The following is a 60,948-nucleotide window of genomic DNA, read 5'->3' as shown; positions in this document are numbered from 1 at the left end:
CGTGGCAGGAAGTGACCTCCAGAGGACTCAGACGTCATCGGAAGGGACGTCAAACCATAAGAGTCCTCCGGCCTAGCGACGCTGCGGCCTGTACTGAGGACCATCCAGCACAGGACCGGAAGGCAGGACCGCGATCCAGCCCCTATCACGTCTCCCCTGCATAAGCCCGCCTGGGTGCCACAAGTGGGAGACCGAGAAAAAAAAAACATCCAAAATCCCACAGTCAGTGTCTGCACCAAATCCAGGTATTTAGCCTGGTAAAGAAAAAGATAAAAAAAAAATCTTTTATGGGGGTTAGTATCGCTAGCAGGCAAAAAAAAAAAAAAAAAAAAAAAAATTAGAGAGAATATATATATATATATATATATAAATATATCTCTCTCTATCTCTCTCCATCTCCTGCACTCAGAGATTCCTTCCCTAATCAGAACAGGAAAAACACTGGGAATGGAGAGGGTGGGGTTTTAAACTCGGTTTTCCTGTCCCAATTAGGCGGCGGCAATCTCTGGGAGCTCTCATGGAGATGACAGGGGAAGTTGTTTTATTGCAGCTGTTTTCAAGTGTGCACTAACACCTGCCTTGCATTAGGTCATTTTTATATCTAATGTGGTTTTATTAAAGGTCTTTTTATGGCTATTTTTTTTAAACATAAAAAGCAAGCTGATGTGTGTGAACATAGCCTTATGAAAAAAAAAAATATATTTCTTACATTTTTGGACTATAAGAAATGGAGATGTGAGTATAAAGAAGGGATTGACAGTGTAAATAAGTCATTTTACCATCCAACTTTAACAATTTGTCAAACACCTGTGGGGTGTAAGACTCACTATCTCTCATGTTCCGTGAGGGGTGTAGTTTCCAAAATAGGGTCACACTTTTTTTTTGTGTTTAAATCATAACCACTGTAAAGTCAGCCACCCCTGTGCAAGTCACTAATTTAGGCCTCAAATGTACATAGTGCGTTCCCACTCCTTTACGCCCACATATGGGGTATTTCCGTACTCCAGCAAAATTGTGTTACAAATTTTTTATTTTTTTTTGTGTACGGAACTACCCCATGTGCCACTAAACTGTTTCCTTGAAATATAACAGGACTCCGAAGTGAGCACCATGCGCATTTGAGGACTAAATTAGGGATTGCATAGGGGGTTTTCTACGCCAGTGTGCCAGTACATTTATGTCCTGCGTCTTTAAGGGGTTAAATCAACTGCTGCCAGAAAGTTACAGATTTGTAGAGAAATTTTTTAATCCTTCCAGTAGGGCTGGGCAGTATACCGGTTAGCGAAATTTTAGTCCTTCACGATATGGATTTTTCCCCATACTGCAGTATTAGTTTGGCCCCTCCCCCTCAGGAATGAATTATCAGCCCAGTGCTGCGCTGTCCCCACATTGGGGAACTAATCATATGTGAACCACAAGCACTGTCCCCATCGGGGTAAATACTCACGTCAGCCGCAAGCACTGCTCTCCTTGTCCTCCTGTTTGTTGTGGGCTGCCAGCACTGACACTCTATAGATGTATCTCTATGGCCCGGCTGCAAAAGGCAAACAAAAACTTTAAACTCACCTCCCCTGTCTGTCCGGACTTTCTTCCTAGGGAATGGAACGTCTGAGAGCCGTCAGCCTATCACCGGACGCAGTGATGTCCCGGTTGAGTACACTGTCATATAAGAAGCCGGCTTCTTACATGACAGTGGGCTCAGTCTATCACTGTCCGAGGCGATACATTGCTGCGGCCGGTGATAGGCTGACAGCTCTCCGACGTTCACATCCCCAGGAAGAGAGTAAGGCTGACGTAGGAATGTGCGTTAAAGTTAAATTTTTACCTTTTGCAGCCCGGGCATAGGGATACAGCTATAGTGTGTCAGCGCCGGCAGCCCGCAACAGGCGGACGATCATTTGCGGGTGACAGTAGTACCCCAATGGGGACAGCGCAGTGCTGGGCTAATTAAATTTACTGTGGAACCACCATAAGTTACAAAAATACTGTGATACACATATTTGGTCATACCGCCCAGCCCTACCTTCCAGTACTTATCAGTTGCTGTATGCGCCAAAAAAAGTTTCAGGTCTGACCAGTGCTCTCTGCTGCCACCTCTGGATAATTCCTGATAAAGGACAAATCAAGAGGAGGTTTGCTATGGTGATTTGCTTGTACTCTGGACAGTTTAAATTTAACTTTAGGAATTTTTAAGTGTTCACAGCATATTGCACTATATTTGCAGCCCTTCAGCATCATGAGCTACTCCTGGTCAGATGGCAATGTCACAGACCCACCATCTCAACCTTGTCCTAAGTAAACAAACATACCGTACCACTGACCTAAAATGTAATCAAAACTTCCCTGGGAACAGAGACATGTATAGAATATTACTAAGCTGTCTAAACTGGGACTCAAGACCTTTCTTTGAGTATTAACTGTAGTATAAAACATCTGAGGAGATTTTTGAAAACCTGTGCATAGGAAAACTGTCCAGCTGCTAATAACAAAACCAGTATTGAGAATATATATATATATATATATATATATATATATATATATATATATATATATATATATATATATATATATATATATATATATATATATATTGACATTTTATGAAGAAACTACAAACAAAAGAAAGCTTCTTCGCAATGATTACTCAAACTTCAGACTATGGGGGAGAGTCATCAAAACCTGTCCAGAGGAAACGTTGCCAAGTTGCCAAAAAGCAATCTGATTTGTTGCTATTGTATAGCCCAGCAACTTTCTCTGGACAGGTTTTAATAAACCTCCCCCCCCATCTCATTTATATTATGCTAAAGCCACGCTGAACCCAGATACACTCTATATAATGCTGTCTTCACATCACGTTTGCAGCCTAGGGCTGGGAAAACCAGGCGCTCCTGTACCCCTGGTGGACCAATGACAAAACCCATCCACTTTAATGAGCTGATCGGAGTCCGACTCCAGTTGGCTCTTTTTTTGCCCTGCATGTAGTTTTGTGACCAGACCTTAAACCGTAGTACGCTACGTATTAGGGCTAGTCACGATACGGGGCAAAAATGAGCCAACCCGACTCAGGTTGGCTCATTAAAGCGAATGGGTTTTGGTGCTGTCCGGCTGGGGTACAGGAGCTCCTGGTTTTCCCATTCCCCCAGCCAGATCTGGCAGCCTTAGGCTGCAGATGTGATGTGAATGCAGCCCAAGTTGCCTTTTCAAGGTTTGTGGTATGCCTTGTACCTGTAATTTAAGACAGGTGACAATTTAAATAAAGTATTTCCTTTATTTGCTTGTATTCCTACTACAGCTTGGCCTCTAAAGTGGTAGACATACAAGATTTAAGCTTATATTATTGAAGCCTTTTTCAGAAGGGGATCATGTTCATTGTTTCTTTTGAAGAGAGCATCTTTGACTTGACTGAAGTACACAGCGATTCCTTGACCACCCCTTCCTTCTGAAGCATTTGCTATTGGTTTGTATTCCTTGTATTTCCTGGAAAGGAGGGGGGGGGGGGGGGGGGAAACAAAAATTCAGTGATTCAAAGTTGCTGTGCTGAATTATACGCTTGTTATCCATAGCTGAGAATATAACAAATTGAACACTTAGTGAATAGAAAGTGGTCAAAGTGATTTCCATTGGTGACATAGGATTGTAGGCAGTAGTCAAGATGTGTGCCAGCATATTCTCATACAGTATATAGACTCCACTGTACCAGGTCATTCAGACCTTCTTGTAGCCCCACAGAATAGTCAGTTTGTTCAGTCTGGGGATTGTGGAGGTCAGAGGGATTAAGTTTGCATTTGGATTTGGGGGGGGGGGGGGGGGGGGGAGGGGTTGAATTATTTATTCACCAGTGTTGTGCTAGCCTCCATGATTGCCAAATCTAAAAAAACTGACTTCTCTCAAGGACTGTCTTTTCATGTTAACTGAGAGAACCTACCACAAGCTCATTATGTATATCAAGACTAAATTTTGCATTCTTTTGAGTTACCCTGTAGTTGACATTGGTATTAAAGGGGGTACTCTGGTGCTTATACATCTTATCCCCTATCCAAAGGATAGGGGATAAGATGCCTGATCGCAGTAGTCCCGCCGCTGGAGACTCCTGTGATCTTGCACGCGGCACCCCGTTTGTAATCAGTCCCCGGAGCGTGTTCGCTCCGGGTCTGGTTACCGGCGACCACATGGCCGGCGGAGTGTGACGTCACGCCTCCACCCCCCCGTGTGACATCATGCGCCGCCCCTCAATGCAAGCCTACAGCAGGGGACATGATAGCTGTTATGCCCCCTCCCCTAGGCTTGCATTGAGGGGCGGGGAGCGCGTCACACGGGGGGCGGAGGCGTGATTTCACACGCTGCCAGTAATCAGACCGGCGCAAACACGCTCCGGGGACTGATTACAAACGGGGTGCCGCGTGCAAGATCACAGGAGTCTCCAGCGGCGGGACTCCCGCGATCAGGCATCTTATCCCCTATCCTTTGGATAGGGGATAAGATGTCTAAGCACCAGAGTACCCCTTTAATATCATAACTGGTATGACTTTACAGCAATTATATAAAAGGGTGATTTTTCCCTCTAGTATACTTCATTACCATAATTGTAGAGGTGATCATGTGGTTAGCCTAAAAATTTCTGTATTGCCATTGCAAAATGCAATAGGCTGTCAGAAGTCTTATTGTGGCAGACAGAGGCCTTAGCCTCATTGAAAAAGCATGTAAACCAAAGACCAGACAGGGAAAGGTGTGTGCTGCTGATTGCACAAAGTGAAAACAAATTTAGAACTAAATGCTTCCCATACGCCCAAAGTCCCACTTGTGTTGTTGGTTTGGACAGTTTGAAAACTCTTCCTAATAGAACTGCTTAGTTTAAAAAACAGACCGCCTGAAGGCAGGGTCTTTTAGACTGTATAGCTAGTCAAGCATTTCCCAACCATTGTGTCTCCAGCTGTTGCAGAACTACAATTCCCAGTAAGCCCAGGCAGCCTGCCTGTAACAAAAGATTAAGGAGTCAAATACTGTGCAGATAATTTCACTTGTAAAAATTCTCTGGTTTATAGTTAACCTGCTGCAACATTTTTCATTGCTCTTGGCAGTACCCTACATCATATTACAGTATTAAAAGTCTAGATTATTAACTCACTTGTACAGGACATAACCAACCACCACAGCAACTGCAGTCAAAGCTAGAGGAATAAGTACTGAAGGAAGAGTCCTTTGGGGTTTAGAGCCTAGGAGAAACAAAGTTGTTAGAGACCTTCCAGTTTACAAATCCAGTTACCAGACCTAATCTTTGTGCATATAGTGCAGGACTTGGGATGGTGAGGATATCAAAAGTTATCCCCCTGCAAGTAGTACCCTGGGCGGGGAGTTCTACTTACCAGGTTCCCTCACTCCTGCTGTAGTGACGCCCCCTCAGCTTGATTGACGGTTCGAGTAGTCGCTCTGCTTCAAAGAGATCGTGACGCTGGCTGTCAATCATGCTGAAGAGGGAGTCACTAGGGCCAAAGTGACGGGACCTGGTAAGTATTGCTCCCTGCCGTAGGGGACTACTTATAGGGCGGCAGGGGAGACTTTATAACTTATTCTCACCCTGGGGGCAAACACCATGGGGATTGTGAGGGTAAAGATTTTCTCCTATATAACATTTAACCCATTAAGGCAGACTCATTTTTGGCAATAGTCTGACGTGTGTGTGTATATATATATATATATATATATACACATACACACACATACATGAGCTGAACAACCAGTTATGCAAGCATCACTTACCACCATCTACTGTCACCAGCGTACTAGCAAGGCCCAAACTTGCACTATCACTCAGTGTAATATTGACGCAGTAAGATCCAGGCTGAAAGGTTCTTCTTAGGGTCAGTAAGCATTGATCTGAAGATGGAACCGAGTCACAGACAATGTCCTGGGGAATCATGCAACTAGCATCTGAGACTATGGTGCAGGCATCTGTAGGCAGGCTGAAAGAACAGGGGGGGGGGGGGGGGGGGTCATCTCACCTATGGAACGGATTTATCAGTTTTACAGAATTTGTATTTGCACAGACATACCTTCCTTGGCAAGTCACCACAAAGTCAATTATGGAGTTTCCAGTCTGAGATGTAGATACTTCAACATTGGTCATTTCCACAATCTTAACCTCAAGGATTCCATCTATAGAGGAGAAAGGGCATCAAGATTCTAGTAATACACATTTCAGAACCACCAGTATACTAGTCAGACAACTCACCTACAACTGTGATGTTTGTGCCGTAATGTCCATATCTGTATATAAAACAGCCAGGAGCAGCAGGAGTAGTGGTAACATTTGGCATTTCAGTTAATGGAAAGTTTTCCATCTCAGACAGTTGTAGCTCTGTGGAGTTACCTGCAACATTTAGATACTGTGAGGCCTTTTGCACTTGTTATATTACATCCATACTGTACCTGCACAGTGATACACATACCACTATAGGTACCTGAACAGGAAAGTACAGCTAGTTGACAGTCTCAGGAGCACTCAACCAAGACTTTATACCCAGGCAGTGACTGTCTACTTGTTAGGCTAGGTTCACACTACGGAATCTCCAAACAGAAAATTTCTGTCTAGAGATTCCGAGTGCAGCCAGCGCCAACTAAAATCAGTTGGCGCTATGACTGCACGGACATTGCAGTCCCCAATAGTCTGCAATGTGTTCTGAGAGTAGATCAGCCTGAAGAATGAGCACCACCATTCAGGTGGAAATTTTAAAGCAGATTTTTCATTCACAAAATTCCACTTCCAAAATTCCAAAGTGTGAATTTGTGAGCGGAAAACCCATTCACCAGCTTGTACATTTTAGCAAGCAGAATTTCTGCCGGCAATTGCAAAGCTGAATTGCAGGCAGAAATTCTGTAGTCTGAATCTAGCCCAACAGTGAATTTTATTCATTTAAATCGGGTTAATGATTGTATTCAAAACTACTATTACAACTAAGGTGAGGGGCAGCTGATCACTCCTGACTGGTGAATCTGAGACTTTATCACCACTCCTGCTGATAACTATAGGAGCGCTGTAAATCATATAGTCACTCTGTACGGAGCGAGTGTTCAAGCTACTCAGATGAATCACACAGTAACACTGGGTAATAGTCAATTAGGCTTCACTGCGCTGTACAATAGGGGGGGGGGGAGAAATACACTATCAATAGCCCCCCTTCCCCACAATTCATACAACCGATTCAGTGGGGGGGGGGGGGGGGGGGGGAAATCAGAAGTTTTGGCACACCAGGTAAAAAATAAAAATTATTAGTGTGCATAAAAGACAAAAAGATGGAAAAAAAATAATAATCTCCAAAAAGGCATCAAATTACAGATTAGACATTCTTACTATATGTGAACAAAAGTTAGATTTTATTTCCATCATTTCCACTTTCAAAATAACAGAAAACAAAAATGGCGTCTGCAAGAGTTTGGGCACCCTGCAGAGTTTATAGCATGCACTACCCCCTGTGCAAAGCTGAGACCTGCCAGTGTCATGGATTGTTCGCAATCATCTGGGAAGACCAGGTGATGTCAATCTCAAAGGTTTTAAATGCCCAGACTCATCTGACCTTGCCCCAACAATCAGCACCATGGGTTCTTCTAAGCAGTTGTCTAGAAATCTGAAACTGAAAATAGTTGTTGACGCTCACAAAGCTGGAGAAGGCTATAAGAACATAGCAAAAGTTTTCAGATGTCACTATCCTCTGTTCGGAATGTAATTAAGAAATGGCAGTCATCAGGAACAGTGGAAGTTAAAGCAAGATCTGGAAGACCAAGAAAAATATCAGAGAGAAGAGCTCACAGGATTGTGAGAAAAACCAATTCAAAACCCACGTTTGACTGCACAATCCCTCCAGAAAGATCTGGCAGACACGAGAGATACTTGTACAAAATATAGTCTTCATGGAAGAGTCATCAGAAGAAAACCTCTTCTACGTCCTCACCACAAAAATCAGTGTTTGAACTTTGCAAATGAACATAGACAAGCCTGATGCATTTTGGAAACAAGTTCTGTTGACCAATGGTTAAAATTGAACTTTTTGGCCGGAATGAGCAAAAGTACATTTGGAGAAGGGGAACAGAATTTAATGAAAAGAACCTCTGTCCATCTATTAAGCATAGGGGTGGATTAATCATGCTTTGAGGTTGTATTGCAGCCAGTGGCACAGGGAACATCTTGCGATTAGAAGGAAAAATGGATTCAATAAGATTTCAGCAAATTTTGGATGCTTACTTGATGCCATCTGTGAAAAAGCTGAAGTTAGAGAGGATGGCTTCTACAAATGGATAATGATCCTAAAACACACCTCGAAATGCACGGAGTATTGCATCAAGAGGCGTAAACTGAAGGCTTTGCCAAGCCTTCACACTCTCCTGACCTCAACATAATTGAAAATCTATGGATAGACCTTAAAAGAGCAGTGCTTGACAGACAGCCCAGAAATATATCAAAGAACTGGAAGACTTTTGTAAGGAAGAATGGGCAAAGATACCTCAAACAAGAATTTAAAGACTCTTGGCTGGCTACAAAAAGGGTTTACAAGCTGTGATACTTGCCAAAGGGGGCAGTACAAGATATTAACTCTGCAGGGTGCCCAAACTTTTGCAGACGCCATTTTTTGGTTCTGTTATTTTGAAAGTGTAAATGATGGAAATAAAATATAACTTTTGTTGACATATAAGAATGTCTAATCTGTAATCAGATGCCTGAGATTTTTCCATCTTTCCTTGGCTTTATGCACATTAACACAAATTTTTACCTGGGGTGCCCGATCCCCACTGTATATTTTCATAGATTTTTGTTTAATGTAGATACTGTGACAGTTTGTGGTTCCTTTCCCTGTATATTTATAGTGTCCCAAGGGTAACATTTGGTACTGCAATTGGACAACCACAGGGGTGGTGCATAGATTTTTTTTTTTTGGGGGGGGGGGGGGGGTCACTTTATTGTAATTTTAAAATCACTATAGGGAGTCTATTTAATCATTAAAAGTTTTCTATATCTTATGTATTACAAGAACCATTTTGTATTTTTGTAGAACACATTTGCTGTAAATAAGATTTTTTTTCATAAACCCACCTGTAGCTTTGGTTTCAGAGACAAATTGGCATGTGAGGAAGCGCAAGTGTGTATTCTGAAACCTGACATGACAGCGTATTATACAATGCACCCCGAAGCCTTGCTGCTCCATGCAGCCTTAACAGCATTATCACAATATTAGAACGTGACTACCTTCTTCCAAGAACAGCACCACACCCCTACAGATTATGTGCGGCATTGCAGCTCTGTACTGCAGTAATTTGGGGTTGAACTGCAGTAATTTGTCACCCCTTTGCAGCCTTCTCAAAGAGGTTTTCCCCCTATGTAGAACATCTGATTGTGGGAGGAGGTGGGGGGGGGGGGGGGAAATAAATAAGACCACTGGGACCTCTGCTTCGTGCATGGTTTACTGTCAACCAGTTTACTGTCAAGCGCACGAAGCAGTGGCTGACACCAACGCTAGAGGGGTGAATCTCCAGCTTTTCCATAAATCTAAATAGAGGAGACGTGCTCGCCACCCCTTTGTGCGTTGTTCAGATATCTGTACACTTAGTGCATGGAAAAAGTTAGTGTGCTGGACAGGAGATCACAAGGGGGGGGGGGGGGTTGTCGGACCCCACCGTGATCTGACAACCCCTATCCAGCAGATAAGGAATAAGATGTTTTGTTCTGGAGTACCTCTGACGTACAAGCTTAAAAAAAAAAAAAAAAAAGTGAATAAGTCTCCTGTTTTAGACTGACTACTTATTCAAGTCAGATACTGAAGTGTTCTCTTTTCCAATCGGTTTCTATTTTTGCCTTTTTTTATTTTGTTCCAGTTTTTTTTTTTTTTATCTGTATTTACAGCAGGTTTGATGGACATAGGCAACAATAGACTGAAGCTGTCCCATTTCGATGGTTGGGAAAGGGGCTGTGCTTTGTGAATATTTCAGAGGGTAGAAGGGAAACTGATCTGTGAGCAACAGCCATTATGTGTACCTGTGTTATCTATATACTAGGTCACTTTTAAGGATCATTTTAAAAGTCTAGATAGTGGTACAAAATATTACTTAGAATGTAATGTGTCATCCAAAATGACCTATTGTTTACTAGTGTTGCTTGTGAATATTTGCAATGCGAATATAGCACACACACACATATACATATTACATTCGCAATGTCGAATATTTGTTTTTTTTCCCACAGTACACATCAGTGATCATCCCTCTCTGCTTCCAGCTTGTGTAGTGTAAAGAAGGCTCTAATACTACTGTGAGAGACTGGCGTACGAATTTTCGCATATGTGGAAGTTTGCATATGCTAATTTTTGCTTATGCTGATTTTCGTATATGCTAATTTTTGCTAATGTAAATTTTCGCATATGCGAAAATAAACGCGAATATTGGCGAAATATCATGAATTCGAATATGGCCTATGCCGCTCAACACTATTGTTTACATAGATTTTTACAACTTACCAGTAGTTAAGGTGCTGGTGGTAGTTTGTATATTTGTTGTAGGGATTGGAGTAGGAGTCACAGGTTTACATGGACCAGGAATGGCAACTTTAATGACCAAGTTATCACTGAAATTTCCAAGCAGAGTATATGTATGGCTGGAAACTGTGTTTTTGGAAGCAAATGATCCACTCCCATCACCATAGTCCCAGTCAAATGTCAGTTTAGATTTATTGAGGTAGTGGCTTGGATCATGGATTTGGATGTTAAATTCAATTGGAGAATCCTTTATAAAGATGTTGTCTGAGGAATTCTTGTCATTCTCCTGGAAAATGTTCACATGAAATGGAATTTGATCTTAAAAAAAAATAAAAATAAAAAACACATTTAAATGTTCACGCTGTGTAAGTTATCACACATTTAAACTTGATCACCCTCAAGATCAAAAAGGTTATTTCCTATCTACACAATAGCCAAAGTTTAGAGTTTTACCACCACAACCACTCTAGCTACTGTGGTTTACTCCATTTTCAACCAGGTGCCTGCAATGTGAAGCCCTCCCCAACCTCCTAGGTATCAGATAATCCAGAATTTTCTTTTGCAGCACCACCACCAGATCCTTCAGTTGAATGGAAGGTTCCAGTTCTCCACCCAATAAAAGGATTAGGTGGTGCCAAAATGACTTTTTTTAAATCTTTCTGTCCACACAATAGGGGATCATGTCACTGAACTCTGCAGTGGTCAGAACCCCTAAGCATGTATGCTGCCACCCCAAAGATATCCCAATGTAAAATTTACATCAGACACACTGCTTTGGTTAACAGATAAGGGTCATGTACATGACTATTACCGGTAACTTAGAATTCCAAATCTAATGTTTTAAAAATGGATTTGTGAACAAGACCACCAACAAAAAGTACTGTGTTTTGCTAGTGCACTAGAGTTTAAATTGGCACTGTCAGATCAAAAACCTTTTTGTTACTGATCATAATTTTTTGAACAGCCATATTATAAAAAGGTCTTAAAAAAAAAAAAAAAAAAAAAAACACCCCGAAAAGCCCACCACTAGGGGGTCTCCATACCTACTGGGACACCAACCAGTCCTGCAGCAGCATCATGCTTGTCCACAATTCATGGACAAGAGATGACTCATGGACAAGGCTGCATGAGCAGACAAATCAATCACCTCCCACCACCACAAGGAGGAACATGCCCTCTTCCTGAGAGAATTTTGACACTAATCTAACTAAATGAGGTATGTTTATAATATAGGTGATAGTGTCAAAAACTTGATGAACATGGTCATAAGTAGGTACCTTTTGTAGGATATGATAGGTACGCTTTAAAGGCTAGGGACATCAGTTCTCATCTTTCTCTGCACAGCAAAATATTTTGCACCATAAGTCTACATTAAAGCTTTTTTGCTTCTACTGTGCGTTGTATAGGCTCCATATTCTCTCTACTCTTAGACCACCTATATGGGAGAATCATAATCTCGCTTCATGTGCTCTCCTCTAACCCCCAACTTCTGTTAACTGTCCAAGATTTCTCTCACCATCAACTATGTAAGCTGAAGTATAACCCCCTCCATCTTCCGGCTGTTAACAGCAGAGTTTATGACCTGACAGATTTATCTTATGGTTAGCAGCTAAAAATGATAAAAGTTTAGACCAAATTTAGAAAGTTGCTTTATTTTGTGTTCTGGAGGAAAAATGTCATGTATATTCTAGCCAAATGTTCAAAGCTTACCAGTTACAACATAGATACTACTTGCTTTAGCAACCGGGTAATGTTCCTGATCCCCTCTTCTGTATACAGCGACCTCAATCATTTGTGTGCCAGCTGTGATGTTTGTAGTATTTATGGACAGAACAGCAGAAGGTCTCCCAATCTGTTGGTAATACTGGCCTAAAAGAGAAAATATAAAGAACCTGAGGTAGACTAAAGTTAAACATTTGTAAACCATTGGATATTCTAGAAAATTATAAAATGCTTCCCCTCCACTCTTCCTCTTTACATATTTCTAGAAGCCTAAACTAGGTTACTGAACAGATTCATTTTAGTTTTAAACACTTTACACATATGTAACTTGCAGCTCAATGGGGGGGTCCTAAAAAATTTAGACAGCTGCGGTAAGTCTAACAAAAAAAAATAAAAAATTTAAGCCCACCAGGCCAATTTTTGGTACTTTAGCTTTCCTTCCCCCCCCTTCCTCAAAATCATAATGCTTCCAATTTTGAGGAGCTATATGAGGGATCAATTTTTTGTGCTTTGATCTGTAGTTTTTAGTGGTACAATTTATTTTTTATGGGACTTTTTGATCGCTTACGTTTTGTATGGTATATGAAGTGACCAAAAATGCGCAATTTTGGACTAATTAGACTGCATGGTCGATGGCACATTTAAAAAAAAATAAAAAACTCACTCTAATAGATTGGATATTTACGCACGTTATTTTTTTGTAAATAAAAGTGGAATAGAAGCCCTGTCTTTCCCTGACTTGGAGGCACTGGGACCCCTTTTTCTATAAAAAAATAAAAAATCCGTTGGCTAGAAAGCTGGCCCGCTGAACCTAAGGGATATTTTGTGATGACAAAGCGAGTGGGTGGGAGGCTGCAAAATTCCCATTTTAACCCATTCTGAACAATGTCCAGAATTTGGGAACTGCCTGCCAGGAAGGAGAAAAAAAAAAAAAAAACAACCTTTTCAATTTTGCACCTAAAAATCCATAGGATGGCTTTTTTTGCGCCACCAATTCTACTTTGTAATGACAGTCATTTTACCCAAAAATCTACAGAGTAATGGGAAAAAATATAAGAGATAGAGAGATAGATCTCTCTATCTCTATCATTGTGCGACAAAATTGAAGAAAATGCCATTTTGTAACTTTTGGGGGCTTCTGTTTCTATGCAGTACATTTTTCTGTAAAAACACCCCCTTATCTTTATTCTGTAGGTCCATACGATTAAAATGACACACTACTTATATAGGTTTAATTTTGTCGTACTTCTGTGAAAAATAAATAAAAAAATATAACTACATGCAGGAAAAAATTATTTTTTTTCCCGTGTACGGGGCAGTATGAGGGCTAATTTTTTTTTGTGCTGTGATCTGAAGTTTAGTTGTACAATATTTTTGTATTGGATCAGACTTCTTGATTGCCTTTTATTCATGATCTAAAAAGTGACCAAATATGCTATTTTGGACTTTGGATTTTTTTGCATGTACGCCATTGACAGTGGTTTAATTAATGATATATTTTAATAATTCAGACATTTCCGCATGCGGCGATAATCACGTTTTTTATTTACACTTTTTTTAATTGGGAAAGGGGTGGGGTGATTCAAACTTATTAGGGAAGGGGGTTAAATGATCTTTATTCACTTTTTTTGCAATGTCATAGCTCCCATAGGGGGCTATAACACTGCACGCACTGATCAATGGTTTCTCATAGGATCTCAGGCACTGAGCAGTCATTCCGTGATCGGACAGCAAGGAGGGAGCTGTCCTACAGTTGTTCGGGATGCAGATATTTCGCCACGGCAATCCCGAACAGCTGCCTGAGCCAACTGGCAGCAGTTTACTTTCACTTTAGATGCCGCGTCTAAAGGGTTAATAGGGCATGGCACCGTGATCAATGCCACGTGCTATTAGCCACGGGTCCCGGCAGTTGCTAGGTTCCGGGCCGACTCCACTATGACGAGTTATAGAAAGGGAGTGGGCGGATGGCGTACAGGTACACCCTCTGTCCCCAACAGGTTATACATAAGGCTGCTGTTTTTTCTTGGAGAATTTTCAACGGCCCGACTGACCCCCTCTACTTCTGAGGCAAAAGGAGTAATTACGCGTGTGTGCAAAGGAGAAAGTAAAACCCTTTCCCTTATCACTGGCTTTTTGAAGAAGGTCGGACAGGTAAGAACCAAACAAATGTTCACCTTCACAGGGTATTGCACACACATTTACTGTTAGATGTGGGATCTCCTGACTAATTTTTCAGCCATAAAGCCCTTCTGGCTGATTTAGAGCAGCCGTACGGGCAAACAATGTTAACGCATCCGTGGAAGAGTCTGCTGAAAAGGCCATTCCTTTACGTATAGTAGGGAGAGATGCTAAAAACTTCTCTAGGGACTTCATTTTGGATATTTGATGTTAATTGATCCAGCCAGAGAATAACGGACCTAGCTAGTGAGGTCCTAGCAATGTTTGGTTTTAGAGCAGCCCCCCTCCCCCAGTTCTCTTGAGAAATCAATTTTTATTATCCATGCGATCTTTGAGGGTACCAAGATCCTCAAATGGGAGAGAATTTTTTTTTTTTTCCCCCTTTTTGAAATTCTGTAAATAGCCACATCAAGGGGGGGGGGGGATCCCAATTCTTTGTGTCAGTAAGCAAAAGAATACTTTTGATGATTCTTAGGGTTTTTTTTTTTTTTTTTTTTTTTTTTTTTTTTTAAATCAGGGTTTTCCTCACTCCTTTAAAAACATTGGATATATATGAATAGGGAAAAATATATAATTTGTTTCCAGGCCTTCAAACAATGTCCTGGATTAATTTAGGTTCACTTGGTTCCTCTATATTCATGGCAGCCGTACAGCTTTTATTAATTGGTCAGCATCTTCAAATGGGAATGCAGCCTTCCCTGAAGTATCCTCTTCTGACTCGTCCCCTGATTCCCACACACTGGCACAATAATCCCCCTCTTCCAGACTGAGGAACCGCCACTGGATTATTAATCTCAGCTGTAACAGGAGGAGATGCAATTTCAGTAACTTGAGGATTAGCCGCAGCAGAGATATTTTGGATGGAAGTTTGAATTTACTTTCTAATCAAGGTCATGCATTTGTGGCAGTAGTGATGGTGCAAGGGTTGGGACTTCATGTCAATCCTGCATTAACAAACTGATTTCTGCTGAAGATTTCATAATCCACAGAATTTCTCTTTACACATATTATATTCGTGTTTTTTTGTCTTTGTTGCCTTTTTTAGGCGCATCACCCTATTTAAAGGACCAAAGACCACAATTAATATATACAAAAAATAAATCAGGACCACCGGTACCATAGGCGTCTTTGAAGCAGAGACATATTGAGCACTCTTTGGGACTTCGCCAGAGCTCATGATACAGAGGAAGCTCACCCCTCTCCCAGGCTGGACAGCAAACACTTGTTCAGAATTAAACCAGGTATGACTGGCCAGCTCACAGCAAGAGGCAGAATGAATGGGCCCTTGGATTTTTAAAAATGTTGCACCCTGCACGCCGGAGGTCGGCATTTGACGTCACATCCACCACTCCTGACCTCCAGCTTACCCTCCATAACGTCACTTCCTCCAGAGAGACGTCATCTTCCCACCCCCTACAGGCGGCAGCCTTCCCATTGCATCCGCGCTCAGACTCCGGCACCACCCGCCAGCACTACGGAGCTCGCCCGGAGGCTGCAACTCCTCAGGCTCAGAAATGGCAGGTGAACGCGCCGCTTTGGGAAGGGGGGGGGGGGGGGGAGATTTGAATGGAGGCTATAGTGAGCCTGCAAGGAGCCCCAACCAGGGACCACAGGGCAATACCACAACAGCCTGCAGGAATCCCCCAGCCATATTATAGTTATGAAGCCCCTTTTGAGAAAGTGCTCTTCTCCTAGGCTTCCCAAGGGACAGGAAACCACTGAGGACGGGCCTTCCTTTTATTCTCCTAGGTTTACTGTCCTGGGTGCAGAGTCCCTCTCTCAAGTGGTGCTGTCATGGCGAGGAGGAAAACTAAGAATGCACATGCTTGCAGCACTGAAACTGCCATCTAAGGGCCAGAATAATGAACTATGGCTCAGATACTCCTCACAAGTGCCCAACTAGATGGTCTGGCGGCGTTTACATTGTTTGATTCATACTATGGGCGGAGCTAAAGATGAGTCGGCAGGGTCAGGACTAATATTCAATTCGAACTGAGCCAATGCTGGATTTGGAAATAACTCCAAAGTTGAGTAATTCCCTTATGCTGCATCCTTTAGATATGTATGGCATTATTCTTGGTAAAGTAGTTATGCTGGTATTATTGCGGAGATACAGTTTAGATGACTACTTCACTTATTTCGTTCAGTCCTTTCGGGGCAATTGTGGACATCTTATAGATCCAGTATGTTTCCAGGCATCTGCTTTATACATAAATACATTGAAGCCCCAAGGAGTGGTCAATGTTAAAGAAAATAAATAATAAATATTATAATTAATTAATAATTTATAAAAAATAAAAATTGCACAGTATACCACAGCACCTTGGCACAGCGATGGGTGACAAGGTCACACCAGCTTACGCCAATATTTTATAAGGGCATTTGAATCTGAACACATTTGGAATAACCCCATCTTAATGGCTCACATCGTGACATATTGGCACTATATAGATGACCTTTTTTTCCCCCCCCCCCCCATTTGGAGAGGCCATCCACACACACCCCGTCTACACTTCTTGCCCAGCTCAATCACAATATATGGGGTTTGAAATTCACCCTAGAACACAGTACAGCCAGTATTAACTTTTTTTGGGACATCTGCATCTCATGATCACTCAATCACTTCTACCTTTTTCAAAAAGAGTTGACACTAAGTTATTTGGACTTTCAATGCCCATTTTAAAAAGTGGATAACCAATTTTCCCTAAGGATAAGCAAGAACTGCACTAATCAATCTACATTCAAAAACAACAATCACAGATCCTTCAAGACTGATTTAGACAAACATCCAGAAAAAAAAAAAAAAAAAAAAAAAAAAAAAATTAGTATACACACACACACACACACACACACATTTTTTTTTACCCTTGTATTGAGACGGTGTTGCTTCAATCACAGATGTAAAGATTGGGTAGTACGGCCGATATACTGCAGTGAACATACGGTACATTGGATGAGGTATATGACAAACATTGACTTACTTGCCAAAGCCAATTAATAGAGAACTGTTCCCCAGTGGTATGGGAGATAAATTCCATTTGCCAGTTTGTGATCTGATTGCATCCGAAACTGACTTAACGGAGAGCTCAGTCCCAAAAAAAAAAAAAAAAAAAATAAACCCTGCTCACGCAGTTAGATTACAAAAAAGTCCGGCTAGATGTACTTGGCAAACCACTCCAAAATAGGCAGTTACAAATGCTTTAAATCCAGATGTCTCTGCTGCAATCAGATCACACACGGACAAATGGAATGTATCTCCCATACCACTGGGGAACAGCTCTAACAACTGGCTTTGGCAGGTAAGTAGATGTTTGTTATATAACTCATCCAATGTACCGTATGTTCACTGCAGTATATCAGCTGTACTACCCAATCTTTACATCTGTGATTGAAGCAACACCGTCTCAATACAAGGATAAACATATATCTCCTTTTACATGGTTTATCCAAACATTGTACTTTCATCCAGAGCACCCTGATCCAATATGCACCACTCTGATTTTGTTTCGGAGGATGCTAACAATAGATTCAAACAGTTAATGTCTGGAAACATACTGGATCTATAAAAAGATGCCCACAATTGCCCTGAAAGGACTGAACATAAGTGAAGTTATCATCTAAACTTTATAGCTCCGCAGTAATACCAGCATAACTACTTTACCAAGAATAATGCCATTCATATCTAACGGATACAGTATAAGGTAATTACTTAACTTCTGAGTTATTTCCAGCATTGGCCTTGTTCGAATTGAATATTACAGTCCTGACCCTACTCACTCATGTTTTAGCTCCACCCATTGGTTGCCAGACCATCTAGTTGGTCTTTTGTGAGGAGTATCTGAGCCATAGTTCATTATTTTTGGCCCTTAGATGGCAGTGCATTCTGCTACAGTTTTTTCCGTACCTGATGAGACCCTATGCTTTACATAATGTTATTAACGTAAAAATTATGTCTGCATCGTTTATATAATCCTATAGAGACTACACAGGAAGTTTACCTTGAGTTGAGAAGATGTAAATGAAGTTGCTTTGCCCCAAGTTGGGGTGATGTGGGAATGGTTTTCCATCAGGAAACTTGTTGGCAAAACTGCAGTTTCCTTCACCACACACATCTACCCACTTGGTCCAGTTATACACATATTGGACCGGGATGCTGGAAGAGACTATTATAAAGACAATTTAATATCATGCCAGCTAAATATTTATATGTGCAAAATTCTACATTGTTGTACTTACAATTTCCACACCCTCTTTCATACACTATGTCTCCATCCTCATTTTCTTTTTGACATCTGGGAAACTGCAGGGTTACAGCAAAAGTGATATTTGACCCTATCAGCGCAGGGCTGTCACTGGTCAACAACGCCTTTACTTTACCATCTAGAACAAAGAATAAGTAATCATTTTAGTCATATGCATGGGTCCATTCCATTGGGAATATAGATTGAGCAATACCTCTCCAGCAGTTTTCCCATCTGGCATCATCAGACTTCCAGGCAGGGTAGAGTTTCTCATCCCAGGAGTTGGTATCAGGAGACCACCCATCTATATGGTTACTTTGCCCTCTAGAGCCAGGATCCCTTCCAAACTCCATGACATCCTGAAACACTGTTTAGTTGCACATAGAAAAACATTCGGCTTATAAATCAGTATACAGCAAGACAAATCAAATAAAATATCGGTCACCACAAATTTGCTTCTGAACCTCTGACAACCACTTTTTTTAATATAAAAAACTTTTTGAAAGTGGCCTCCTTGTCTTAAAAATGCTTTTTTATCAGCAGTGCCAAGGAGAAGTGACCTAGGGCTACCACCCCTCTTCTCTGAATGGGATTAGTTATGCAGGGCTCTGCTTACAGCATGGAGCACTTCTCAAGTCAACGAAATTGGGGCACAATGAGCCATTGAAGCAGCAGCTTCACTTTTAAGTCACAGATCATCAAAAGTAATGCCGCTGCTTCAATATCTCCCTGTGCCGCAATTCGTAGCCTCGAGCAGGGTCCTGCTTAACTTTTAAACAGAAAGAGGGCAGGCATTCAGAGAGGAGGCATTGTGGCCCCTAAAACACAGCAGACACTAGACCTTGCCTCCTTGACACAGCTGATAAATGTTTTTTTGTGGAATTAGATAGAGGCCACTTTCAAGTTTAATATAAGTACTTTTATTGTAAGCTATGGTACAGAAGCTAATTTGTTGTCACTGCATCATAGCTAAATGAAAAGTGCGACACTGCAACCCCCACAAGTGGCTAAATAAATCCATCTTGTGGCCAGTCATCATTGTGTAGCAGTTTCCTAGATAGAGAGTGAGAGAGAGAGTGTATGTATGTATATTATATATATTTATTTTAAACCACACTTTTACAACCAAGACATTACAAGTACAGTAAACATGGACACAGCACTTCATTCTTCCTTCAGAAGATATTTTACACATAGATGAGCTATTTTGGCGGGTGCACTTGCCAGATTGAGGCCATGATCACAAAGTGTAATGTGCTTCCACTTGGATTCCCTTCTGCAAAGCTGGCAGCTGATTTTTTGCAGATTCTGCAAGGAATTTGTGCTCACAGATTACAGACAGAATTCAGAGTCCTATTGATCTCAATGGACTCTGCAAAAACTATTGAGTTTATTTTGGGGGGCAGAGTTTCCGCAGCAAAAAGTCTGCTGTGTGAATGGGACAGAGGAAATTCCACTCACCACAATGTTAACTTCATGTAGTAGAATTTCTGAGCCAAATATTTCCTCGATTCTACCATGTAAACATAGCTGTAATGCTTGATTATGTAGCATTTATCCTCAGTTTTTTTTTTTTTTAACACACACACACACACACACACACACACACACACACAGTCAGTTAAGGGGGTGGGTAAGGAAACACACCCACCATGATTTAGACTAGCCAGAATGCTATATGGTAGAAGTAGTACAGGTACAAAATTAGGGATGTCCCGATACTGATACTAGTATCTGTACCAGGGACTCATTTAGTGTACCCGATACCAAATCCAATACCTGCTGTGGCGCGCCACTGCCCTGTTCTTCCATCCACATCATGGAGGAGCATGTGACACGTCACTCCACCTCCTCCCCTGCGCAACACTATGGAGGAAGCAGAGTGTTGTGTATGTCACATGCTCCTCCAGAACATGCCATGATATGGACAGCAGAACGGGAAACAGGGCGGCAACACAGGACAGCCGCAAGTGAGCAACTACAAGGGTGGGGGCCCTGCTGTTCACAAAACATCTATCCATCTATACTACCTACTGTTAAAGGCAATCTTACAGCAGAGTCACCTACACTAACTTTAATTTATATGTAGATAGTGCAGGTGACCCGGTTTCTTCCGCTGCTCACCATGTGATCATCAGCGCAATCGCTCCGGAGACATCGGTCTCGCCGCCAATGCAAATTCCCTGTTCTGCCCAATGGAGAAGAGAGAAATCTTGGCTCTTACTACAGCAGCCGCCTCCACTGTACACAAAAGAGAACCCACATATCAGCGCCAGAAACCAGGTCACCCTGGTGTTAGATTCCCTTTAAAATAAGAGTACTCGCAATTGGTATCGGCGAGTATTAGAATTAAAGTATCTGTACTTGGTTTAAAAAAAATAAATAAATAAAGTTAAAATAATAAAGTTAAGCCATATAGGAACCAGAAAAATCTTTGGCTCTTGTTTTTAAAAGCCTCAACATTTGTGGATCACTAATGGCCAACAAAAACAGACCAGACTGCTAAAGCTATAGCAAGACTCATTTTAAGGATTATAGAAAGTCAAGTAAACCAAAGGTTAGGTATAACATCCTTGAAGATGCATGGTCCTTTGTGACTATCATAAGACTCCTATTAAGTTATGACATAACATTGTACACTCCTACACAAGTCCTTAGGACAGTGAAAAGATTTGTCTGTTGGAGAAGTTAATCGGAATTTTTTCACATGATACAGTCACGGCCAAAATTTGAGCCCAAACTGACATTTTGGTTTTCACAAAGTTTGCTGCTTCAGTGTTTTTTTTTTTTAAGTAAGGTAGAAACACACATTGCAGCAGAACATATACCCAAGGAATAAGTGGATCCAACTGGAAGGCAAAATTTTAAGAACGGTGTCGAACTTCACCTTTACAGCTGGTTCCATTTTTTTTCTGCAGGAGAAAGTTATCTGCTACATATATTTTTTTACAGACGTACAAGTCTAAGCAATACATAAAGAATAGGTACTTACTACGTTACAAATTTAGGGAACTTAACTGATGTAAGTCAAAACCCTTTACAGAAGCTTTAGGGACAAGAGAATTCCACAGCCTCCCCCTTACAGACTACAGTGACCACTATAGAATTACTTTGGTTAATTTTGTTCAGGTCAACAAAACCAAGGAGGATTATGGGTAATACAGTAGTCCCTCAAGTTATAATATTAATTGGTTCCGGGACGACCATTGTATGTTAAAACCAGAACTCTATGGAAACCTGGTAATTGGTTCTGAAGCCACCAAAATGTCATCCAAAAATAGGAAAGTGAGGATTAAAGAATAAGTAGATAACTAATATAGATAAATCAAATCCTTACATATTAAAGTAAGAAAGATCTCATGGGAGCTGTAAATCTGTCTATTTCAGGGTTTCTCAACCAGGGTGCCTCCAGCTGTTGCAAAACTACAACTTCCAACATGTCCGGACAGCCGAAGGCTGTCCGGGCATGCTGGGAGTTGCAGTTTTTCAACAGCTGAAGGCACCCTCTTTGGGAAACACTGATCTATGTAGAGGACAGGAGCTTCTTCAGGGTCCTGTATACTACACACAATGTCCTAAAAAAAGTAAAATGGAGCCGCCTCACATGGTGTCCAAAAGGAGCAGCTAACCCTGGAACAGGTAAAGAATACAGAACATGAAATACCTCCCTGTACTGTAGGGGGCGCTACCAGTCAGCGCATGCACTTTAGGACTACAGGGGTTTTACCAGTGAATGCCCATTCCGATTGGTCAGTTCTTCCAATCATTGACATGTTTCGCAGATTCCATAGCATTGTATGTTGAGTCTGGTTTCAGGTTACAATGGTCCAGAAAAGACCATTGTATGTTGAAACTATCGTATGTTGAGGGACCAGTGAATTTACATTAAATAAAGCACATAAGTTACACAACCTAGATATCAGCTTGCAATAGGTCATCAGCATACTTTTTGGGTGTTATAGTAAAACAGTAAAATAACAGAAAGGGTGTTAACCCCTGACACTCACGTTTTCCTCCCTGAATGCCTGAGACCAGGCAGAGCACCACCAGCCCCTCCACTACTGCAGCCAGCATCTTGGAAGGTGAATGAGCTGCTCAGGGATCTGCGCACCAGCATTTAAATGGGACTCAACAGGTCCCAGCTGGGAGAACTAGCCGTCAGTGCCCAGGATCCCTCCTCCTCCTCTTTATGTAAGTCTACAGGCCCATCATGTGATAGAACTAAGGTTATGATGTCTGACTTCAAGTAAAGGAGCCATCCTCCCTGCTCATGTGCTTATGATCCACTCTCAAAAGATCCACTGTAGAAAATCAGCAGTGTTTCTGCTGCCGCACCCTAAAGTCCTATTCACTCCTACCCTTGCAGTACCTCACTATAATACATTAGGGTGTCTGCAAAAAAGGTAGATGACACTTGAATTCAGAAAAAATGTATAAGGGGGAGATTTATCAAAACCTGTGCAATGGATCAGTTACCCAATTGCCCCTAGCAACCAATCAGATTGCTTCTTTCATTTTGCAGAGGCCTTGTTGAAAATGAAAGAAGAGATCTGATTGGTTGCTATTAGAGATGAGCGAACTTACAGTAAATTCGACTCGTCACAAACGTCTCGGCTCGGCAGTTGATGACTTATCCTGCGTAAATTAGTTCAGCCTTCAGGTGCTCCGGTGGGCTGGAAAAGGTGGATACAGTCCTGGGAGACTCTTTCCTAGGAATGTATCCACCTTTTCCAGCCCACCGGAGCACCTGAAAGCTGAACTAATTTATGCAGGATAAGTCATCAACTGCCGAGCCGAGAAGTTCGTGATGAATTGAATTTACTGTAAGTTCGCTCATCTCTAGTTGCTATGGGCAACTGGGGAACTTTCCCTCTGGACAGGATTTGATAAATCTCCCCCTTTATCTATGGAAAATAAATCAGTAGTAGACTCTGTCCATTAAACTCCATGGCATAAGCGAAGTGTAATGGATACAATATCTAGAGAAGCGCACAAGCAAGGTTTCATTTTTTTTCCTGTGAATCCATGACATTTTGCTTATGCTTCTGATGACCGGTCTAGTTGCTGCAGATGCTGGTGGGACCATGATGATGCTGACCACTGTCTTCCATTATATGCTCTAGGAAAGTGGTCTCCAACCTGTGGACCTCCAGATGTTGCAAAACTACAACTCCCAGCATGCCCGGACAGCCAAAGGCTGTCCGGGCATGCTGGGAGTTGTAGTTTTGCAACATCTGGAGGTCCACAGGTTGAAGACCACTGCTCTAGGAGGTGTTCCATTTTGCACGCTTACGTTCTATGGGGGAGATTTATCAAAGGATTTAGACTGGTTTTTCCTGTCTAAATTTGTCGCACAGAGAGTCGCAGTCTAAATATGTGCGACTTTTCTGGGACTTTTGCTGTAGAGGATTTTTAGAACATGATGCATGCAAGTCTATTTTAGACGGAAATGCATTGGAAAATGCATTGGTGCTGAATTTATCAAGTGCGACTTTTGTGCGACAAGTCGCATCTGCCCAAAATACGCTGAAATGTCAGACCATGTTGGAGCAGGTCTAAATGCAGTTTAAAGGGAACCAATCATCAGATTTTACCCTATATAATGCTTGGTAAAGCGTTATATAGGGTAAAATCTTTATTTTCACCATTCCCGGGGGATGCTCCTGCCCCCAGGGATGGTGAAGATATGAAGTTATAAACTAGTCACCGCCGGCGCCGTAAGTAGTCACCTGGGCGGGGAGCTCTTCTCACCTACTCCCGTTCTTCGGCCGGCAGCGACGCCCCCTCCGCTTGATTGACGGGCCGCGTCATTGTTCCGCTCACTGAACAGACGGAGCAGAGTGATGACGCGGCCAATCAATCAAGCGGAGGGGGCGTCGCTGCCGGCCGAAGAACGGGAGTAGGTGAGAAGAGCTCCCCGCCCAGGTGACTACATTACGGCGGCGGCGGTGACTAGTTCATAACTTCATATCTTCACCATCCCTGGGGGCAGGAGCGTCCCCCGGGAATGGTGAAAATAAAGATTTTACCCTATATAACGCTTTGCCAAGCATTATATAGGGTAAAATCTGTTGATTGGTTCCCTTTAAGCTGTGGACCCTGAAGTCTGAGCACAGAATTTATCAAGGGCTGTGAGACCTTTGATAAATTAGGAGTACAATAGACAGGAGACTACCACATACGCTGGTCTATAAGCATACCCAGAATAGACTAGATTAGGAAATGTCCCCCTATATCTCTACAGGTCCTACAGGCTTCACTAGGTGCGCACAATTTGTTTCTTTCTCTGTTTTCTATTCATTAAAGGGGTACTCCGGTAGAAAACAATTATTTTAAAAATCAACTGGTGCCAGAAAGTTAAAACAGATTTGTCAATTACTTCTATTTAAAAATCTTAATCCTCACAGTGCTTATCAGCTGCCGTATGCTCCAGAGGAAGTTCTTTTCTTTTTGAATTTCATTTTCAGTCTGACCACAGTGCTCTCTGCTCTGCAGCAAATCCCCACAGCCAACCTCTCCTGTGGACAATTCCAGATATGAACAGAGGTGTCAGCAGCAGAGAGCACTGTGGTCAGACAGAAAAGAATTCCAGAAATAAATACAACTTCCTCTGTAGTATACAGCAGCTGATAAGTACTGGAAGGATTAAGATTTTTTTAATAGAAGAAATTTATAGATCTGTTTAACTTTCTTGTTTTCCACCAGAGTACCCCTTTAAACTCAATAGCCTCACTACATGTATGCTGCAGCATACATCAGTATACCATATCCCAATGTATATCTGTGATGTCCCGGAACAAATTCACCTTTGTGTGGGTGGCAGTAGCCTCAAACAGTCCCTACTCTGTAGTCTTATCCCTTTAAGTTTATTTTAATGCAAATATATTGTTCTTTAAGCTTACTGAGCTTGATATCAATGTAAGGGGTTAATATTCTCTACCCAAAAGCCTTATCAATGCTGTAAAAGTTTTGGTAATATGTCACATGTCCATCCCTTAGCCTATGGAATGATCTCTCCAGTTTCATCCCATCCCCAGGGATAGGGGGAGGATCCTAAAGCACATGACTTCTGGTCAGAGAGCACATAGGCCCAGATGTATCAAACTGTGTGAGAGAAAAAATAGAGGGATTCACCCAAAGCAACCAATCACAGCTCAGCTGACAAGCTGTGGTAAAGTGAAAGCTGAGCTGTGATTGGCTGCTGTGGGAAAATCCCTCTATTTTTTCTCTCACACAGTTTGATAAATCTGGGCCATAGAGAAAACACCTTTCTGCATCTCTTTCACCTTTGGGCCATATTCACATGGCTGAATTTCTGACCGAAACTCAATGGAAATAAATAAAATGGAAATTTCCCTGCAGCAGAGTTCCATTAATTTCAGTGGGATTCTGCTGCACTGTTCACACAACAAAATTACCGCAGGAGATTTTCCAGCCCGGTAAATCCAGATTTCGGCATGCACCGTGAACTTGTTTATTGTTTCTGCGGATTCCACTCGGAAATGCATTGCCGTCTATGGAGACGGCACATTTCCAAGCAGTCCTAGTGCCAGGCGGACATTTCATACATTTTTTGCTGTGTGAACATAGCCCAAAAGAGATAATGGGGGAGATTTATCAAAACCTGTGCAGAGGAAGAGTGGTGCAGTTGCCCATAGCAACCAATCAGATTGCTTCTTTCATTTTCCACAGGCCTCTAAAGAGGCCTGTGGAAAATGAAAGAAGCAATCTGATTGGTTGCTATGGGCAACTGCACCACTCTTCCTCTGCACAGGTTTTGATAAATCTCCCCCATTGACTCCATCTTCAATATATCAGCAAAAGGCAAACACAGCTTCTACCTATCTAGCATGTCCTACTACAGGGGTTCCACAAGCAGAAGCATTAGGGACAAAGGCAAACCTCATGGGCTCTATTGCAAAGAAAAGACTAGGTGCTACTATTTCACTGGACCTAGCCTAGTCAGCAACAGACTCACTGGGGTCTGGGGGTTCCTCTCTGGATGCACTCCAGATTACCCAAGGAAACATGAGGGAAGGAATACACCCTCCTGAAGACCCCTGAAGCTTGCTTATATATATTGGGCAATCAAACCAGTAGAGACAGTCTTAGGCTGGGTTCACACTACGTTTTGTCCCATACGGGAGCGCATACGGCAGGGGGGAGCTAAAACCTCGCGCTCCCGTATGTCACCGTATGCGCTCCCGTATGTCATTCATTTCAATGAGCCGGCCGGAGTGAAACGTTCGGTCCGGTCGGCTCATTTTTGCGCCGTATGCGCTTTTACAACCGGACCTATAACTGTGGTCAACCACGGTTTTAGGTCCGGTTGTAAAAGCGCATACGGCGCAAAAATGAGCCGACCGGACCGAACGTTTCACTCCGGACGGATCATTGAAATGAATGACATACGGGAGCGCATACGAAGGCATACGGGAGCGCAAGGTTTTAGCTCCCCCCTGCCGTATGCGCTCCCGTATGGGAGAAAACGTAGTGTGAACCCACCCTTAGTCATAGGTCTCCTCTCAAAGTCCAGTGGAGCACAAGCCAGGCTACACTACAGAGGTAACACATAATACAAGAAGCTGTGTGGTGAAATAAACATTTGGTTTTAGGGGGGGACCTTTGGGGAATTTGATTATATATTAATGAGTCTTGAGCATCCTTCACCCTGTCCCCAATTAACCAGTTGTCATCTGTCAAAGTCATCCAGATCCTTACACTTGAACATTGAATCTTCTTCTTTAAGCTAACGTGATAGAAGCAGGGAAAATGTGCATCTGCCTTAGGCTACATTCACACTGTACAATTCCCGCGTAATTTTTCAAGCAGAATTAAGCACAGTGAACATTAAAGGGGTATTCCAGGCAAAACCTTATATATATATATATATATATATATATATATATATATATATACATATATGAACTGGCTCCGGAAAGTTAAACAGATTTGAAAATGATTTCTATTAAAAAATCTTAATCCTTCCAATTGTTATTAGCTTCTGAAGTTTTCTGTCTAACTGCTCAATGAGGATGTCATGTCCCGGGAGCTGTGCATGAGGGGAGAATATCCCCATAGGAACTGCACAGTGAGTCGGGACGTGAGTCATCAGAGAGCAGTTAGACAGAAAACAACAACTCAACTTCAGAAGCTAATAACTATTGGAAGGATTAAGATTTTTAATAGAAGTAATTTACAAATCTGTTTAACTTTCCGGAGCCAATTGATATATATAAAAATGTTTTGGCCTGGAATACCCCTTTAACATAAGTGTGAATTGGTCTTCCCACGAGACCCGTTTACACTGAGGAATTTTAGCATTGGACAATTCCCCTCTCGTTTGAGGACACTTTAATATCCGGATTATCATGGCAAAGTGTGGTGTTGGTGAGGGTAATGTGTGTATTAACCTTTTCATGAAGCCAGGGCGTGGTTGACCTATACACCACCCGAGGTAGGCCAGCTTCACCTGTGCCAGGCACAGGCAAATAGTCACTCAGACGTAAGGTTGCAGTTAACTGGCTGGCTTTACTGAGGTTGGAAAGATGGTACAATCCCTTACGGCTCAGATTAGCATGAAGGAGATGCAGGGTGAATTTAAAGGGTACCTCTCATCAAATAAACTTTTGATATATTTTAGATTAATAAATGTTGAATAACTTTCCAATAGCATGTTAATGAAAAATATGCTTCTTTCTATTGTATTTTTCCCAGTCAGTCCTGTCAGCAAGCATTTCTGACTCATGCTGGAGTCCTAAACACTCAGAGCTGCCAGCCTGCTCTGTTCACAGCCAAACAGGCTGTGAACAAAGCAGGCTGGCAGCTCTGAGTGTTCTCCTTTGTGAACAAAGCAGACTGGCAGCTCGTAGTGTTTAGGACTCCAGCATGAGTCTGAAATGCTTGCTGCCAGGACTGGTAGGGAGACCCCTAGTGGTCATTTCTTCAAAGTGGAAAATTAAATAGAAAGAAGCATATTTTTTAATAACATGCAATTGTAAAGTTATTCTGAATACATTAATCTATAATATATCAAAAGTTTTTTTTATGAGAGGTACCCTTTAAGGAAGCTTATCGGCTTACTGGGACTTATAGTTGATTGTGCTGTATATGACTGACTTTGACTTGTGTTGCAGCCCACGCTAGACTTTAGTGACTTGGACTTGACTAACTTGCTGGACTTGACTTGAATTACATCCCCAAGACTGTAGGCTTACCTCAAGGCTTTGACTTTCAACTGGGTAGTGGGGTTAACTGGTAGTAGATGCGTGGTTGCTGGACTAGGCCTCCTTCAGGATCACCTCACAGACTTCACACTTCACCAAACTGTACCTCAGAACTGACTGAACTGAACTCTAGCTACAGTATATAAGGAGATAATTTAGAGCCTTCCCATTGGGCAGATAAGTCACATGTTCACCTCTGCATACTCCTCTTAACAACAAGGTCCTTGACAACAGGTTTTCTTAAAGGAAATCTGTCACCAGTGTCACCTGCACTAACCTGTCGGTACCGACAGATAGTCCAGGTGACACTGATGGCAACTATACTCATCTTGTCCCATTCCCCGGCGGGGATCTTCGGTAATCTCCTCCTTTAGCTCCGCTTACTGATGTCACCGCTGCTGTGAGACCCTGCAGAGAGCAGCAGCGGCTTTGGGCATGGGCGGAGCTTAGTGACATCACCGCTGCTGCTCCCTGCTCCCTGCTGGGTCCCGCTGTGAGAGAACAGCAGCGGTGACGTCACTTAGCTCCGCCTGTGTCCCAAGCCAGGTGCCCGGAGCGGAGCTAATGGAGGAGATAACCGAAGATCCCCGACACGGAACGGGACAAGGTAAGTACCGTTGTCATGTGTCACCTGCACTATCTGTCGGTACTGACAGGTTAGTGCAGGTTCTACTCCAAGAAAAGCAACCACTGAATATAGAGTGCACACCACCAGATTAACAATTGTATCACAAAATTGTATTACATATCAAAAAAACAACATGCATGATGGTCACATAGACAATAAAAACATTTAATGCACCTGGTACTTAAGGACCCAGTGCATACCTGGTACCTGTACGCCAGTGGAAATTTCGGTCCCCACCGGGGTCCTGAGTTAATTCAGACCTGCGATCTGTGGCGATTCCGGGTCATACGGGTCTCCGGTAATCTCCTCTGTTAGCTACACTCCGGACGCCCTGCTTGGGGCATGGGCAGAGCTTACTGATGTCACCTCTGCTGCGAGACCCTGCAGAGAGCAGCAGCGGCTTGGGGCATGGGCAGATCTTAGTGATATCACCACTGCTGCTCCCTGCTGGGTCCCGCTGTGAGAGAACAGCAGCAGTGACGTCACTAAGCTCCACCTGTGTCCCAAGCCGGGTGCCCGGAACGGAGCTAACGGAGGAGATTACCAAAGAGCCCCGCCATGGAAAGGGAAAAGGTAAGTACTTTTGTCATCAGTGTCACCTGCACCTGCAAACCCGGGGGGGGGGGGGGGGGTCCTGAGTCAATTCAGACCGGCGATCTGTGGCGATTCTGGGTCATACGGGTCTCCGGGGACCTGGTGACCCGGAAAATAAGGGGGATCGGGGCTGTCTAAGACACCCCTTCTATCCCTGCTATTGGTCGGTCAGAAGCGACCGACCAATAGCAGATCGGGGCAGGGGGGTTAAAGTTTGGTTCCCCCGTTCTGCCCACCCACAGTAGTCCGGGCAGAACGGGGGAACTGTCCTGTGACTGGCGCCGGAGGTCACTTACCATCGGCGGTGGTGATCAGCGGATGTGGCAGCGGGCGGCGATGACGTGCGGCTGGCTCCCTGGTGCAGACTACGGAAAACGGTGAGTTGCCTAGCAAAATCTGGAGGGATACAGTCTCTAAACTGTAGCCCTCCAAATGTTGCAAAACTACAACTCCCAGCATGCCCAGACAGCTGTTTGCTGTCTGGGCATGCTGGGATTTGTAGTTTTGCAACAGCTGGAGGTCTACAGTTTGGAGATCACTGTGCAGTGGTCTCTAAACTGTGGCCCTCTAGATCTTGCAAAACTACAACTTCCAGTATGCCCACACAGCAGTTTGCTGTCTGGGCATGCTGGGATTTGTAGTTTTGCAACATCTGGAGGGCCACAGTTTGGAGATCACTGTGTGGTGGTTTCTATACTGTGGCCCTCTAAATCTTGCAAAACTATAACTCCCAGCATGCACGAACAGCAGACGGCTGTCTCGCCATGCTGGGAGTTGTAGTTGCATACCTCCAGCTGTTGCATAACTACATCTCCCAGCATGTCCTTCGGCGATCAGTACATGCTGAGAGTTGTAGTTTTGCAAAAGCTGGAGGCACACTGGTTGGAAAAACACTGAGTTAGATAGCAGAAGCTAACTGAAGGTTATTCAACCAGTGTGCCTCCAGCTGTTGCAAAAGTACAACTCCCAGCATGCACTGTCTGTTAGTGCATGTTGGGAGTTGTAGTTTTGCAACAGCTGGAGGTTTGCCCCCCATGTGAATGTACAGGGTACATTCACACGGGTGGGTTTACAGTGAGTTTCCTGCTTCAAGTTTGAACTGCGGCAAATTTTCCACTGCAGCGCAAGCTCCTAGCGGGAAACTCAACGTAAACCCCCGCCCGTGTGAATGTACCCTAAAAACACTACACTACACAAAATAAAGGGTAAAACACTACATATACACCCCCTTACACTGCCCCCCCCCCTCCAATAAAAATGAAAAACGTATTGCACGGCAGTGTTTCCAAAACGGAGCCTCCATCTGTTGCAAAACAACAACTCCCAGCATTTCCAGACAGCCACTGACTGTCCAGGCATGCTTGGAGTTTAGCAACAGCTGGAGGCACCCTGTTTGGAAATCACTGGCGTAGAATACCCCTATTTCCACCCCTATGCAATCCCTAAATTAGTCCTCAAATGCGCATGGCGCTCTCTCACTTTGGAGCCCTGTCGTATTTCAAGGAAACAGTTTAGGGCCACATATGGGGTATTTCCGTATTCGGGAGCAATTGCGTTACAAATTTATGGGGGCTTTTTCTCCTTTTACCCCTTATGAAAAGGAAAAGTTGGGGTCTACACCAGCCTGTTAGTGTAAAAAAGTAAACGTTTTTACACTATCATGCTGATGTTGCCCTATACTTTGTATTTTCACAAGAGGTAAAAGGAAAAAAAGACCCCCAAAATTTGTAACGCAATTTCTCCTGAGTACGGAAATACCCCATATGTGTGCGTAAAATGCTCTGCGAACGCACAAGGCTCAGGAGTGAGAGCACACTATGTACATTTCAGGCCTAAATTGGGGATTAGCACAGGGGTGGCTGATTTTACATTTTACCGTGACACCCCTCATGGAACGTAACAAGGGGTATAGCGAGCCTTAACACCCCACAGGTGTTTGAGGATTTTTCGGTAAGGTTGGATGGAAAAATGAAAAAAAAGAAAAACTTTTTTTTTTTAACTAAAATGCTGGTGTTACCCTAAATTTTTTATTTTCACAAGGGAAAAGAATAAGTATATACCCCATATGTCGATGTAAAGTGCTCTGCGGGCGCACTACAATGCTCAGAAGAAAAGGAGCACCATTGGGCTTTTGGAGAGAAAATGTGTCCGGAATTGAAGGCCACGTGTGTTTACAAAGCCCCCCCATAGTGCCAGAACAATGGACCCCCCCCACATGTGACCCCATTTTGGAAACTACACCCTTCACGTAGTGTAATAAGGGGTACAGTGAGCATTTACGCCCCACAGGTGTCTGACAGATTTTTGGAACAGTGGTCTGTGAAAATGAAAAATGTAATTTTTCGTTTGCTCAGTCCACTGTTCCAAATATCTGTCAGACGCCAGTGGGGTGTAAATGCTCACTGCACCCCTCATTCAATTCTGTGAGGGGTGTAGTTTCCAAAATGGGGTCACTGGGTTCTGGCACCACGGGGGTCTTTGTAAAGGCCCCCGACTTCTATTCCAACCAAATTCTCTCTCCAAAAGCTCAATGGCGCTCCTTATCTTCTGAGTATTGTAGTTCGCCAGCAGAGAACTTGACGTCCACACATGGGTATTTCCATACTCAGAAGAAATGGGGTTACAAATTTTGGGGGGCATTTTCTCCTATTACCCCTTTTTTTTCATTTACACATCTGACTTTAACGAAAAGTCGTCAACACCTGTGGGGTGTTTAGGCTCACTTTCCTTGAGGGGTGTAGTTTTTTTTTTTTTTTGCTGTTCTGGCACCATAGGGGCTTCCTAAATGTGACACGTCCCCCAAAAACCATATCAGCAAAATTTGCTTTCTAGAAAGCCAAATGTGAATCCTTCCCTTCTGAGCCCTCAGGGAACTTGACGTCCACACATGGGGTATTTCCATACTCAGAAGAAATGGGGTTACAAATTTTGTGGGACATTTTCTCCTATTACCCCTTATAAAAATAAAAAAATTGGGGGAAAAAAAATTCATTTACACATCCAACTTTAACGAAAAGTCATCAACACCTGTGGGGTGCTAAGGCTCTTGGACCCCTTGTTACGTTCCTTGAGGGTGTAGTTTCCAAAATAGTATGCCATGTGTTTTTTTGTTTTTTTTGCCTTTCTGGCACCATAGGGGCTTCCTAAATGTGACATGCCCCCCCAAAACTATTTCAGAATAATTCACTCTCCAAAATCCCATTGTCGCTCCTTCCCTTCTGAGCCTTCTAGTGCACCCACAGAGCACTTCACATACACATATGAGATATTTCCTTACTCAAGAGAAATTGGGTTAAAAATTTTAGGGTGATTTCTCTCCTTTTATCCCTTGGGTCTACAAGAAGCACAGCCTGCCGTGACTTCACAGAGGGAGCGCTTGCCCCGCTGTCTGACACCTCTATGTGCCTGTGCTATCACTAGAGGAAGAGAGCGCGCCTCTTTCACTGCACAGGCGTCAGACGGCGGGAGAGTGCTCGCCGGGGGAGCGAGCACATGCGCTGATGATCTCTGTGTCTAAGACACATCTGTCCCAGCACTGATGTAGGGAGGATAGGCGTGGAGGCGGCAGAGCATTGCAAACCCCAGCCACACCTACCGGACTGTTGCTGACCAGCATAAAAATAAATTTTTTTCGGGCTGATAAAGTATGGAAAAGCGCAGCTAAAATGATGGCTGGGGGCATGGCCTGTCTGCTGAGCTGAGCAGTCACATGGCGCGTTAGCTCTGTTTCGAGACCGAGTAACCCGATCATGCTGCTAGAATCCTGGACTCCCCACCACTTCCCCAAAGGCTACGGAACCGTCATAAGTCAGCTGGACCAGTAATAGGTCCCATGAAACCTTTATCTGCGGCCGAAAAGCTGCAATCTTTTGTCCACAGTGGGAACCAAGATGGCCCTGGCGAAGTCCAGTTTTCCCTGACTTCTCTCCTGATCTACAGAAGAAATGAGCAACATTCCAGGCAGTGAAGGGGAGGCTGCGGGAACTTACTATACCTTACTCCTAGAGCTGCAGCTAACGATTATTTTAATAATCGATTAGTTGTCGATTATTTTATCGATTAATCGGAAAAAAACGTAAAAATGCCAAAATAAGGGGTCCAACTGATTCTACTTGAAGAATTATGTACAATGGCCATATTAAAAGTATTCTAGCATGTGATGTGACCAAACAACAGCAATTTTTGACTTTTTTTTTTTTTTTAAGTTTATGCTGGTTGCTATACAGGGTCATTATTAATGATCCTGTACAGAAACCAGCATAAATTTGATACTGATGCATGGGTAACTGTCTGAATTATTAAGATAAAATGTTAATGATTTACTAACATTTAATATTAATAGTTTAGATAATTAGTCATGCGGCAGTATCAGATATGTAAAAACATTTTTTTATTTTTTTAACGATTTTTGTATAGCAATAGGAAAAGGTGGAGCTAATTTTTATTGGGGGGCAGTTTATTTACATTGAATTTGTTTTTACTTTTTACACTTTTTCTATAGCACTCCTATACACATGGGGATATTTGCAGACTGCAGAGCATTGCACCCGACCCATGTCTGTAGTACAGACACTAGGATGCAATGCTCTGCACCCCCCATGTGTATAGCAGTGTATATGTACTACATACACACTGTTTTACCCATGGGGGTATGTGCAGAGCATTGCACCCTTGTGTACTACAGACACAAGGGTGGAATGCTCTGCACAAACCCCCACGGGTAAAGCGGTATGCACTGCTTACCGATATACACATAAGGGTATATGCAGAGCGTTGCACCCTTGTGTCTGTAGTAGGGTGCAATGCTCTGCACATACCCCCATGTGTATAGTAGTGTAAGTATGTACTACATGCACACTGCTATACACATGGTAGTATGTGCAGAGCATTGCATCCTAGTGTCTGTACTACAGACACGGGTGCAATGCTCTGTACACAATGCTATACACATAGGGGTATATGCAGAGCATTGCACCTCTGTGTCTGTAGTACAGACACTAGGATGCAATGCTCTGCACATACTACCATGTGTATAGCAGTGTGAATGTAGTACACACTTACACTACTATACACATGGGGGTATGTGCAGAGCATTGCATCCTAGTGTCCGTAGATGCTCTGCAGATACCCCCCATGTGTGTGTCAATAAGCAATGCGGCAGTAACAGGGTCAGGGCGCATTAAACTGCAGGAAACTGTCCTACTGGCGGCAGTAGTACGGAGTGTAGAGCGTCCAAGCGGTGGGGGAGGGGAGGAGTTCAGAGAAGCTGCCGCACACGTGATTGGTGAGAAGTGAGTAGTGGAGGGTGTAACAGGGACTAGACACAGAGGCTGCGGCGTTGCGGACTAGCATCTGACCGCGCGCCCGCAGCAGTGTTATCACAGCCGAAACCCGGACAAAGAATCAGCCGATTATTCGATAACGGGATTCGTCGACAACGAATCCCGTTATCAAATTTTATCGATAACGTTGATTAATCGTTGCAGCCCTACTTACTCCATGGTCTACCTGGCTAGGCTCAAAGTGGTAGATGGACACCGTGCTCTTTTTTTTCATTCGCCTCGGGAGGCGGGTGACTGGGCCTCGAGGCAAGTACACTCCCTGGAACTGCTGGTCATTCCCATGACGGCTCTGCAACTTCATGTGCTGGACACTCTGGGATAGTCCTAACTTCCCACCACTGTGCCCCGTGCTACTTGTTGCCGTGGTGACCCCCCCCCCCCCAACCCTCCCCATGTGTGGTCATAAGCCTGTTTTCCCACCTGAATGCTGCACTGTCACTTTATGAGGACTATTGTTCCTATTCCCGACCTCATTAGACTTTACCGTTGTTTACCTGCTACTATGCTATGTGACCCTTCCCTAAATCCCGAGGCAGCTGTTAATGTATTGGAGGACTTATTCTACTACGATTCCCCATCACCGGGATCTGGACTTCTGCAGGACGATGGACTCAACTACCTCCTGTCTCTCCCCCCCCCCCCACCACCACCACCACTTTCCTCCCCATCCCCCTCCCCATATGGATGCTCTCCTGTTCCATGCCCCTTGTAGGATTGCAGTTTCCTAATGGTTACCTGGAGATTTTGCTAGATATTTGTTAGATTTTGCACCTTGTTCATTTTCCTTGTCCTTAATAGTGTTGACCTATATGCAGAGGGAGAAAAAAACAGGGAGACAGAGGACAGCACCTCGTGTATTACCCTTAACACCAAAACAACCAGGACGGGACAGTGGTGAAGTGGACTCTATAGAGTGGTCGCTCACCAGATAGCGAAGAAAACAGGCATATCAACCGCTTAAGGTTACTCCAGTAGGGGTAGGTTGGTGGTGGCAACCTGCAAGCCCGAGGTCCAGATGGGAGAGGATAAGGTCTTCTCCCATACACATGTAGATAAGAAACCAAGGAAAAAATTGACCCTATGTAGGCGCTGCTCACAACCAAAGTATACAGCACAAGGTGTAGAAGAAAAAGTGCCAAGGCACTGTATTTATTTGCCTCCAATTGGAAGCAAATAAAAAAATACTTTTTCTTCTACACTTTGTGCTGTATACTTTGGTTGTGAGCAGCGCCTACATAGGGTCCATTTTTTCCTTGGTTTCTTATCTTAATAGTGTTGAGCAGCATAGGCCATATTCGAATTCGCGATATTTCGCGAATATATGGATGAATATTCGTCATATATTTGCTAAATTCGCATATTCGTAACATTTGCATTTTATTTTCGCATATGCGAAAATGCGCATATGCGAAAAATAGCACATTCAAAAATTTGCGATATTCGCAAATAAAATTCGCATTGCGAATATTCATGAACAACACTAGTCCATAACCCTTTTCTCCTTCCCTCCCCCTTGCTCCCTTTCTACTTCCCCTCCTCTTCTTTTTGTTTTCCCTTCCTGTTTCTTTTCCCTTCTCTTCTGTTCCCCTGCTTTATATGCCTCGTTTACTAATTATTGCTGGGTTCTCTTAACATATCTGTGTTTTGCTCTTGGGGGTATGTTTTGATTTGTTTTGTAGGCTTCCCTGGGGTGGGTGGTCACTAAAGGGGTCTTATGTTTGTTATTTTCTACTGGGGGGCAATTTTATATAGTTTATATTTTATATCTTATGTCTTATACCGTTGCTGCCTTCTTAAGGGGAGTCTTTGTATCTGTTTATAGGGTACGACTACCCGGTCTTTCCCCAACTATCATGTGCCATCGAATGGTCTTAGGACCTATTGCACTATTGTGAGTTTGCTTTGTTCTATATTTGTCTTCCTATTTGTTTGTCTATGTTTTATGTTTGACCACGCTCTGCTTCATCACTCCATGTTTTTCACATCTCTGTTGATTGTTCTTTTTTCCAGTAGATCTATGGCTGCCTTAAAGTGTCTATCTTGGAATGTGAGGGGTCTGGGTTGTCCCCGGAAATGCTCCATGGTCTTTGCTACAATCCGTAAGTACAATCCTTCTCTGATTTGCCTGCAGGAGACACACTTGATGCCTGAAACCACACGCTTCCTCCACTGCCCTTGGGCTCAATGGCAGATGCATTTCCTGCTATTATTCCCACTCTCGAGGGGTATCCTTTTTAGTACATAAATCTCTGAAATGGGAGCTTAGACATGTTCAAGTTGACCCTGAAGGACGGTTTCTCTTTATCACTGCCATTATAGATAGCGCCTTGTATGTTCGCCTGGGTCTATGTATTCCGCCCTCTGATTCCCTTTCCATTTTGCATCAGGCTACAGTCTATGCTGCTTCCTTCCCGGGAGCTCGCATAATATGTATGGGTAACCTGAATACTGTGCTTGACCCTGCTCTAGATAGGTGTGGATGTGATAGTGTCCCCTCTGCTTCCACTCCTTTAGTGAATTTACTACATGAATTGGGCTGGTTGGACATCTATAGACATCTCCAAACCCCACTACCGTACATACTCGTGTCATGCCACTGGCTATAACTCTCTTTCCCAGATAGATTACATGGTGGGTGACCCGTCCTTAGTATCTCAGGTCTTCTCCTTGGTTTATGTAACTAGGGGAGTTTCTGATCATTCCCTATTACTTCTCAGTCTCTCATTGCCGGGACCTGTGGTTGACCGTGCTTGGCGCTTTAACCATTTTTGGCTATCACTTTTAGGCCTCATGACGGTATCCCTATACAGTTACAAATCTTATTTTCAGATCATTCTGATTTCCCTGATGACTTTCACCTCTGGGAGACTACGAAGGCGTTTCTCCGGGGATGCCTACAATCTGCCAAATCCTTTTTGAAGCAGGAGGCGGCCAGGGAGGAGATTGAGCTGGAGAATAGTTGTGTGATGCTTGAGGCTCAATACGTGACAGATCCTACACCTGTTAATCAATACGCATGGCTGCCGGCGGGGAGACGTTACCTCCTCTTGCTTCAAGAGAAGGCGTCTTGTAAACTCTTCTTTAACCGTCAGCTGGCGTTTGAACTGGGCAATCAGTCTAGCAGTCTTCTCAATCTCCTGCGATCCTTCGGATTTCAGCTGCTAGACCATTTTGTCTCTTTTTATGTTGACCTGTACTCCTCTGGAGCCCATTACTTGACAGTTGATTTGACCTCTTACTTGGACGGTATCTCTTTCCCCCGACTCTCTCCATACAATGTATCTTTACCAGACTCTCCTTTTTCTTTGGAAGAACTGACTGTGGCCATTTCATCCTTATCAAGGGGCAAGTCGCCTGGCCCGGATGGTTTACCGGTTGAAGTGTATCATCAATATCAAACACAGCCGGTGCTTTGCCTCTTGCGGATGCTGAACTCGGCTCTTCAATCTGACAGACTTTCGGACTCCTTTTATGATGCCACTATTGTAGTGCTTTTAAAACCTGACAAGGATCTCCTAGACTGTAGCTCTTACAGACCTATTTCATTACTAAATTTAGATTATAAAATACTCACTAAAATGCTGGCCATTAGACTCAATAAGGTGATCACTACACTTATACATTCCGATCAATCCGGCTTTATGCCAGGTCGGTCTACTTCTGACAACATTCACAGAGTGCAGATCCTTACACAGAGAGGGGTGACGGAGTCTCATGACCTGGCTATGGCATCACTAGATGCTGCCATGGCCTTCGATTCTATCGAATGGCCGTTTCTACTGGAAGTGTTATGCAGATTTGGCTTTGGTCCTAGCTTTATCGGTTGGATCTCCCTTTTGTATAAATCTCCGAGGGCACATATGGCTATTAATGGTGCTCTCTCCCCATATTTTTCGTTGGCGCATGGCACGCGGCAGGGCTGCCCTATTTCTCCCCTCCTTTTCACGCTGGCTATTGAGCCTCTAGCCTTATGGTGCAGGGGAGCATAGGATAAGCCTATATGTGGATGACGCTATTCTTTTCAAGTCCAATCCTATCTCTATGCTACCTTTGTGTATTTCCATCATTGATCGGTTTGGCGTATTTTCAGGCTCACGTTTAATTGGGGGAAATCTGTTTTATGCCACTGGGAGTGTGGGCTGGGGACCGGTGGTTCATGGTCTTCACGGGGTGTCAGACTTTAAACACTTGGGGATTCAAATTCATTGTTCCTTTGGAGAGGAGTATGCATCTAATATGCTACCCTCGTTACCCTACTTTAGGGATAAGTGCAGAACATGGTCGACGCTTCCTCTCTCTGTAGAGGGGCGCATAAACCTGATCAAGATGGTGCTCCTCCCCAAATGTCTCTATCTACTGGAACATTCTTCTGCCCCTATATCGATGGCCTTTTTTAAGTAACTTAACTCCCTGAGTATCAAATTCATGTGGGGACAGAATAGGTCGACTATCGACTCTCCAACATTCTAAGACTCGGGGTGGGATGTCCCTCCCGGACTTACATTTCTATTATATAGCTGGACAGTTAACGCTATTTGAGGACATGGACTGACGCTGTTCTTCTACCCCCTGGCAAGAAACCCTTAGCGCATTTCTTGGGGTTTAGTCATCTATGGCCGGTACAGGAGGGCAGGCGGGGTGTGGACAGGGCGTGGCTGCCCTTGCATAGAGTAGCATCACAGGCTTGGGCGATGGTGAAACAACTTTTAGACTATTCTGACATCATACTGGACAGACTCATATAGTCATGGCCACCATCAGTGTCATGTCGGATATGCACTACAGCAAGGAGTAACATGTGCAAAACTAAAGCTGTTACAACTAAGATTCCTGATGAACCCAACAGCGGGAAACGCGTTGAATCTAAAATGAATCTGAACATAGGAGCTAAGAAGTAGCCACCTGATGTTAACCAGGATTCATGAATGAAGCAAGTTCGGGACCACAGGTTTTTGTTGTTTGACTTTGTAGCACTCACTATGCACACTGTGATACTGGAATAGGACTTTCTGCAATTTGCACATTTTAGGGATATAGTGCAAAATACATCATAAGTGCAATTACCTATATGTGCAATATTTCCATGAACTGTGCCACAAGATATGTGAAATATCTCTATGAACTATGCAATATGATTTATGCTGCTATACATAATATCCTGGGCTATATGGAATGACTAGGTCCTTGCTTAGAGGAGCAGTATTTGTTGTTTTTTCCAGTGTGCATAATATAACAAATACCTAGCGATATCTATGTGGCTATATGGACATTGAGTTATGCCCAAGATAATACTGGCTATGTGGATATATGTGCAATACTACAAGAGCAATTTGGATGTGCTACAATAGAGGCCTATGGACATGAATATATATGTAGGAGATTATTTTGAAGTCTGCTGTACTGCTGCAGTTCTGCTGTGGCTGTTCTGACATGGCTCTGGGAAGTTGGGCGTGGTCTGTCCTTTTGTCATGCTGTATCTACAAGTTCCCACTAGTGGATGATTTTCACTTTTTTTTTCTGTTACACGTGTGTGGTAACTGCCTTGGGGTGTAGTGTAGCTGGGGTGTTGCTTTGGTATATGAGGGGTTAATTTAACCCTTGCCACTCATGACGCCAGAGTGAGGGTTAATACGCTGAGGTAAGTCTTTGGCCTATCGCCACCCTTCCCAGAATAGATAGGTGCGTGCTTAAATGAATGAAGGCCCACAATAGGGATGAACTTGTATAAACTTTACTGAGGTACTTGCGGTACATCCAATTAACAGCAACAGTCTTAGCAATACAATCTCTATACAGCACGGTAGTGATTGACAGATGCTGCGGCCCATTGACTTATCCAAAGGACTAGTAGAATTAGGATTGATCCAGACATCTGTCCGGATTTAGGGGTCTGTTTAGGTCTGGTGATCTTGCAGACTTAACAGGGATTGAGATAACTCAGTTGGCCGTTGCCGCAAGGCTTGGACCTGGTCACTGCTGACTACAGCTGCGCAGATCCTCCATCAGCAGCCCACGAGGAAAGAGAATAATGGCCACCGCTCCCTTATATGGTCAGGGCCGTTTTGGATTGGTCTGTCAGCTGTCACTCACCGTTACAATGCATGGTGAGCGATCACCTGACTTCCTCCAAAGGTCCTTGAACCATAAACCAGAGTTTTGAAATGCATCACATGACCCGCAGGTCCTGCGACACTACAACAAGGTAAGTACACTTTATCTACACATAAAATTATTCAAATGCAAACTAATAAAGGGGTGACAAGGGGCTAACTATTGATGAGGACCCCACCGGTAGCTAGGGACTCTGACTTTGGGGACCTCACCACAAGGTAACGGGTGCAATCCGGGACACCACATGTGGTTTATAGTTTAGTTTATTACTTTGACACCACTCACTCCTTTGATATTCTGAAGGGAATCCTTTATTAATAGGCTATTTGCATGAGTAATTATGGTCATGTGATCGTAGGCAAGTGTTTACACCTAGTTGTGGAAGAGAGGATACCATTCACATTCATGTTATCACACCATTATCTCTAAATAAGATGTCTGCAACTCATAGGGGGAGATTTGTCAAAACCATTGTAAAATAAGAGTGGTTACCCATAGCAATAATTCTAAACAAAAAATGAAAGCAGCAATCTGGTTATGGGAAACTGCACCACTCTTCCCTTTCAGAGGCCATGATAGTTACAGACATTCCATTTGGGGCCAAAAAAAAAAAAAAGAAAGAAAATCCTCTAGGTTATAACTACCTTCACAAGTTTTGGCCGCTATTCTGAGTTGTAAACTAAGTGAATTATGAAAAATTTACACTAGACCAACTTTAATAGTTCCAGTATACCTCTGTAGTGTAAGTGTTTTTATCTGGGCATTTCAGTATCCAGTGTTTTTTTCTAATTCTAAAGACAAGCCATCCAGCTCTGGAAGTAGATATATGCTCAAGTTTTAGAGCTGGTGCCCACACCAGAGACTACAGGCATTCAGTCTCATATATATATATATATATATATATATATATACACATATACATATACATATACATACACACACACACAGTGTGTCCCAGCATCACATCCAAACAGCTAAAAGATTAACATGAAATTTGCCACACATTACTTATATGTCAACATAGGATAGGTGATTTAACCCTTACTCACCCCCATTTGCCAGGTTTTTTGTTTACAGTCCCATACAAGTCTATGGGGAAAAAAAATGTTACTGCATAACTGGCTGGAGATATTTTGATAATACTTTGTCACATATTACTTATGTCAACTTAAAATACAGGAGTTAATTTAACCCTTAACTACCCCCATTTGTGAGGATCAGGATTTTTGTTTAAAGTCCCATGCAAATCAATGGGAAATGTATGTTCCCACAACTTACGTACGGCTGGAGATATTTCAATAATACCTCTTACACATTACTTATGTCAAATAAGATAAGAGTTAAATTAACCCTTATATAAAAGGATGGGTTTTTGTTTCAAGTCCAATGCATGTATGTGACTTCCAGTCCCTTACGCCACAAGCTCCGCATCTCCTGGTGAATGTGTCAGTCCGGCTTGCAAGCCACACCCCCATCTCACGAAGACGGGACATGGGGTCAGGCTATGAGGATTGAATAGGACGACAGGATATGAAGTCAAATGCTTCCTCCTTTGTTGATTTTCCTCCCCAACTAGGATTAGGAAGGGCATGTTCAGAGGTCAGGTCCAATCAGATATTTAATACAAAGCCAGGAATAAATTTGAAGAGAAGTCTCAGTCTTAGACAAGCGACACTTTAAATAAAGGAAACACTTTATTGACAAGCATTTCTAATACAGCTTTAACACAGATGAGGAACCAAGCAGCAGAATACCAATACATGGCAGACAGTCAAGTAAAATAGTATCATATTATTGAAGCCTTTTTCAGAAGAGAAGAGGATTGTGTTCATTGTCTCTTTTGAAGAGAACATCTTTGATCTGACTGAAGTAGACAATGATTCCTTGGCCACTTATTTCATCTGAAGCATTTGCTATAGGTTTGTGTTCTTTGTGTTTCCTGGAAAGGGTGGGGGGGGGGGGGGGTAGAGAAATAAAACATACATAAGTTAGGGGCATCTGCAGATTAGATTGCCAATGCATTCAACATGCACAATTGCAGTATTAGATGTAAAACTGCCACTTCAACGTCATCCTCCCTCCAACAAGGTGTAGGAGATTTAATATTTGTGAATTGCCTCATTTACCAAAACCTACTCCTTACCCCAGAAGAACAGCCCTAAAGTCTTCGCAGCCATGTGTCTTCCTATCCTGCTGCTATCTACTGCCTCCTGTAAGATTAATTCCATCTGTAGCAGCATAGAGACTAATGCTATGTTCACACAGCAGAATTTCTGAGCTGGAATTTCTGAATATTCCTAGGGAATATTCAGTTTGTAAATTGCACTGTAGCACAGTCCCATCGATTTCCATGGGATTCTGCCATGATATCAGACACTTAGACCACTATGGGAATAGGGCTGCAGTACTCCTTTACATTTTAGGTGGATATTCACAGTATTATTGAAAAGGTCTAATAAAAACCTGATTTACATATTGTAATTTCCCCAAGTTGAGAAGTCCAGATCAATATGCCCAAAACCAAAAAGGTCAAATTTTGACTATTACCTATCACAGCTCAGCTTTCACATCCTAATGAGCTCTGGAAAATGAAAGCTAAGCTGTGATTGGTTGCTATGCCTGAAACCACAACTGTCTGGTTTAGACTACATTGATAAATTGGACTTTGAGCTTAAAGGGGGTACTCCGGTGAAAACTTTTCTTTTAAATCAACTGGTGGCAGAAAGTTAAACATATTTGTAAATTCCTTCTATTAAAAAATCATAATCCTTCCTGTACTTAGCTGCTGAATACTAGAGGAAATTTTTTTTTTAATGCTCTGATAACGTCAGCAGAGAGAACTGTGCTCGTGATGTCATTATAACAACGCTTTATTTATTGTTGTCCTTAGTGGGATTTGAACCCAAGTCCCAGGCACTGCAAGGCAGCAGTGCTAACCACTGAGCCACCATGCTGCCCTTAGCATACATCTGCTATGCATGGTTGCTAAAATGGACAGAGATGTCAACAGAGAGCACTGCTTGTGATGTCATCAGTGTTCCAAAAATAAAGAAATTTCCTCTGTAGCATTCAGCAGCTAATAAGTACTGGAAGGATTAAGATTTTTTAATAGAAGTAATTTACAAATATGTTTAACCAGTTGATTTAAAAGAAAAAAAGTGTTTCACCCGAGTACCCCTTTAAGGTTAGAGTCACAGACGCTGTAATTTGCTGCATATTTTCATACCCAAATTTAAGCTTCATGCAGCAAATACCTCTGAGATAGAATTTGTGTGCATGTAGGTCTCCTATATGCTTCCATTTCAGTTGGAGTGCTGTTGTATAGATCTTCAAAATTACCTGGACAGAGATTGAAAGCCCCCCCCCCCCCCCCCAGTAAGCTGTAGGCAGCACATGGTCCTAGGTAGTCTGTGTTCCATGTGGTACTAGCGAGTGCTGACAAAACAGTTGCTACAACAGTAGATCTGAATCAGCTAATCTTGCTCTATATTATGCCATGGAGTGGAGTGTTAAACTCAGGTGTTAACTTTTAGCATTTCATGTATATTTAGTATTTTACCTTAGATAGTAAAAGTATGTGTGGGACATTGTGAAAGGGGGGGGGGGGATGTAACCCATTGTTAAACACACCTAGACACAGGTGTGTTTAACAATGGGTTGTATTTGCATTCTATTTATCTGTATCTCTGGCCATCTATTTGAGATGCCGGAGAAGCATCAATGGCATTGTACAAGGATGTTTGTGTATACAGGTGGCCACACTATTCCTTTACATCAATAACAATTCTAGTAAATTGTTAGCCGTGATGTCATTTAACTAGACACGTGACTAGCCCTGATCTCCATACACACACCCACCAGTCATCATTAGATATTATATTTGTTGGGCGGATCTTTAAGTCAGAAAACAAGCTAAAAGCAAGTGTAAGGAGGAGAACTAGAGGGAGGACAGACAAAACTGTCAGACAGGACAAAAGCCCATCCTTCTCTGCTAACCGGTTATGACTACAGGCGTTCATTGGACCCCAGGCAGCCATCTTTTGTTCATCCAGAAGTACTCTTGGTAAGATACACAGGTTTCTTATTTGATTAAAGTTACCTCATTTTAATTTGGACAATTATGTTATGTATCTGGGCAGACCAGGGTGATATAACCTCAATTATGAGATGTAATAGTTTATAAGCCGCACCCCCTTCTACTGCAGATGAATGGGGCACATCATATGGAGTTCAATGCAATGATCAGATTGTATATTAGCATAGTCTGGGATCCAATCCTCTGCTCGTACACGACATAATTGCCACGAGGAAACTTAATTTAAGTCTTCCTAATTAGTAGCGTACTATATATTATATATTTAATACCATATCTTACCAGAGATAGGTGTGGTTAGAAATGGGCGGGGTTTACTCCCATTTTATACACAAGTGCCCATTTGATATCATGTAATGATCTCTATACAAAGTAATCTATTGATATCTGAACTAACCTACTTCTGTGACCAAGTTTAATCTTTTTAAATAACTTAATACAACATTGATTTATATCTGACATTAAGTCATTGATAGACCATAATATCAGTGAGATTATATAAAGAATACTCTGCGTTATTATATTGCAAAATTTATTTACCACTACTTCAAAGAACTCATAGCTGGGAACATAGTCTGGCCCAGATATGGTGAATTTCATAGTTTGTATATTTTTGGCAATTCATAACGGTTATAATATTTCATATTTTTGTTGACCATAATTCATAAATTTGTTATTAACACTGACAGTTGTAAATCCTATATCCAACCCGTTGGGAGTACTTTGTTTTATTTGTAAAAATTAAGTAGAATTTGAATACACACACACCTCATGTTTTGCCCAAAACTAAGTGTTTAAATAGAGAGATTATTAACTCACTTGTACAAGGAAATGCCAATTACCACAGCAACAACGCCAACCAAAGCTAGAGAAAGGAGTACTGCAGAAAGAGCCTGTAGTTTGGAACCTAGAACAGAAAAAAAATTAAAATAAATAAGTTTCCTGGAGCAGGGGGGGGGGGGGGGGGGGCTGTGTTGCTGCCATGAACACTGTTTGGGTGGCTGTTGCCTCAAGGGTTCCCAGCTAAGTCTCAGGTCTATGTATTGCTATGCATGTGCATTCTTCTATACATGTCTTCTGCATGCACTGAGCCAATAAGTGAAGGGGTTAACTGTCCGTACCCAAAATACGACACTGTGTAAAGCTGGTAAAAAATGTCACATGCCTACCCTTCAGCCAGTTTAAGGCCAAGTGCTGTCCTGTCTCCACCCTAGTCTCCAGGGGAGGGACCTAAAGCATGTGTTCATTTGTTCCCCGACTAGAGGCCAGATCCTAACACCCAGTAGCCCTCACCTTCAGTAGGAGTCTGCCTCCAACCACAGTATTCCAGGACATGTCCCACTACAGGGGTAGGACCAACACAAGTTGATGCTTTAGAGACAAGAGCAAAGCTGACAGGCCCCTTTAGCAAAGTAAGGTATCCTCTGAGCCGGCCTGTCCAAAGCTACGGACTACTGTTTGGAGTCTCCCTTCTGGATTTCCTCAGGTTAGTCAAGTCTCAAAGTAACCCAAGAAAACAAGAGGCGAGGGAGGGAGCCTTAGCAAGGTTTACCACTGCACACCCCCCGAGGTACACTCACATGGACAGCTGCCTGAACAGTACAGCCAAGTCAGTCTAAAGTAAAATCTCAAGTTGTAGTCTAAAATATCAAGTATCTAATCTCCTCCTGCAAGTACAGCGTAGTACAGGCAAGAACTGCCAAACACCCATTAGTCCAGCACATACCACTAGGTATAGAGAACCAGTCTACTTAAGACTTCATGTCAAACAATTCCCAATTCTATATTCTTCATTGTTGAAGGACAGTGACATACTACCAGCTATGGCTGTGTGTCCATCACTAGAGATATTCCCAGTCTGTAATATTCAATCTGCAACATCAGTAAAGAACAAGCTGTTCTCCATATTGTAGCTCCTGGTTTTAAGACAATTCCTGGGGCTTTGATACAGATAGCTACTTTATTTGAAGTAGTGGTTAGTGGGAACGGTCAGTTAGCTACAGGGTTACACTTCAGCCTGTGGACACTGCATCCCTCAGTCACACAACTACAACCCTACTGGTGGAGTCACAACCCTGGCAACCAGCCAGCCAAGTGTTCATTTCCATTTTTACACCAGACCCCTGCTCACTACATATCCACACAATTTTAAACTTGTGTAATGAATGTTGCTAAAAAGGTGTGACCTAGTTTAGGCTGTTCTATGCACACTATTAACTAGGCATCACTTACCACCATTAACAGACACCAGCGTACTAGCAAGACCCAAACTTGCACTGTCACTCAGTGTAATATTGACGCAGTAAGATCCAGGCTGAAAGGTTCTTCTTAGGGTCAGTAAGCATTGATCTGAAGATGGAACCGAGTCACAGACAATGTCCTGGGGAATCATGCAACTAGCATCTGAGACTATGGTGCAGGCATCTGTAGGCAGGCTGAAAGAACAGGGGTCATCTCACCTATGGAACGGATTTATCAGTTTTACAGAATTTGTATTTGCACAGACATACCTTCCTTGGCAAGTCACCACAAAGTCAATTATGGAGTTTCCAGTCTGAGATGTAGATACTTCAACATTGGTCATTTCCACAATCTTAACCTCAAGGATTCCATCTATAGAGAATAAAGGGCATCAAGATTCTAGCAATACACATTTCAGAACCACCAGTATACTAGTCAGACAACTCACCTACAACTGTGATGTTTGTGCTGTAATATCCATATCTGTATATGAAGCAGCCAGGAGCAGCAGTTGTATGTGCAGTGGTTATATGAGCGGTCGTAACATTTGGCATCTCAGTTGTCAGTGGAAAGGTTTCAGTCTCGAATGGTGGTAGTTCTGTTGAGTTACCTGCAACAAAGAAAAAGCCAAGCTATACCAAGGCCTTATGCCCATGTTATATATTATACAATCAGATTGAATACAAAGGAATTCAGCTCCACTACAAAAGCCACCCCTTGCACAACTTTACTGTATTATGGCAGTATTCCAAGTTCTAACATGAGACCACCAATGGGACATCATGAAACATCCGCTATGCCATGTGCATGAGGTCCAAACAAACGTCAATTAATATATTAGTTGTCACAACTTACCAGTTGAATTAGTTGTGGTGATTGTACTGGTGGTAGTTGGGAGATGTGTTGTAGGGACTGGAGTTGTTGGTGTTACAGGATTACATGGACCAGGAATGGCTGCTTTAATGGTCAACATAGCAGTATAGTTTCCAAACATGTCATAGGTATGATTAGAAAGCGGGTTATTGGAAGAAAAAGATCCATTTCCATCCCCATAATCCCAGTCAAATTTCAATGTAGATTTATTAAGGTAGTTGCTTGGATCATGGATTAGGATGTCAAAGTCAATTGGAGAATCCTTTATGAAGAGTTGGTCTGAGGAATTCTTGTCATTCTTCTGGGAAAACTTCACATAAAACGGAATTTGGTCTAATATATAAGTAGAAAAAAAAAAAAATAAAAAAAAAAATTTAATGACCCACTACTGAACTTTCTATTTTTGGAAAAACATTTCAATGCATATTTGGAGTGTTGCCACACTTGTGAAAGCTGCCGAACAAGGGCATTTTTCTTTAGTATGCCATAAAGTTTATGCCCTTGGTCATTTAAGAGTCACATTGATGTTTGGAACAAGTTTTAGAAATGTGCATGCAATGGTGAGTAAGATATGGTAGAGCTCAAAAGTTTCACAACTTACCAGTTATAACATAAATACTACTTGCTTTAGCAACCGGGTAGTGTTTCCAGTGTCCTTTCCTGTATACAGTGACCTCAATCATTTGTGTGCCAGTTGTGATGTTTGTAGTATTTATGGACAGAACAGCAGAAGATCTTCCATTCTTTGTGTAATACTGGCCTGAGGAGAGAGAACACAAGTCTTCAGTCTAAAGTATATGACTAAAGAGTTAACGGCAGCATTTAAAGGTGTACTCCACCCTTAGACATCTTATCCCCTATCCAAAGGCTAGGGGATAAAGAGGTCTACCCCCTTTAAGACAATGACCACTATAGGAGCATTGGCAATACAAAAGCTTTGCTCATACATCAGTCCCTCTTGATGGTAGGAAAATATCCTATCGGCCAGATAGCTGATCACTCCTTAACTGCAGGGACCCAATGACAATAGCCATGTACTGTACTCATGGCCCCTAGGAGTTAAATTGAGCAGCAGCTAGCATATACAGCAGTTAAGTATTGAATATGTTACTTTCTCACTTAGGATAAGGTCACACTTAGCACATCTGCGCCTATTTGACGCTGCAGATGTGCTACTGACCGCCCCTAGAGTCAGCCTCCTACTTTGCCCAAGTGTCCCGATTTGTCTGCTTGTAGCAGCAATACGCCGCTATGAGTAGACAGAATGAGCTGCGAGTCCTCCGCAGCGTACACATACCTCACGCTGCTCGGCCTGGTGTACTCACAGATACTGCCCATGCGACTTGCAGTAGCGTATTGCTGCTATGAGCAGACAAACCAAGACACTTGGACAAAGTAAGAGGCTGACTAGGTGCAGTCAGTAGAATGTCCACAGCATCAAATATGCTACTAATGCGCTGTGTGTGACCTTACCCTCAATTTCCAAAAGGTGCTGTTGACATGAAATTTTCACGAAATGTTTGTAGCTAGGCCTGCGGGATATATTGCAACGGCAATCGTATGGAGATTTTTGCCAATTGCGATATGTCGATTTACCTATTCTCCGGTGGTGGCATTACAGTGGTTCCGATGACTGCAGTAGGGTCTCCTGTGGTGGCGAGGATTGGCGGAGCAGAACTACCTGACTGCACTCCCCTACCTTCATTGGCAGCAAGGCTTGGCCCAGCAGTCCACATGATTGCGCTCTCCTCCTGCGATTGGCCATCAGGCGAGGTTAACCCAACCACGGCTGGCTACCGTAAATAAACGGCACAGCCACGCGGCAGGTAAGTGAAGCGAGCCCAGGAGCTGAGCTCGTTTCATACTGGCTAATGCTGGACACCACCAATCCGGGTGATGTCTGGCATTAACCCTTTAGATGCCGCGATCAAAGTTGATAGAGGAGTACAAAATGCCAATATCAAGTTCCAGTAGCTCAGTGGAGCAGATTGGGACATCCGTGGTAAAATCCACAAAGGTCCTGATAAGCTGAGAGGACAAGCGGAGGTTCCCTACCTGCCCCTGGCTCATCCGATCTGCACTCTAGTAATGCTGGCAGGGTCATCAGCCAGTAGTAATGGAGCACCGATAACACTGATCAATGCTGTGCTATGGGCTCCTATGGCACAACGTTCTGTACTGGGCCCGCTGTTTAATTTATTTATCAATGATATAGAGGATGGTATTAACAGCTCTGTTTCTATCTTTGCAGATGACACCAAGCTTTGTAGCACGGTACAGTCTATAGAGGATGTGCATAAGTTACAAGATGACTTGGATAGACTAAGTGTCTGGGCATCCACTTGGCAAATGAGGTTCAATGTGGATAAATGTAAAGTTATGCATCTGGGTACTAATAACCTGCATGCGTCGTATGTCTTAGGAGGGATTAAACTGTCAGAGTCACTGGTAGAGAAGCATCTGGGTGTACTTGTAGATCACAGACTACAAAATAGCATGCAATGTCAGGCTGCTGCTTCCAAAGCCGGCAGGATATTGTCATGTATAAAAAGAGGCATGACTCGAGGGACAGGGACATAATACTCCCCCTTTATAAAGCATTGGTACGGCCTCACCTGGAATATGCTGTTCAGTTTTGGGCACCTGTTCATAAAAGGGACACTGCGGAGCTGGAAAGGGTGCAGAGACGCGCGACTAAACTAATATGGGGCATGGAACATCTTAGCTATGAGGAGCGATTAAAGGAGTTACAATTGTTTAGTCTTGAGAAGAGACATTTAAAGGGGGGGGGGGATATGATAAACATATATAAGTATATAAATGGCCCATACAAAAAATATGGAGAAAGACTGTTCCAGGTTAAACCCCCCCCCCCCCCCAAAGGACGAGGGGGCTCTCCCTCCGTCTGGAGAAGAAAAGGTTTAGTCTCAAGGGGGCGACACGCCTTCTTTACCATAAGGACTGAATTTATGGAACGGTCTACCTCAGGAACTGGTCACAGCAGGAACAGTTAACAGCTTTAAGACAGGGTTAGATACATTCCTGGAACAAAACATTAATGCTTATGCAGAATTATAAAACTACATCCCTTCCCCTTATCCCCTTCCCTTCAATTCCCTGGTTGGAGATGGACAAAACGTAAAACTTAAAACTATAACAGGATTGCAAATTTTTGGTCACTTCAGATACCAGAACCTGTACGCCCGTGGGAATTTCGGTCCCCGCCGCGCGGGGATCGGGCCGGGGTGACTGCTGATATCAGCAGGCCATTAGACCCCAATCTAGATGCGACCACCAATAGCAGAGCGGGGTTTACTTTCGGTTTCCTCGTCCTGCCCACCCACAATAGGCGGGGCAGGACGGGGAAACCGACAGGGACCGGCGCCGAAGATCCACTTACCCGTCGGCTGCTCCCTGGATCCAACGGAAGCTGGTGAGTTACTTAGCAACATCTGGAGGGCTACAGTCTGAGACCACTATAGTGGTCTCTAAACTGTAACCCTCCAGATGTTGCAGAACTACAACTCCCAGCATGCCCAGAGAGCCGTTTAGGCTTGCTGGGAGTTGCAGTTTTGCAACAGCTGGAGGTGTACAGTTTGAGACTGCAAAGTGATCTCTATACTGTGCACCTCCAGATCTTGCAAAACTACAACTCCCAGCATGCCCAGACAGCAGTTTGCTGTCTGGGCATGCTGGGAGTTGTAGTTTTGAAACATCTGGAGGTGCACAGTTTGGAGACCACTGTGCAGTGGTCTCTAAACTATAGCTCTCCAAATGTTGCAAAACTGCAACTCCCAGCAAGCCTAAACAGCAAACAGCTGTCTCTGCATGCTGGGAGTTGTAGTTGCGATCCCTCCAGCTGTTGCATAACTACATCTCCCAGCATGCCTTTCGGCGATCAGTACATGCTGGGAGTTGAAGTTTTGCAACAGCTGGAGGCACACTGGTTGGAAAATACTGAGTTAGGTAACAGAACCTAACTGAAGGTTTTCCAACCAGTGTGCCTCCAGCTGTTGCAAAAGTACAACTCCCAGCATGCACGGTCTGTCAGTACATGCTGGGAGTTGTAGTTTTGAAACAGCTGGAGGTTTGCCCCCCCCCATGTGAACGTACAGGGTACATTCACACTGGCGGGTTTACAGTAAGTTTTCTGCTTCAAGTATGAGCTGTGGCATTTTTCACCGCAGCGCAAACTTCTAGTGGTAAATTCACTGTAAACCCGCCAGTGTGAACATACCCTAAAACACTACACTAACACATAATAAAGGGTAAAACACTACATAAACACCCCCTTACACTGTCCCCCTAATAAAAAATAAAAAACTTATTGTACGGCAGTGTTTCCAAAACAGAGCCTCCAGCTGTTGCAAAACAACAACTCCCAGCATTTCCGGACAGCCACTAACTGTCCAGGCATGCTGTGAGTATAGCAACAGCTGGAGGCACCCTGTTTGGGAATCACTGGCGTAGAATACCCCTATGTCCACCCCTGTGCAATCCCTAATTTAGTCCTCAAGTGCGCATGGCGCTCTCTCACTTCAGAGCCCTGTCGTATTTCAAGGAAACAGTTTAGTGCCACATATGGGGTATCTCCGTACTCGGGAGAAATTGCACTACTAATTTTGAGGGCTTTTTTTTCCCCCTTTTACCCCTTATGAAAAAGAAAAGTTGGGGTCTACACCAGCATGTTAGTGTAAAAAAAAAAAAAATAATTTTTATTTTTTTATTTTTTATTTTTATTTTTTTACACCAACATGCTGGTGTTCTTTACTTTTTATTTTCACGGGAGGTAAAAGGAAAAAACAAAAAAAAAAAACAACATTTTTAACGCAATTTCTCCTGAGTACGGAGATACCCCATATGTGGGCGTAAAATGCTCTGCGGATGCACAACAAGGCTCAGGAGTGAGCGCACCATGTACATTTGAGGCCTAAATTGGTGATTTGCACAGGGGTGGCTGATTTTACAGCGGTTCTGACATAAACCACAAAAAATACACACATGTGACCCCATTTTGGAAACGACACCCCTCATGGAACGTAACAAGGGGTATAGTGAGCCTGAACACCCCACAGGTGTTTGACAAATTTTCATTATAGTTGGATGGGAAAATGAAAAAAAAAAAAATTTCTCACTAAAATGCTGGTGTCACCCTAAATTTTTCATTTTCACAAGGGAAAATAAAAAAAAAAAGCCCCCCAAAATTAGTAACCCAATTTCTTCTGAGTAAGAGCATACCCCATATGTGGATTTAAAGTGCACTACGGGCGAACTACAATGCTCAGAAGAGGAGGAGCACCATTGAGCTTTTGGAAAGAGAATTCGTTGGGAATGGTAGTCAGGGGCCATGTGCATTTATAAAGCCCCCCCCCCCCCCCCCCCCGTGGTGCCAGAACAATGGACCCCCCCCCCCCCACATGTGACCCCATTTTGGAAACTACACCCCTCACAGAATATAATAAGTGGTGCAGTGAGCATTTACACCCCACTGGCGTTTGACAGATCTTTGGAACAGTGATCCGTGAAAAGGAAAAATTTAATTTTCCATTTGCACAGCCCACTGTTCCAAAGATCTGTCAAACGCCAGTGGGGTGTAAATGCTCACTGCACCACTTATTATATTCTGTGAGGGGTGTAGTTTCCAAAATGGGGTCACATGTGGGGGGGGGGGGTCCATTGTTCTGGCACCACGGGGGGGGGGGGGGGCTTTATAAATGCACATGGCCCCTGACTACCATTCCAAACAAATTCTCTTTCCAAAAGCTCAATGGTGCTCCTCCTCTTCTGAGCATTGTAGTTCGCCCGTAGTGCACTTCAGGTCCACTTATGGGGTACCTCCATACTCAAAAGAGATGGGGTTACAAATTTTGGGGGGTATTTTCTGCTATTAACCCTTTTTGGGGAAACGCACATTTTAGTGAAAAAAAAATTTTTTTACATATGCAAAAGTCGTGAAACCCCTGTGGGGTATTAAGGCTCACTTTATTCCTTGTTACGTTCCCCAAGGGGTCTAGTTTCCAAAATGGTATGCCATGTGGGTTATTTTTGCTGTTCTGCCACCATAGGGGCTTCCTAAATGCAACATGCCCCCCAAAAACCATTTCAGAAAAATGTACTCTCCAAAATCCCCTTGTCGCTCCTTCGCTTCTGAGCCCGCCGAACACTTTACATAGACATATGAGGTATGTGCTTACTCGAGAGAAATTGGGCTACAAAAATAGGTATACATTTTCTCCTTTTACCCTTTGTAAAAATTCAAAAATTGGGTTTACAAGAACGAGAGTGTAAAAAATAAAGATTGTGAATTTTCTCCTTTACTTTGCTGCTATTCCTGTGAAACACCTAAAGGGTTAAAACATTTAATGATTGTCATTTTGAATACTTTGGGGGGGGGGGGTGTAGTTTTTATAATGGGGTCATTTGTGGGGCATTTCTAATGGGAAGACCCTTCAAACCTGAACTGGTCTCTGAAAAAAAGCGAGGTTCAAAATTTTGTGAAAAATTGGAAAATTGCTGCTGAACTTTGATGAGTTACTTTTGGAAGACACCAGAGGGCTTCAATTTTAGGATGAAAACAAAGTAGACATATTGGAAATGTGAATAAAAAAAAAATCAAATAAAATAAAAAAATATTTTGAATATCCATTTTCCTTACAAGCAGAAAGCTTCAAAGTTAGAATAATGCAAAATTTTCACATTTTTCATCAAATTTGGGGATTTTTCACCAAGAAAGGATGCAAGTTACCACAAAATTTTACCACTATGTTAAAGTAGAATATGTCACGAAAAAACAAATCTCAGAATTAGAATGATAACTAAAAGCACATTCTCAGTGTACCCTCCTTGTGGCTGCCCTGCACAATAGAGCAATGCAACAATGACAGAGTGTGGAGACTACACTATACCAGGCACATGAAATGCAGAGGAGGAATCTAATGCGCGCCCCCCCCCCCCCCCCCCCCATTTCATAGCCTCCCCTCTTATGTTCAGTCAATGAACATTAAGTTGGGAGAGTTGACTTGATGAAACAAGGAGATTGGACATGAAATAGGGGAATTTCACCATTTATTATATCACAATCGCACATTTTTCCCCATATCGTGCAGCCCTATGGGTAACCCAAGAAATTTGTACATAAAACAACCAAAACAAATCTCAGAAGTTGAGGAGTTGTGTAATGTGAAGTGAGGGAGAAAAAAAACTTTTTTTTTTAAAGAATAGAATTTGCTCCCCTAGAATGAGGCACAAACAACTGAAGTCAGTAAAGCAATCTAGTCCCTTGTCAGTGCAAATCATCAGCTAGTTCAGTCCTACCTGATGGCTACAAAAACGTCTCATTCCCAAGGTGTCACGAGACATCTCATGATGGGTAAAAGCAGAGAGCGGTCTCGACCTCTGCAACCTAGTTGTTGCAAAACATTATGGCGTTTGTTACAGGTGCATTTCATGAGTATCAGTGATCTCTGTTGGGGCCATTTTATGCAAGTGGAAAAACAATGCGGGACATTTATCAATGTTTGTTTATGTATTCTTTTTTTAGTTAGTTATTTTTCTCTTCCATTTTATTTATTTATTTTTTGTTTATGTGCTACTTTAGCAACTGCTTTCAGCCTGTTGCTAAATTTTTCACATAAGCAATTTTCCTTTTTTTGCTTTGGTAGTGGCTTTTTCTGCTCCATGTCTGAGCTGGAGTAAATTTAGTAGCTTTTTTTCATGCGATGTCTCACTGTCGCACTTGATAAATCTCTGACAACTGCAAGGCAAAAATCACTTTTTGCTTTGGTAAGCAAGATTTTTATTTTTTGCTTAGGACACTGAACAAGCAAAAAGTGGCAGAAAAAAAAAGCGTAGGCGCACGTGCAATTTTAGCGAAAATTTTAAGCAAAAAAATAAAAAAACACTAAATGCTTTGATAAATGTCCCCCAATGATGTCACTAGAAATTTGCCTTGACCAGATGCTCCTCGTAAGATCGGACAGAACAATGCATGTGACTAGTTTCTCCATACAGGTGGTGTGTTAAAGTACAAATTAAAAGTATTTAATATTTTCCCCGTGTCACATCACAGCTTAATTTCTGAACGTGTTTTGGTTTCTCTGCATGTATGAATTACTTGGGATCAAACCAACATCTGGTGAAGCTTGTGGGTCAATAGCATATTTGTTGAGAAATAAACTTGCCTTGGGTAGAGAAGATGTAAATGAAGTTGTGTCGCCTCCAGTGGGGGTGATGTGGGAATGGTTTTCCATCAGGAAACTTGTTGGCAAAGCTGCAGTTTCCTTCGTTACAGAAATGTATCCACTTGGTCCAGTTATATACATATTGGTCTGGGAAGTTGGAGGAAACTATATAAAAAAAAAATATATATATATTTAGCCAGTATGACAGTGAAACAGTACAGAGTTAGGCAGTTAAGTAGTTACCATTTCCACACCCTCTTTCATAAACTATGTCTCCATCTTCATTTTCTTTTTGACATCTAGGTAATTGCAGGGTGACAGCGAAAGTGATATTTGACCCTATCAGCGCAGGGCTGTCACTGGTCAACAACGCCTTTACTTTACCATCTAGAACAAAGAATAAGTAATTTTAGTCATATGCATGGGTCCATTCCATTGGGAATATAGATTGAGCAATACCTCTCCAGCAGTTTTCCCATCTGGCATCATCAGACTTCCAGGCAGGGTAGAGTTTCTCATCCCAGGAGTTGGTATCAGGAGACCACCCATCTATATGGTTACTGTGCCCTCTAGAGCCAGGATCCCTTCCAAACTCCATGACATCCTGAAACCCTGTTAAGGTACACATTGAGGAGCATAAAGCAAAAACTGATTCCACCCCCTATTCCCTCATAACAGTAAAAATGCAGCGACATTCTGTAGTACAAGTCTCCAGGTTCCAGAAAGGTGCACAGTTGTACCACTTCTCACAGTGTGCCAAAAATACTTTTCTGTATTAGAAAATGCAAGGTTCTCATTTTCTTAGCTTAAAAATAAATGTTTCAGTATAAAGCCATATTCATTTGCGTATTAAACTTTGTAAACCCATATTTGGGGTGGGTAAGGGATTTATTAATTATTGTGCAGCTTTGCACAGTTATTCCTCCTGCCTTTTTGGCATACTTACAAAATTAAGGCACACAGACTGAAATTTTGTACAAATTAAAAACTTGAAGTATGTCACTTTTCTAAGGCAAAGCAGAAGTGGTATGAATTTGCATTTACCTTTTTGAGAAAAATAAATATCTTCCACTGCAATGTCAATGATTCACTGCATTTCAATGTCAGTTTAGCACAAAGTGTCTGATTTGAAGTTAAGCCAAAAGTCAGACAATGTGGTGGACCACCGGTGTATGGTGGGACCACAGGTGTAGCAGTGAGTGGTGGGATCAGATGGTATTAACCCCTAGTGTTCGTGACTCCAGTGTTTTAGGGTTCAGGACCACCACACGCCCCGGATTCTCCGCTATCCCAGTTGCTAGTAGCGAAATGAGCCCACAACCATTTATGGTCAAAACATTTCCCAGAGAGGTGGCCAGGACCCGGAAGGACCTCACAGCTTTCTGGACCAATATACTTGTAGTTGACTTGAAATTAGACTTTACTATGTGCAGGACTTGACTACTTTTAGTGACAGCAGACAGACTTGAGACTTCCTGGAATGACTAGCTTTTTTATGGGGGGGGGCAGACGGGACCTTGCAGGGAAGCCCCCAGTTCACTGAGGGTCTCAACCTGACAGGGCCTACAGGACCATCACAATAAATCTCCCCTACATATTGCAAAACCAAAAAGGTATGTATATCGGTCTAGACCAGTGTTTACCAACCTTTTTCGGGTCGGGGCACACCTCGAAAAAATATATAAAAAAAAAGTCCGCGGGGCACCGCTACAGAGGTTGACAAGCAAAAAAAATAAATAAAAATAAAAAAAGGGGGGGGGGGAATGGTTAAAAAATGCAATGCACTATATCTATTTATCAGTGGGTATGTAGTTTAAAGTGCTGCTTTATACAGCAACTCACCAATGACGTCTTCTCTAATTTGCAATGTTGCCTTCTCTTCTCCATCTGGTCCAGGCCATCATCACGATTTCTTCCGCACAATTCTTCACCGGTAAACCTGCAAAACAAATCTATTAGGTGCCGAACTTTTTTTTTTTTTTTTTTTTTTTTTTTTTTAAATGGGTGACAGAGGGGTGTAGAGGAGCGGAGACAGAGGGGTGTAGAGGAGCGGACATGGGTCGACAGGAGGGTGAACATGGGTGACAGGGATGACAGGAGGGTGGACATGGGTGATGGGGGGTGAACGGGAGTGAAAGGGATGACAGGAGGGTGGAAGTGAAAGGGATGACAGGAGGGTGAACATGGGTGACAGGAGGGGGTGAACGGGATGACAGGAGGGTGGATGGGGGGGTGAACATGGGTGACAGGAGGGTGCACAGGAGTGAAAGGGATGACAGGAGGGTGGACGGGGGGGGGGGTGAACATGGGTGACAGGAGGGTGCACAGGAGTGAAAGGGATGACAGGGGTGATGGGGGGGGCGGGATACGGTGGACCTGGGTGATAGGGGAGGGGTTGGACAGGGTTGAAAAGGTGTAACAGAGGGGTGGAAAAGGTACAGTACCTTAAGCAAGCCGGTCCGCGCAGCTTGCAGGTCCACGGCAGGCACGGGAGTCCGGCGCAGGTGAAGATCGTTCCGCCCCAGGGACCCATTTTCGGCCCACTGCACCGCAAGGTAGAAGGGGGACGCTGTGTGCGCACGCAGGCTTCCCTTCCCCCCCCCTGCGCCGCCAGTCATAAGCGCGCAGGCCGGGGCGGGATATTTAAAAAAAAAATTAAAAAAAATAAAAATCACAGCAAAATCCCGCGGCACCACGGCCAGTGGCGAACGGCACACACGTGTGCCGCGGCACCGCGGTTGGGAATCACTGGTCTAGACAGCTGGCCAAACAATATAAATTTAGGCTTATTGAATATCCTTATTAACCCCTTAAGAACTCAGACAATTTTATTTTCACATTTTTGTTTTTTCCTCCTACTCTTCAAAAAAATAAAAAATATATTTTCATCCACAGACTAGTATGAGGGTTTTCTTGTGCGTCCAGTTGTCCATTGTAATGCCATCACTCACTTTACCATTAGATGTATGGCACAACCAAATAAATACCATTTATGTGGGAAAGAAAGAAAACCACAATTTTGCTAATTTTGGAAGGTTTTGTTTTCAAACTGTACAATTTACAGTAAAAATGACACGTGTTCTTCATTCTTTGGGTCAATACAATTAAAGTAATACCCATGATTACACTCTTACTGATGCGCAAAAAAAAAAAAAAAAAAAAAAAAAAACTTACCAAATTAGTAAGTTTTACCCCTACAGGACCCATGACGTAACGTTACGACACCCTGGGTCTTAAGGACCAAGGACGTACAGTTACGTCATGGGCAGTTCTGGTCCCCGCCGTGCGGGGATCGGACCGGGATGCCTGCTGAAATCATTCACCCCCCCATGTCAGCGATTTGCAGCTATTCCGGCGATGCGGGTCACGTGTGACCCGCTGATACAAGGTGATTGGGGGTGTATGATACACCCACCATCTATGGGGAGGTGGCGATTTCGCCACCCCCCAGGATCGCTGCTATTGGCTGGACGATCAGCCAATAGCAGCCGGCAGGGGAGGAGTTAACAGCATCCTCCTGCAGCTCCCGCGGCTGGGTTCAGTCAGAGCTGCTGGAGGAAGCCGGGGACGACCCCCCCCCCCCCCCCCTCTGCCGAGATCGGAGCCCCCAGAGAAGAAAATCCCCCCATAGATCAGGGAAAGGTAGGGTAAATAGTAAAAAAATCTAGTTAAAAAAGTTTTCAGTGTGACCCGGGCCCTATTAGGGGTTCAGGGTGCTGCATTAGCCCCCCCCCCCCTCCCCATTTTTTTTTGGCTGCAGCGTTTACCCCCCCCCCCATATAACGGTGTGAGATTTCTAATCACACACTGTTATATATAGTATACACCAAGCACACACACACACAGTACATAAACCCCCCCCCCCCCCCTTTTTTCAGTGACAGTTTTGTCAATCGCATGGTGAAGCAGACGAATCTGTACGCCAGGCAGTTCATCGCCCACCACCCCGATTCTTTTTTGGCCAGGTCCAATGAATGGTGCGCCATTGATGCAGCAGAAATT

General features: G+C 43.1%; 2 protein-coding genes across 12 annotated transcripts in view; both read right to left on the bottom strand.

Moving 5' to 3' along the window:
• Positions 1-3,245: 3,245 nt before the first annotated feature.
• LOC130273277 (protein QNR-71-like) lies at positions 3,246-35,762 on the bottom strand. 9 transcript variants are annotated; one of them, XM_056519777.1, is made up of 11 exons: positions 26,077-26,239; positions 18,873-19,025; positions 18,654-18,797; positions 18,416-18,580; positions 12,228-12,386; positions 10,500-10,835; positions 6,230-6,367; positions 6,051-6,153; positions 5,758-5,960; positions 5,126-5,213; positions 3,246-3,477 (listed from the first exon to the last, which is right to left on the bottom strand). In XM_056519777.1, the coding sequence occupies exons 1-11, from the start codon at positions 26,222-26,224 to the stop codon at positions 3,330-3,332; spliced, it is 1,785 nt and encodes a 594-aa protein (XP_056375752.1). In that variant the 5' UTR covers positions 26,225-26,239; the 3' UTR covers positions 3,246-3,329. The 9 variants fall into 9 exon arrangements, with proteins under 9 accessions (XP_056375752.1, XP_056375759.1, XP_056375756.1 ...); XM_056519784.1 differs by lacking the exon at positions 26,077-26,239 and adding an exon at positions 35,615-35,762 and having other exon boundaries at positions 3,247-3,477; XM_056519781.1 differs by lacking the exon at positions 26,077-26,239 and adding an exon at positions 35,603-35,758 and having other exon boundaries at positions 3,247-3,477.
• A 7,472-nt stretch (positions 35,763-43,234) lies between these two features.
• LOC130273275 (protein QNR-71-like) overlaps positions 43,235-60,948 on the bottom strand; it is a 24,382-nt gene continuing 6,668 nt past the window's right edge. For all 3 annotated transcript variants that reach the window (XM_056519774.1, XM_056519776.1, XM_056519775.1), the window contains exons 2-11: positions 57,406-57,558; positions 57,190-57,333; positions 56,947-57,111; positions 49,368-49,526; positions 48,749-49,099; positions 48,342-48,503; positions 48,163-48,265; positions 47,885-48,087; positions 46,472-46,559; positions 43,235-43,498 (exon numbers count right to left, since the gene is read on the bottom strand). In XM_056519774.1, the coding sequence (XP_056375749.1) occupies positions 43,366-43,498; positions 46,472-46,559; positions 47,885-48,087; positions 48,163-48,265; positions 48,342-48,503; positions 48,749-49,099; positions 49,368-49,526; positions 56,947-57,111; positions 57,190-57,333; positions 57,406-57,558 (1,661 nt within the window). In that variant the 3' untranslated portion in view covers positions 43,235-43,365. The remainder of the gene's footprint in view (positions 43,499-46,471; positions 46,560-47,884; positions 48,088-48,162; positions 48,266-48,341; positions 48,504-48,748; positions 49,100-49,367; positions 49,527-56,946; positions 57,112-57,189; positions 57,334-57,405; positions 57,559-60,948) is intronic.

This window comes from Hyla sarda, chromosome 5 (genome assembly GCF_029499605.1).
Source record: "Hyla sarda isolate aHylSar1 chromosome 5, aHylSar1.hap1, whole genome shotgun sequence".
Classification (NCBI taxonomy): domain Eukaryota; kingdom Metazoa; phylum Chordata; class Amphibia; order Anura; family Hylidae; genus Hyla; species Hyla sarda.
Note: the sequence above shows the minus strand (reverse complement) of the source record. Positions and strands in the feature narration are given on the sequence as shown.

Coding starts and splice junctions, on each gene's coding strand:
- LOC130273277 (XM_056519777.1), bottom strand. CDS start 26,224: ATGAAATGTCCGCCTGGCACTAGGACTGCTTGGAAATGTGCCGTCTCC. Junction 6,154..6,229: donor CACAAACATCACAGTTGTAG/GTGAGTTGTCTG, acceptor TCTCCTCTATAG/ATGGAATCCTTGAGGTTAAG. Junction 3,478..5,125: donor GTTGGTTATGTCCTGTACAA/GTGAGTTAATAA, acceptor CCTCCTTTCCAG/GAAATACAAGGAATACAAAC.